Source organism: Bidens hawaiensis, unplaced genomic scaffold (genome assembly GCF_021521415.1).
Source record: "Bidens hawaiensis isolate Kalapana, Puna unplaced genomic scaffold, B.hawaiensis_p1.1 tig00034657_1, whole genome shotgun sequence".
Lineage (NCBI taxonomy): Eukaryota > Viridiplantae > Streptophyta > Magnoliopsida > Asterales > Asteraceae > Bidens > Bidens hawaiensis.
Window position 1 is genome coordinate 91061 of NW_027496009.1, and position 72089 is coordinate 163149.

The 72089-nt window shown below is 38.5% G+C and overlaps 4 protein-coding genes, 1 long non-coding RNA gene and 1 pseudogene across 6 annotated transcripts in view; 2 read left to right on the forward strand and 4 right to left on the reverse strand.

Moving 5' to 3' along the window:
- Positions 1 to 3023, forward strand: part of LOC143586442 (GDT1-like protein 3) — a 10122-nt pseudogene extending 7099 nt beyond the window's left edge. Inside the window, exons 5-9 of the transcript XR_013144706.1 lie at positions 1386 to 1458; positions 1599 to 1684; positions 1759 to 1842; positions 2505 to 2564; positions 2647 to 3023. The product of XR_013144706.1 is annotated as a GDT1-like protein 3 (transcript). The remainder of the gene's footprint in view (positions 1 to 1385; positions 1459 to 1598; positions 1685 to 1758; positions 1843 to 2504; positions 2565 to 2646) is intronic.
- Positions 3024 to 8939: 5916 nt separating this feature from the next.
- On the reverse strand, positions 8940 to 12762 carry LOC143586446 (protein CUP-SHAPED COTYLEDON 3-like). The gene is made up of 3 exons (XM_077067991.1): positions 12501 to 12762; positions 10591 to 10868; positions 8940 to 9550 (listed from the first exon to the last, which is right to left on the reverse strand). The coding sequence occupies exons 1-3, from the start codon at positions 12739 to 12741 to the stop codon at positions 8984 to 8986; spliced, it is 1086 nt and encodes a 361-aa protein (XP_076924106.1). The 5' UTR covers positions 12742 to 12762; the 3' UTR covers positions 8940 to 8983.
- A 16767-nt stretch (positions 12763 to 29529) lies between these two features.
- On the forward strand, positions 29530 to 31002 carry LOC143586439 (cysteine protease XCP1-like). The gene is made up of 4 exons (XM_077067986.1): positions 29530 to 30010; positions 30095 to 30330; positions 30414 to 30554; positions 30668 to 31002. The coding sequence occupies exons 1-4, from the start codon at positions 29542 to 29544 to the stop codon at positions 30881 to 30883; spliced, it is 1062 nt and encodes a 353-aa protein (XP_076924101.1). The 5' UTR covers positions 29530 to 29541; the 3' UTR covers positions 30884 to 31002.
- Positions 31003 to 31157: 155 nt separating this feature from the next.
- On the reverse strand, positions 31158 to 33654 carry LOC143586447 (uncharacterized). The gene is made up of 3 exons (XR_013144707.1): positions 33545 to 33654; positions 31644 to 31793; positions 31158 to 31478 (listed from the first exon to the last, which is right to left on the reverse strand). It is a non-coding gene; the product is annotated as an uncharacterized LOC143586447 (long non-coding RNA).
- A 2761-nt stretch (positions 33655 to 36415) lies between these two features.
- Positions 36416 to 41476, reverse strand: LOC143586440 (uncharacterized). Its single transcript, XM_077067987.1, has 8 exons — positions 40657 to 41476; positions 39820 to 39943; positions 39004 to 39133; positions 38884 to 38920; positions 37989 to 38211; positions 37798 to 37907; positions 37637 to 37734; positions 36416 to 36630 (listed from the first exon to the last, which is right to left on the reverse strand). The coding sequence occupies exons 1-6, from the start codon at positions 40861 to 40863 to the stop codon at positions 37813 to 37815; spliced, it is 816 nt and encodes a 271-aa protein (XP_076924102.1). The 5' UTR covers positions 40864 to 41476; the 3' UTR covers positions 36416 to 36630; positions 37637 to 37734; positions 37798 to 37812.
- A 25993-nt stretch (positions 41477 to 67469) lies between these two features.
- The window catches only part of LOC143586441 (conserved oligomeric Golgi complex subunit 3-like), a 17263-nt gene continuing 12643 nt past the window's right edge, over positions 67470 to 72089 (reverse strand). The window contains exons 13-25 of the mRNA XM_077067988.1: positions 72054 to 72089; positions 71863 to 71955; positions 71690 to 71778; positions 70558 to 70777; positions 69843 to 69929; positions 69610 to 69726; positions 69504 to 69536; positions 69333 to 69419; positions 68667 to 68729; positions 68363 to 68575; positions 68153 to 68278; positions 67957 to 68057; positions 67470 to 67851 (exon numbers count right to left, since the gene is read on the reverse strand). The exon at positions 72054 to 72089 is cut by the window's right edge and continues 69 nt beyond it. Coding sequence (XP_076924103.1) covers positions 67722 to 67851; positions 67957 to 68057; positions 68153 to 68278; positions 68363 to 68575; positions 68667 to 68729; positions 69333 to 69419; positions 69504 to 69536; positions 69610 to 69726; positions 69843 to 69929; positions 70558 to 70777; positions 71690 to 71778; positions 71863 to 71955; positions 72054 to 72089 — 1395 coding nt within the window. The 3' untranslated portion in view covers positions 67470 to 67721. The remainder of the gene's footprint in view (positions 67852 to 67956; positions 68058 to 68152; positions 68279 to 68362; positions 68576 to 68666; positions 68730 to 69332; positions 69420 to 69503; positions 69537 to 69609; positions 69727 to 69842; positions 69930 to 70557; positions 70778 to 71689; positions 71779 to 71862; positions 71956 to 72053) is intronic.

Genomic DNA, 72089 nt, shown 5'->3' on the forward strand with positions numbered 1-72089 from the left:
ATACATCCACTTTTAGTTGATATGTTTTTGCAGGTTTGGCTACGAGTCGCACAAGCACCTATGACATTATTATTTTGAAGACAAGCCGGGATAGTCATCCTGCGTAGAAGAGGCCCTTGTGGGCCAGTCATTATCATCATATTATAGCTCATAAGCCGCAACTCGAGCATGCTTCATTATTTTATAGCTCGCCCCGCGCCACTATTGTTATGATGCGTGCTATATCTTATTCATGCCAGTGCACCATTATTATCATAAGGATCACAACATGTCACCATCATGGAGAAAACCTCTCAAAACTCAAAGACAATAAAGACAAGGCCGAAGAAAGGGGAAAAAACCGCCTCATATCCTAACACACCTTATGAAGTCCAGCGCTCCACCTAAACGCTTGCACGCCTAGGAGCAACACTGGACTTGGGGGCTTGTAGGGGTATGGTACTAAACCCGGCTTACGACCTTAATTTATTATGTTTGGCTTATTTTATTATATGGACTAATACAATATTATTGGGCTGAGGGGGTTTTGTGGAGGTAACCCTAACTGGGCTAGGCCCATTAGGGTACCATGATGGTGGCCATGAGGCTCCCTATATAAGGAGGTCTCCACCTCCTTATTAAAGGTTGTTCTCAATAAGAGCCACCACCATAACCATTTTGTGTCTGTAAACAAGAGATCCTCGAGATTTCTTAGCAGTCACCTCCACACCCCCAAAAACCATTGCAGATCTGAGCGGAGGAGAGCGAGATTTGGTTACATCATCCCGTAGAAGACGATCCGAGATTTGGTTAGATCTCAAGCTACCGGAGAAGAAGATCGAGTCGTGGTTCGTTCATCTCGAAGACCGGGGAACATCGTCATGGATCAGGTCAGATTCATTTCATGTTTCTTCAGGTACATTTATCCCTTCGTGTTTGGTTGTGTTTAGGCTTGTAAACGAACCGAATGACATGTTCGTGTTTGTTCGTTTAACTTTTATCGAACGAATGATCGAACATGAACAACTAAATGAGCAAGGTTTTCTTGTTCGTGTTCGTTGATTAACAATATAAATGAACTGTTCATGAACGTCAACGAACGAACATAATTGAGCTAAAACTAGTTAAAAGTAATGTGTTAAACACTATATTAGAAAGTGTATAAAAGTAGACTAAGTTGTAAACGACCAAAAAATCTAGAGGGAATGTATGAACGAACGTAAACTAACGAACACAATATTTTGATTATATTAGTACTTAAATAAACGAACTTCCTGCTGAATGGTTCATGAGTTTTTCACTTAACGTTCGGTTCATTTACCAGCTTACTTGTGTTTTTGATATTTTTTTCTTGAACCCCTTTTCAAAAGGTTTTTTGTGTTTTTGAGGTTTATTTTGGTATGCAGATACTTTCTACAGGACTTGGTAGGATTGTTCCAAATTTGATATCAAGGAAACACACAAACAGTGCTGCTACAGGCATGTAACTCACCTTTTGTGCTTAAATGTTAATTATTAGACATAAATACATGTTAAGAGCACAAATGTTTGCTATCATGGTATCATATTCAATTTTAATATAAAAGTATGAAGATTAAAATTATTGTTTTATAATGCAGTTCTGTATGCCTTTTTTGGGTTGCGTTTGCTTTATATTGCTTGGAGATCAGATTCAAAAGCATCTCAGAAGAAGGAGATGGAAGAAGTACGTTTTTTAATTTGTTTTATTTTTGAAAAAAGTATGTATTTTTGCTGACTAAGTTGAGTAAACTCTTGCAGGTTGAAGAAAAACTTAAGTCTGGACAAGGAAAGACGGCTGTCCGCAGATTCTTTTCTAGATTCTGCACGCCAATTTTTTTGGAGGTACTTTAATCTACCGGTTGATGAGTATTGTTGTTTATTTTATTGTTACATCATTTTGTTTTAAGATGCGCAGAAGTTAAAAACTTGCTACAATATCATGTTTGCCCAACCAAAAAAGTTGATACAAAAATACCCATTAAAACCTTTGAAATTTCGTTTGTATATTATAATATGACCATTATCCTCTTCTTTTTCTCCTCATGTGTTACAACCTAATTATTTGAACAAGATGTTATATATGTCATAAATTTGAAAATGAGTACATTTGATATTCTGATTTTTGTGGGGAAAATACGATATTATTATTTATGGTTTGAGGGGGTATATGAAATTATCCCTACTTTTAAAAGCAGTTGTTTAACGAGTTTTAAGAATAGAACCTTAAGTATTAAATTTATTTGATAAGAATCATGTCAATCCTAGGTTCATTTTAAAGGTACTAAATAAATGATAGGTTTATAACATTATAATTTAGAGTCGATTACATTATCTTCCCCTGTGGTATGGAATAATTACGGCGTCCCTTGAAACTAGTTACAAAAATAGTCCCTGATTTTACTGTTTGCCTTCATTTTTTATCCTAAAGCTAAACTCAACCGTTCAAATGTTAAATTTAGGAAATGGCCAATTTTCCATTTTGATGGGTTTTTCTTGTTTTGCAGTCATTTATTTTGACATTTTTAGCAGAATGGGGGGATAGAAGCCAGATAGCAACAATTGCTGTAAGATTTTCTTGTATATTTATCATCCTTTCTTGTTTAATGTTTGTATTTGGAATTGACAAAAGCACCCTTGGATTTGCAGTTAGCAACACATAAAAATGCAGTAGGGGTTGCTGTTGGGGCTGTCATAGGTCACACTATTTGTACATCTGTAGCAGTAATTGGGGGTAGCATTTTGGCATCTAAGATATCACAACGCACAGTTGCAACAGTTGGAGGGTTACTATTTCTTGGTTTTTCTGTATCATCTTATTTCTACCCTCCCCTGTAATAACCACTTTTATTATTTGTAAAACGTTAAGAGAAAATCACGAAAATACCCTATTTCACCGAGTGGGCACACCATTTTTTACTAGATCGTGACAACTTTGTAGCAATCGTTAAATATTTTAATCTGATGGTAGGTTTTAACACGATTCACGGTTGAACCCCTATACATTACCGACTGGTTGAGCCTCGTGTGGCATGTTTTGAACTAATGCCTGATACGGTTCAGATCAGTCAATCTGGTTTAAAACACTTGTAATTTGTGGTATAATTAAGGGGGCTGATATAGGAATATCACACTAATTACTAATTATTTATTTTTCTCCGGCCACCGTCGAATTCTACGTCTCCGGCGGCGGAACACACCGGATCTACTTGTCTATCAACAGAACGGTCTTACTACCGTCTATTACCGTCTTACTACCGGTTCTTCACTTGGCTGACGTTGGGGGTCCCAAAGCAAAAGAGTGAGCTTTTTGTAACCTGGCTGCCGTGACCATCGTCGCCGCCGCAGCAGCTCTATTTGCCTTCATCTTCATTGTACACTCTTTTCTTTCTCAATATTATTATTATTATTACTGTATTATCATTAGAACATACGTGATTCGGATCTTTGGATTTTATTTTCATTTTAAGATCTCTTGACTATTATTATTCTTGCTACACACTATTATTATTATTATTATTGATTCGGTGTTCTATTGCTTGTGTTTGTGTGATTAGTTGCAACCATAGAACATAGGAACCATGACTATTTCTTGAGACCATGTCCTGAAACGAGAGGTGTAGGAAAGGGTAAAGATAGGGAGCGTATATTGCGTTTGGCTTCTTGGAATGTAGGAACATTAAATGGTAAGTTGCTAGAATTGGTAGATGTGCTTAAAAGACGTAGGGTTCAGATAGCATGCCTCCAGGAGACTAAGTGGAAAGGGCATAGAGGGGCTGAGTGTAATGGATATAAGTTGTGGTACTCAGGGTCTGATGGAGCTATGAATGGAGTGGGGTTTCTAGTGGCTAAGGAACTACACACTAGTGTGGTGGAGGTGATAAGACAGAATGACAGGATTATGGTGTTAAGATTAGTACTAGGAGAGGAAGTAGTGGCAGTAGTCTGCGCCTACGCGCCTCATGTAGGCCTAGGGGATCAAGAAAAGAGAGAATTTTGGGATTGCCTAGATGCAGTGGTAGGGGGCATACCTAGGGGGAGAGGATTTGTATAGGAGGTGATTTTAATGGACACATTGGTAAGGCTAACGATGGTTTTCAAGCCGTACATGGGGGTTTCGGTTTTGGTGATAGGAATGAGACCGGAACAGATCTTCTAGAGTTTGCGGTGGCCCATGACCTAGGTATTATAAATTCTTATTTTAGGAAACAAGATTCTCATTTGATCACTTTTAGCAGTGGCGGACGCGACACGCAAATTGACTACCTTTTGATGAGGCAAGGAGACCGACGTTGGTGGAAGGACTGCAAAGTCATACCTGGGGAGGCAGTTGTGACTCAACATCGACTACTGGTGACAGATATAGGCTTCAGAAATAAGCTCACTGTTCGAGAGAAGAAAGGTACACCTAGAATTCGATGGGGAAATTTGAAGGACGAAAATCTATTACTGTTTAAGGATAAAATCATACTACATACGCGGGCTCGACTAAATGGGGACTCAACTCATATATGGGAAGCTATGGAGACAAAGATCATTCAAGTAGCAAAGGAGACTCTCGGGGTCACAACAGGAAAAACAGGTGGGCATAAGGAGTCTTGGTGGTGGAATGATGCAGTGCAAGACAAGATAAGGGACAAACAAGGATGTTTTAGGGAGCTAATGAGGTGCAGGAATGAGGAGGAGCGAGTGGAATTGAGGGACACCTACAAAACGGCCAAGATAGAGGCGAAGAAGGCAGTGGCGGAGGCAAAGAACGCGGCTTTTAAACGGATGTATGAGCGTTTAGAAACAAAAGAGGGGGAACATGCTATGTTTAAGATTGCCAAAGCCAGGGAGCGTAGAAGGCAAGATCTAGGGCCTGTGAAGTTCATAAAGGATACAGATGGGCATGTACTGGTCAAGGAGCAGGACATCAAGCTAAGTTGGCAAACCTACTTTCACAATCTTTTTAACAATGGGAGAGCTGACCCAGAACATGACAACACAAATATTCAACGACAACAACCGAATAACTGCTACTGCCGACGGATTACACGAGAAGAGGTGCAGACTGCACTTAGTAGGATCGGTAGGTCTAAGGCTGTTGGCCCAGACAACATACCCATCGAGGTGTGGAAGTATCTGGGAGAGGAAGGAGTCATGTGGTTAACTACTCTGTTTAATAGTATCCTCAAATCAAGTAAGATGCCAGACCAGTGGAGGAGCAGCGTTGTAGTTCCTACCTATAAGAACAAAGGAGACGCCCAATGTTGTGGTAACTACCGAGGAATCAAACTACTAAGCCATACTATGAAGCTATGGGAAAGAGTGATTGAGGTTAGACTTAGACGAGAAACTCAGGTTACGGTGAACCAATTTGGCTTCATGCCGGGGCGTTCCACCACAGAGGCAATACACCTTATAAGAAGATTAATGGAAAAGTATATGGAGAAGAAGCGTGATCTACATATGGTGTTTATTGACCTAGAAAAGGCCTACGACAGTGTGCCACGACAGGTGCTCTGGGAGTGCTTGGAGGGTAGAGGAGTACCCAGGAAATACATAGAGATAATTATGGATATGTATACCAGGAGTGAAACAAGTGTTCGTGAGCCAGTGGGGGATACTGATTTCTTCCTTGTAGAGGTAGGTCTTCACCAGGGGTCAGCGTTGAGTCCGTTTCTTTTTGCAGTAGTCTTGGATGAGTTGTCAAAGTCGATTCAGGGGACTCTCCCGTGGTGCATGATGTTCGCAGACGATATTGTGTTACTTGCTGAGAGAAAACAAGATCTAAACATGAGGCTTGAGGAGTGGCGAACAACCTTAGAGACAAAGGGTTTAAATATTAGCCGCTCTAAGACGGAGTACCTCCACTGTGATTTTGGTGGGATAAACGACAATGAGGACGCACAGATCACCATTGAAGGGCAGGTGGTCCCGCAGGTAACGAAGTTCAAGTATCTAGGATCATTTGTTCAGAGCGATGGGGAATTAGACAGTGATGTGACACATCGAGTTCAGGTAGGATGGTGTAGATGGAAAGCAGCCACAGGTATATTGTGCGACAAGAGTTTCCCGACTAAACTAAAGGGGAAATTTTACAGGGTTGCAGTTAGACCTGCAATGCTATATGGAACAGATTGTTGGGCCATCAAGAAGGCACAAGTGCGGAAGATGGAGGTAGCAGAGATGAGAATGCTACGTTGGATGTGTGGGCACACAAGGCTAGACCGAATAAGAAACGTTGTGTTTCGAGAGAGATTAGGGGTAGCGAACATAACAGACAAGATAAGAGAGTGGAGATTGAGATGGTTTGGACATGTGAAGAGAAGACAGATGACGAATCCTGTTAGATCCGTAGAAAACATTACTATAGAGGGGAGGAGGGGTAGAGGACGACCTAAATTGACTTGGGATGAGAGGATTAGGCATGATTTGATAGACCTAAACCTCTCCGAGGACATGGTTGAGGATATGAATTCTTGGAGAAGTAGAATTAAAGTTAAGGATTTTTAGGGAGAAATGAATACCTTAGGGCTTATACTTAACTATTTAGGTCACATACCATAACGGTATTTTCCTTACATATATTATTATTATTATTATTATTATTATTATTATTATTTTAGTTTTTATCTAACTGTTAAACTTTGATTTTCTTTGTTTTGCTTCATACATATGTATTTAGAGCCGAGGGTCTCTCTGGAAGCCACCTCTTTATCCCTTTGAATAGAGGTACGGTGTGCCTACATCCCACCCTCGCCAGACCTTACTTATAGCTTTGCACTGGGTATGATTGATTGATTGATTGATATAGGAATATCACCTCCGTATGTGTAGACCATCAAGGCTGTCACATCATACCATACAAGATGTGTGATAGGACGGAATATGGTTATATGGGCTGTAACGACTGTTACGAGTCATATCAGTTAAAATCATATGTGCCATATGATTTGCCTTCCATATGGTTGTTATTTTCGGTGATTTTCTTTGTGTCATGCAGCCCGTTTGGACTATACAGCTAGTATGTTTAGACTGATTCTTAATTAGTATACTTACATGATTCTTATTAATATATAAATTAGTAATGTAGTGTGAAGCAATTGTACACATGCAAGGCAATCTGGTATACTTATATGATTCTTATTAATATATGCAAGACGATATGTGTTAAGGAAACAGTCTCCATTTCTGGTCTTAAAATGAGTTTTACTTTGAAAATTTAGTCACAACACAATGTTGTGGGGTTAGAAAGATATATGCTACTAACAACCTAAGACAACTGAAGAAATCCACTAGGTTATATTTTTTGTATGTATTGTTTATCTTTATCATAGACCATGTTAAGGTCGAATGTTGATAAGAAGATTGTGCCCGATTCTTGAGTGTAGGTGAACTCAGTTCTTTACGATTAATCAATATCGGCTACAGGTGATCATGAAATCGACTTATGAATTTCGTGTCTAAGGGTCATGCTATTTACGCATTTGAAGACAGGGGTGGTTGAAAGACATACTCTACTGAATCACAAACTTATTATTCTGTCCCGAACTGCATTTATGATAAACTCCAAATATTTCCATCATTCAACATTGTTGCTTGACCCTAAGTTAGTAGTTGGATCATATTTTACCACCTTGTAATGCGTATTTATATTGCTTTCCAAGCTCGTCTTTGAATCAAACTTAAAAGACCACGACATTTCTTGCATCGAGTTTTGTTAATGCTCGACATTTCACTTGGACCAAAATGTTGCTACATATCCAGGTTCTTAGTTGTAGATACAGCCACAACCACCTTTAACTTGCTTGATGAATATCCAACACCAAAAAAAGATTGTGATTAACCACAATCGTATATCATTTCAGAGTGTTTTCAAGAGATTAGTGAGCGTTAAATTTTGAAATATTGGAGAGCGTTTTTGAATGTTGTGATTATACCAGAAAGTTGTATATAGTAATAAATGGGGGCAGGCGGTAGAAAAAAGGTATAGGAAAAACACCAATTTCAGATGGCTATATAGCAGTTATATAACGGGCAAAAACATCTAAACAGATCAAACCGGTTTCAATCTAGTTCCTAACAGGTAAATGCAAACGTGGTTCAATCCCACGGGTCAGTTTGGATCCAAACCGGTTTCAACCAACAAGGTTTCCATATCAGTTCCGGTATGACTTATGAGTTTATGTTACCAACCTAGTGTTTTTACACCTCTGACTCTAGCCTAATAATCAAATTCATACAAATTTGTACTTTATGTTCTAACTTTGTATAAATTCGAAACTTAATGCTACACACATGAAAGAACACCATAAAACCCAACATTCATACTTCAATTTATCAAAATCCAAATGAAATTATTCATCCAAATTCCAAAGGATGACTGAAAATGTGTCAAATATTCAAATAAAATGTTTTCAGATGTATATTTATTGATCACAGAAGAAACTAAAATTTCCTTTTGGGACCACACATACGTCACTATTGAAGCTGAGTTGACCTCCCATTCTATAGTCAAATCAGTTTCAATTTTCAAATCCAATCAATCATCCCACACCTCTCATTAATTTTTTTAAACTAAGAACGAATAAACCAATTATCCGGAGTAACCCAATGATAAAATGTGTCTATACGTTCACGGAGGCATACAACATTCGATAGCTCAAGCCCACTGTCTCTAGTTCTGAAGAAAACCCATCGCTCGATGACCCACTGCGGTAAAATCAAGTTGAAATTGGATTCGAAGGTCTCCGGCTCAAATCGTCACTTCTCTTCCAAGACACGCCTCTCATTAAATAATAAATACACAGCCTTTTTTTTAATTTCACTTTTGGTTCTTTTTCATGGAAGGATATAAAATAAAAATCTAAAATTCAACAAATAAACATGCTATAAATGTTATAATTGGTTTATAATTAAGTCATAACATTTATTTACATATCCTAATAACCCTAACATATAGATGATGCATATATTCATGTTCAACACATTCGTTATCCGATCAAATAGTCGGTAGCAACGACTGATTAAACCCAACCCTATCAAATGCTACCGCCTCATTGCTACGATCACTTGTACCGCTCCCGCTAGTGTTGAAGAAATGTTCCAATTCACCAAAGCCCGGTTGCTCAAATGTGAACAATGGAGTAGAGGTTGCATAATCCGTCCCCCACCGGTGCATATTAGCATTGTCGAGTTGTGGGTCGCTAAAATGAGCCTCGGTTTTGCATTGTTTAACACCATGGGTAGGGGTTGGGGTAGGGGTCTGATTTTGGGGGGCTAAGGGTTTAACCATGGTTGGGTTAGGGGTAGTATGTTGGGTTGGGAATGTTGGTTGGTTTATAAGTGATTTGAGGTCTTGATCTTGATGGTTGTCACTAAACAAAAATGGGTTTTGGAGTGGTGGTGGTGGTGGTGGATTATGGTGGTACATCATGGGTGGTGTAAAGGGCTTTTTGGTAATTTCAATAGAGGTTGATGGTTCTAGTGTTGTTTGGTGGTGTTTAATATGACCATTAGATTTCTTTTCGCCTAGTTTGTGATATATTCTACAAATCACCCATTCATCCTGCAAAATCACTTATACTATATGTATCAAAATTTGTATCAATATGAGTATTATAAACATAAGTCAGGAGACCTGATTCAAATTAAAAAGAACCTCTAGAAATGTACCCTCGGCCGCCTATGACGGAGGACTTTTTTCCTCAAATCATATTTTATATTTATTTATATTGACACCTAATCTATCCAATTATAATAAAGCCATTTAAAATGCATACTGTAAAATTCGAACCCTCACTATTTTTGTTGAAAAAATAGTTACGAATGTATAACCTTGCCTTTAAAAAAAATAAAATCTATAACCTTGACTTGTTTTTCTTAAGAGAAAAAAAGAAGGTAATTCCTAACTGTTTTTTATATAACAATAAAAAATAATCTCACCTACACTACAAATAATATCCTCCTGTATTGTTAAAAAAAATACAGTTAGCAAGACAATGACATTGGAAGTAGAGGTGCACAAATCGGTTTTTTTAAAAAAACCGGTTCGGTTAATAACCGGACCGGTTTTTCTTGGCCTGGAAAAAAACCGGTTCGGTTAATAACCGGACCGGTTAATAACCGGTTTTTTTCTGTCAAAACCCTAACCGGTCTAACCGGTTAGGACCGGTTTAGAAACCGGTTAGAACCGGTTAATAAACCGGTTTTTTTAATTAACCGTTTTTTTTTTTAAAATAACCGGTTAATAACCGGTTTTTTTCATAATAACCGGTTTTTTCCATAACCGGTTCAGTAACCGGTTTTTTCTCTAGAACTTGTAACCGATATACGAACCGGCGGTTACTAAACCGGTCAAACCGGTTTTTAAATAACCGGTTTTTGTAAAAACCGGTTTTCGGTTTAAACCGTTGAACCGGTTCACCAACCGGTTTTTTTGCCCATCTCTAATTGGAAGGCCTAAGGGAAAAATAATGAAATGACAAATTAGTCCTATCAAAAAGTCAATCAAGTTGGATGGAGAAAAGTCAACATAGACAAAACAACAAGATAAATACATATAAAGGTTGTACTATTTAAACTGTCAAGAGCATAAAGTGGTTGTACCTTACACGTGTGTCGATAAGAAAAATCTCCATCAAGCCGGTACTCGTGCATAACCCATTTGGTTTTTTCCCCATGTGGGGCCCGACCCTTGTAGAAAACCAGGGTCTTTTTCATACCCAAAAGGGTCCGACCCGACCCGCTACTGTAAACCTCCCGATCCTTGCCCGTGGCTTTCCAGTAACCTGACCCGGTAGCCCGGTTCGTCCTCAAACCGGTCGGGTATTTTCTATCCCTCAAGCTATAGAAATACCACTCTCTTTCTCCCATCTTTGCAACTTCTACACAAACCGTATAATTAATAATTAGTTAGCATTTATAGTCTTGTTCATGAACCCGAACATGAGATTTATATATATAATTACGGGTTAACCCAGACACAACCCGTTTTGACCTGAAAGTTTTTTGATTTTTCTCTATTATTTCACGTATTAATAAGTTTTGTACATTTTTAATGGAAAAAAATACAACTTTGTATGAAAGAATTACGTTTTAATTATAAAATCTTAAATTTTACTATAAGATACCAAAACAATTTAATTTATACATAATATATATTTAAAAAATAAAGGAAAAATCAAATTGGTTAACAGGTCAACCGTGAACCTATCAAGTTTGACCCTAGCAAACCCGTTTAGCTAAAGGGTGTGACACGAAACTAACTCGAAACACTTGTATCGTATGCGTAGATAGTACAAGCAATGTCCAACGGGGATAGAAGTACAACCCATCTTTCTTTCTTTATTTTCTTTTCTTTAATATAAAAATACATACAATGGTAGAAATCAATTTAGGCTTTGGGCACATATAGGTGTACATTAAGTGAGAAACTACTTAATTCAGTTGCATTATTGGTTTGTACCGTACTACAATTATTCAACAATGAATGTACTTTTCGTTTTTAATGGCTCTTGAATGCATGGTACTTGTTTACAACTCTATTTACACAAGGTACAAGGGGTAAAGCAGGGATCAGAAGAGTACATCAGGCCCTCATTAGTGTAAGTATAGAAAAAGATTGTCAGAAAATGAATTTAGATAGATTTTCTCTGAGCCAAAAATTTATTAAAAATCTTGAAGCAAGTTGTAGCAAATAATTAACCATGGGGGTAAATTATGGGCCTAAAAAGATGTCAGAGGGTCATTTGTTACTTTGTTGTTTGATAGACATGCATGCATTTAGTGCTTGTACGTTACAACTCTTTATGCATATGTGAATGTTAGTGGGCGGGTGAAAATGTGTGTGCATGTTGTGTGCAGTAGCGGACTCATAATCTTTTTTTGTCAAGGTTGCATCTTTTTGGTACTCGGATATCTTATAACATGATGTTTAAATTTTCGGTTTAGATCACATCACATCATATAAATAAGGTTTTCAAGAGATAAAATAAGGTTTTCAATTTTCAAATAATTGATCATGACCACAAAACAAAATAGTAACATTATGTAATTACATCATAAAGCAATTATGTAAGTACTCTGTAATATAATTATTCTACTTGTATATATAATTACTCTATTTGATTATCAAAATTAACACGTTAATTTCAGTTATACATTAACCTTTCCCTATCAATCATAACCATTTAGAAAGAATAAATTAAATACGTCATCGTATTAACTATTAAGTACTACGAACTATTTTTTTTTTCTAATTTAACAAGTATAGATTGTTTTAAGTAACAACTTCACTATACTTAATATATACTTCATTTACTAAAGAGTAATGTTAACATCTAAATAGATAGAAGGCTAACAGGCAACAAGCTGCGCATTGAGCCTTTTTAGCATAGTTGTGTTTGATGATGATGAATGTGTCTGTGTTTGATAACTGATCAAGTGTATGTTTGAAGGTGAAAGTAACCCTAATGTGTGTGTGTGTGTATTTAGAGGATATATATGTATATATGTACCTGGTAAGTCCCATGGTTCAGAGCGATTAAGATCAACTTCAGCAATGTGTATGCCAGAAAAGATAGTAGAATTGAAAACTTTGGAAGCAAGATAGAAGGTTACAAGTTCTTCATCAGTGGGATGAAACCTAAACCCTGGTGGCAGACCACCGCCATTTTCATCGGAATCTGTTAATAATCCACCACCGCAGCCTGCACTACCACCAAGCTCACAAAGAATATCTTCTATCCCAATCATCATCTGAGAGTATGTGTGTGTGTGTTTTTGATAGCTTCTGAAATGTAAAAGGAATTTGGGAGGATATTAATTAATAAATCAACTCCACCTGAAAAATGACAAAAATACAAAACAACGAAGTGACTGAGTGGGTCTCTCAATCAATCCTAAGACTATATGCGTAGTGGAGTAATGGATAGCTTAAAAATGACGACGAATCGTGATATGTGTAATCCAGTAACGAGTGAGAATTTATTTTTAGATTGTAATGGTGTATGGATTACAAATTGTATTCACAGTATCTTTTTTTATTATTTTCTTTTTATAATTAAACTAAACAAATAAAAACTAATTTATTTAAATAATTAAATAAAAATGCATTAAAATTAAAAAGAAATACAAAAAAATACATAACTAAAAATTAAAAAATACATAACTAAAAAAATACTTATATCCGTAATATTCGCGCATTTTTTCAATTCGTTGTCGTTGCAATAATGCGGCCTCTTCGTGTGACCCGGCCGCTTTAAGGGATTCGTATTCTTCACTCATTTCCCACAATTTCAACATAGCGGCAATCTTTTCGTGTTTTTTGTTGTTTTCTCTCATGGCATCGTTGAGTTCCTTGACACACTTTTTTTGTTTTTTGATGATTTCCGTCATGGTAGCATAGAGTTCCACGGGTTTCGGTTGGTTCGGGTTGTTTGTAGGATTCATTTTGCTAGATTTTTTGAAAAAAGTGTACGTTTATATAGATGTGAAATGGAGAAGAATGATATGGAATGAAGAAGAAGGTTTATATTTATATAGATATATAAATATATTGTTTCAATTATTTTTTTTATTGTTGACCGTTGTCAAACGGTCCATTTAATATAATATTATTATTTTCAATACAACTCGGCGATAATAACACCACGCCCCCGCCCCATTTCGCCCAATGTCGCCCCAAATCGCCCAAACCCAAGCTCCATTACATATGACCTAAATAAGTTATTGTTTTATAACGACGAGTTTCTTATATTTATGATATCGCACTCCCGATATTTAAAAAGCCCCGTTGCAACACTCTAGTAAAACGATATTATTATAATCGGGCCCACGATGGCTCCGGTGTTTGGCTACGGCGTTCTCTAGGAAACCATGCCATCAACTACTATTTGACAGTAATTGTGTCGCCGCAATAGCAGAGCTCTCTGACATAACACACGGTGTGACAAAAACCAGTTGTGATCGGGATTCACTCTGGCAGCCTTGCACAATGCTTAGCTCAATTCTTTTATTTTCGTTATCACAATCTAACAAAAATAACTCACGTGAATATAAACTTGAGTCTCTACCTGAAGAACTCAATTCCTCCTATCTATATATCACAACGGGTGAACATCAATTCTAAATAACTAAATATTTATTCAACTATATTTATGTATTTCACAATTTTTTCTAATATTTTATGAATTTGTAACACACATACCGTTTTTAGTTATTTATTCAACTATATTTATATACGAAAAGTTTATCTAATATCTAAGAGTAAAGTGTCAAAATCGTCCATGAGGTTTGGTTAATTGTGCGATTTTCGTTCAAATAGTTTGTTTTGTGCAACTGGACCATTGTGGTTTACACCTTCTTGCCAATGTCTTCGATGACAACTCTATGTTTTAAAGAACCCCATCTCCGGCGACCCCATCTTCGAAGATGGGAATCCTTTAATATCTAACGATGACAACTCTGTGTTTGGATCAAGATTCCCATTGCCTTCAAACTCAGTTCGATAAAAGACATGTTAGATTACGGTGAAACACAGTGGATCTTCAGAAGAACATAAGAAATTATGGGATGTAATCAAGACAATTTGTTGTAGATCATTAATTGATAAGAGTGTTCAAAATTAAAGACGTCTCTATATTTACGATAGACTTATAATTATTTTATAGTTATTGTAATAGCCTTGTTATGTGACATTCAAATAAAAACCATAGACTCGTTATGTAATTAATTTGGTCTCCTTGTATTCGTCTTTCCTTGGCTTCTAGCTAAGGTTTTGCTTTTGTGTTTTTTATCTTTTCGTTTTGTAATATACCGGTTGTTTACCTATAATCAAGTGATCTAGTGTTATAGAGTTAAAATCCTTATGATTTTCTTATTTTTTTTAAATGCCAAATTTAAGGTTAATTAGAAAGATTTTAGTTAATAATAAATAGAGGTTGTTAACAAAAAGAAAAAAAACGGAAGTGAGGTGTAAAGGTGAGAATTTATGCGTGCGTGTGGGAGAAAGAAATTAAAGAGGCATCAGAAGTAGGAGCTTCAGAATCAGAAGCTAGGCTTTTAGGCTTTTACTTTACACACAGTACCTATGCCTACTCTGGCCACCTAAGCTTTTTTGTAATTATAAATCATTCTTATATAAAATATATTGTCGTATGCTAGAAAATACTAGTGAGACGCGTACGTAACTACGTATAATGCTACAAAGATTATTTGTAAAAATACAATATTTAAGGCGGAGAAGGGTACGTATCTTGAAATCGTGATAAATGACATGACATTATAGGATTGATAGGAAATAGGTATCTTATTGACCATTCATCTTGTCTTAATAAATAATTGATATACGATAAATAATAAACCTATGAAATGCTATTAAATATTAATATAGAATCGCAACACAATAATATTTACAACAATTTTAAAACAAAAACTACACTTAAAGAATTAATTATTAACAGAATTTAAATAAACTGAAAACAAGAAAATACCTCTACATTTTTATTAATGCACCTTTTTATAAAGTTGATAAGGTGAATATGTCTGACCTTTCTATAACATGAATATGTTTAACTTTTACAAAGTTGTTTACTCTTTATACAACATATGGATATGTGTATCAAGTTTTATAGAGTAAGAAGTGGACACACTGCAGCCATGCACTCGTTGAGTTATATATGTATATATATACTAGTAGAAGTGCCTGCGCGTTGCGGTGGAGACGCAATGAAGATTCGATCGGTATAGGTTCGTTTAGTTATGGTACGGGAATTTGCTATAGGAAACATTATATTCGTTATACGATACAAGAAATAAGAAATATATATTACAACATTATCGTGAAAAAAGAAAAAAAAAATAATTAAACTATAATTTTTTAAGTTAACGAACGCAACTTACGCAATGATCGTTTTTGTTAGTTTATTAATCCTAGACATATTATATAGTACTTTTGTTAGTTTGTTTATTATAATATTTTACAAATTGTCAGTTTTGTTTGTTATGATACAAGTGCTCGTTAAAAGAAAAACAATTTTGGTCGTTTTACATATATGTGTTGGATTGAATTATGGTTTACTCATAACGGGTCAAATCAGCCAAATTGGGCTTTGGCAAACCATGTTAATTTTGAAGACAAATGATATGATCATCTCACTTTTGGCTCGACTTATGTTTTCATTTAATTTTATTATCCTCCTCAAAAATATATTTGTGTGAACATGAAGAAGTAAACTCCGTTTGTTTAAACGTTCGTGTTCGATCATTTGTTCTACCAGAGTGAAAGAAACAAACACAGACATGACTGGTTCGAATTTAATTTGTTCGTTTACAAATTTGAAGTAAAAAAAAAGATAAAATACATTACTTGTGGAACACTCATTGGTGTCTTCTCATTCAACTCCTTCAAGCTTGAACGAGTGACAACAAAGCTTACGCGGTTCCAAAACCACATTAATAAGCGAAATCTAATTATTTTAGCAACAAATATCAAATGCCACATCTTAATCTTAATTTAAAATAAAATATTTCTAAATTAGTAAATCCATAAAATATAAAATTTACTTGAGCTTCACTCGGTGAGTTAATAACTGGTATTTACATGCGAACACTGATACTTACACGGTAGCGGTTCGGTTCGTGATGTTACCGGAATTTAACGAACAAAAATAAGCATTTTTATAAATAGAGCTCAAAGGAAGTTTGGCGTCGACTCTTGTAATTGTAAGTTAAACGAGCCGACCCAAGTAAAAAATGTAAGGAATAATAACATGAATAAAGTATCTCACCATGTAATTAAATTACCCAAGATCCATTATGCATTAGTTCATAAACATGCACCTTGTTTCATCATGAACACAATATCCCAACAAAGTAATTACATAGAATTTTACTCAATAGTCATACTGCAAAACAACAATATGAATACTAGTATTATCAAAGTCATCATTACAAACAATTAATCACAAATAAACTATCACCTAAAACTCTTTAATGGCATCTCTGTCTACCACCACACAATCTTTTGACCATAACAAAGGCAACTAAAAAGACTATAGCATCAATCAACTCAAAGTATTACCACACCAATATTAAAACCAAAGACCAGTCACTGTTACATTGTAGGTTGTTGTATAAATAAATATGAAATGCTGAATCAAATTACAACAAAACCTACAAAAAAGTTGTTGAACGAATCTAGCGTAGCGCTTGAAACCGATTCCAATCCAATCACACTCAACGCAACCAGTTTTTTGTGGACATTTTGAGACCTGCACATTGATATAGTAACCGGTCAAACCTGATGTTTTTGACTTCTGTAAGCAGATGTCAAGTCAAAAGCGGTTGGGAAAAAAAAACAACATATGTGCACCTGTAACTGTAGCTGTATACGCGTTTTATAGCAATCGAGTGCCCTCAAATTCCTTGTTATAATTATCTTGAGCTTTTGCCTTTGTTTCTTGGTATCTGATTACAGTTAAGCAACAAACATTGAAAGTCGCAATGTTAGAATCTGGCATATGGTGTAGCAACTTTAGATAACGTCTTGATAAAACAAACATAGATTGATAAAATTAACGGTGAGAAGAAAGATACTATTTCATCATTTGAAATGAGTGCACGGTGCGCCCAAACCTAACAATAATAGATAGATTCATAAATATACATTTTAGTAAAATTACATAAATTTTTTTTGGCACATATAAGCAAATGATATAAAATTAATCACTCACATTATTGCAGTTAAAGCAAAAGTATTTCAAACTTGAACTTACTAAAATTCATATACGGTTAATAAAGAAAAACGCCGAACCGACACGAACCAACCAAACTCCAATCATTTCATACCATACGCCGAACCGACAACGAAAAGGACCTTACCAAAACAAATCCAAAATCCAAAAAACTTAAAACAAAACGACCCCCAGCTGAGCTCAAATTATAAAAACCACTAACGACCCGCTCACGAGCCTTAGCGGGTTCGGCTCGTTACTATAAAGTAACACAACTAATATAAGTGAAGTACTTCTGTTAATACATGGCAGAGGTTGTTATATGAATTATTTGTACTGAAAGTATGCATGTTGTGAAATAAGGTAGAAAATGTACATGTATTCCAAAACGAAACTAAACAAAAAAAAACACAAAACCCAAAAAACTAAAGCGAAACCAACAACGAAAAGGACCTTACCGAAACAAAACCAAAAACCAAAAAACTTAAAACGAAACCTTCTTTATTCTCGGTTAGAAGGTGGTTTTAAAAATTTAGATGTAAACGGGTTAACGGGCCAAGCCGTTTTTTAACGGGCCATGTAAGCTGGCCCGGAAGCTGTTTTTTTTTTTGCTTCGGGGTTGGATTGTGTTCCGGGACATGACGGAAGCAAAACCAAAAAACCCAATGCCTGTTTGTTGTCGGTTAGAAGTTGTTTTAAAAATTTAGATGTAAACGGGTTCACGGGTCAACCCATTTGTATGCAAACAATTAAACTCGAGCATGGCCTGTTTTTTAACGGGCCTTGACGGAAGTAGAACCAAAAAACCCAATGCCTGTTTATTCTCGGTTAGAAGTTGGGTCCAAAATTTTAGATGTAGACGGGTTAACGGGCGAACCCATTTGTACGCAAACACTTAAACGGGAACCCGGCCTGTTATTTAACGGGCCATGCAAGCTGACCCGGAAGCTGGTTTTGTTTTTTTGCTTCGGGGTCGGGTTGTGTTCCGGGTGTTGACAGAAGCTAAACCAAAAACCCAAAAACCTAAAACAAAACGACCCCCAGCTAAGCTTCAAATTTTAAAAAGTACTCACAACCGCTCTCGAGCGCTAACAGGGTCGGCTCGTTACTCTAAAGTAACACATGTTTCATTTGGTATTCTAATCCCGTTTAACAATCTCGTTTTAGTTTACTTGTTGCAGTTTGTTCGTTGACAATGTTAGTTAGCCAAAATTGATCGGTTATTTGTTTTCCGTGATAAAATCTTGAAAATAATAGAGTTTTGAGAAAAATGGTTAACTGTTTGGTGAAATGAATAATATAAGCCGGTTTCTAACCGGTGCTTCGTGGTGGACCTGTTAGAAATCGGTTAAGCAGTTAGGTTGTGCACGTGTAGGTAACATCAGTTAAGTTAGGCCAAGTTTTTTTTTAGTATTTGATAACCTTATCTATCTATATCTACATTACATATTACGCATATTATATGGAGAAAATGGTGATTATACCAATCCGAGGAGACGCTGGTAAATTTCACTATAGGTTCAGGGAACAGTTATCGCGAGCGACAATAACCTGCAATTGCCATAAACATTATGGTGTAATTATAAACAATAATGAAACCGACAATTTGAATTGAATTTAACGGTTATAGTGCAGCCATAAAAAACATATTCCACCAGTGACAAATCAAATGGATTACAACATAAAAAACTTCATAAACACGAATTTAACAGTTATAGTGCAGTCATAAAAAGCATATTCGGCAGTGACAAACGAAATGAGTAACAACATAAAAACTTCATAAACAAATTTAAATAAAAGATAGTTCATTACTATTATGGGGTTGTTTTATAGCAAATGGGCATGACTTAATCAACGTAATGAAACTGACAATTTGAATTGAGTTTAACGGTTATAGTGCAGTCATAAAAAACATATTCCAGCAGTGACTAATCAAATGGAGTACAACATAAAAAACTTCATAAACGCTAAAAATACAAATGCATCGTTATGATATGGTTTAGAGACAAATTTGTTAAAAAAAAAATTTAGGGAGATCAAATAGCTGGTGGGTGTTTTGTCAAAAACCCGATACTGAACCCGAAGTTCGACGGGTATCTCCAAAACCCGACGGGTAATTACCTGATAACTACCCAACGGGTTTGGGACGGGGTTTGATAATCGGGTATGTAACATCCTACTTTCGGTTATTATAATAAAAATAAATTTCGTTATTTCATAGTGGGTCGTTATCGGTTTAGATAAATAGAATACAAGTTGGGCCAGTGCTGGGTAAATGAATATGGGTTATGGACTTGGGTTAGGAAAGAAAGAAGGAAAGACCATGGGCTTAAGCCCATGATCCATAAATATATAAACCCTTAATATCCATTTAATCCTCATTCACACATATTCCATACACCACCCAAAACACACACTTAAGATTTCTCTCTAGTTCTTCCTTATCTCTAGCCGAAATCAAGAAGGAAACCGAGCACCGATCCAAGGTAACAATAGTTTAATATTGTATAAGCTTAACCCGTTAGATAAAGTTGCGAAACAACAAGCCGACACCGTTAAACCGTTTAAATCACGAGATCCAGGTGGAATCGGGTATAAACTGAACCTATGATGAGCTTAGGGATCACCCTAGCTCAGATCTGGATCGAACGGGGCGAGAAACGGTGAAAAACGAGTTAAAAATCGTTTTCCGGTGAGTTCGCGTTTTTCCAGCGGCTTTCCGGCAATGACGGCGCCGGAAAGGCGGCGCCGGAAAAGTAATACGAGGTTAAGGGTATGTTAGGGAATGTTCTGACATTCCCTGACCTAACCCTAGTTCACTAACGGGAATTTAGCGAATTAAGGGTGATTCGTTAAGTAGATTCGCTGAGGAAAGATAACGAACTAGCCTTAGTTCGTGTCCTGATTCGTTAAGGAAAAGATAACGAATTAACACCCTCCCCATTTCGTTATAGCCATTCGTTAAAGGAGATAACGAATTAGAAGGTCCAATTCGTTACTTGAACTGATTCGCTATGTGGACTGGTTCGTACAAGGACGGATTCGTCAGAGGTCCAGTTCGTTAGAGGGTTCAGTTCGTTACAAATGACCAGTTCGCTAAGATAAGTCAATTCGTTAAAGACTGAATAACGAACTAGAAAGTTTAATAAAATGACAGAACAGTCCCTGGACTTAGAAAAAGAATGAATTAATTACAATTCATCCCTTGAACTTTTGAGTTAGCAAATTAATTAATGATTCGAAATTATAATGGAAAATGTGTTACGACAGTTAATGGAAATAAAATTTTTCTAAGCTAACCTGGCAGCTCGACCCCAGCCAAGGGCTCTGCCCCTTGGACCCTGTTAGGGGCTGCCGCCCCTAGACCCCGCTGCCAGGGGCGCTGCCCCCGGACCCCTGTTCGTTGTGGGTTATATAAAGATAGAAATACAACATGAGTAGTAGTAGTTAATTGATACATGTAAATATTATACAGTTAGCCGTGCACAGCTCAAGAAGGGAATAACGATTAACGGAGAGCGTAACAGGATTCAGGTGAGTTTCTAGCCCCATTATGTGTTATGTTTTCGAGGCTGTGTGCATACTCAATATGTTTGTTAATACGCTTATCCTAAGAGATAAGTGTATGCCTTATGTGAATAATGTGAATGTATGGATGATTGCTTGATGGTACGTGAACGATCTTCGGATATTGCACGTACTGTCAGGTTGTAACGCTATGTATAAGGTAAATATGATACGTATGCTTATGTGTATGAACGTGATAAAGTTAATAAAAGAAGGAAAGGATGGTTGTATGGTTACGAAAAGGGTACCGAGCCCTAATAATACTCGAGGAAGGAGGGTACCGAGCCCTAATAATACTCGAGGAATGTAGGGCGTAATGCTCTTTATAACATAAGATATGAAAGCAAGTTAGTACAAAAGTATGAAAGTATGATTAAAAGGATATAAGTTTATGTGTATTGTATAATGTATGATTAACTAGAGTTCACTCAGCGTAGCTGACTTTTAGTATGCACGCAGGTGAGTAGGATGAGGCAGCTCGCTTGAGGAGACACGTGGCACTGAATAAGAGGCTGGCATCGGAAGACTCAGGACGTTTAAGTTTAATGTTTTGTTTATTTTGAAAGACAAGATGTTGCTTTAAGACAAGATGTGTTTTGCTATGAAATGTTTTACGAAAGCTTTTATATTCCGCGAATGTTTTAATTAACTCTGATATTTAGAACTGTGATTATGAGTAAATCTAACACGAAAGTAGGGCTACCGGGAACGGGGCCTTACAGGGTATGGGTTGGGATACGTAAAGTCCTAAATCCATACCAAACCCAACCCATTGCCATCCCTAAAGTAAAGTAAAAAAAAACGTTTCAATCTTGAGTTGGTCAAAATTAAGTGGGCTGTTCATTATCTCCAAAACCCCATAGTTTATGTGGGGGTGTTACTTAAACAACCTTTTATTCGAAAATGCCATAAGCAAGCAAGTTGTTTAAATACGCAATCCTAACACGTGTACACGAACCGAACGTTCAATGAACCCTTCAGTAGGAATTCGGTTAGGTTCATTAATTTAGTAAACAAAAGAACATGAACGCAACTTTTGTTTCTTTTTTTAAACGAATGAACATGAACAAATGGTCATCTATGTTATTTCATTTACGTCTGTATACTTATGTTTGTTTAAATACTCAATCATATTTATTTATTGCAAATATTAATTTAAAATTAATTTAAATTTCATATTTAAAACCTTTATTATATATCTATGATTACGTTTTGTGTGTTGGATCTAATGATCATTGTAATTTATAGTTTAATTTGGAAATACGTTTACTTTAAGTAGATAACCATTCATTTGTGTTCATTTGTGTTTGTTTATTCTCGTGAACCGTTCATTTACATTATTAACGAATGAACATAAACCAACAGGAAGACGCTCATTTTCTTAAAGAACGAACACAGACAAGAAAATCAGTTCGTTGAAGTGTTCATGTTAATTCGGTTAAAGTTAACCGAACGAACACGGACAAGATCGGTCCATTTAAGTGTCCGTGCTACTCATTTATGCCGAACCTGTTGATTTGTTGAACAATGCATCCACTTCCGTTTCCAATAACTTTAATGGTTTCAAGATCTTCCAGTGCAAACTTTGCATCAATTTCCTTGGTTTCTGGAAGCTGTCAATTGCCAAAGCTAAAATGAATTTTTACAAATATTATATATCAACATAATAACATCGCTTTTTGTACGAATACCAGGTTAGATATGTTTATAACCATATTCCAGCAATCCACACTGATAGAGGTGGCAAATTTGATTGAAAAGACCATGTTACTTTAATTGTAGTAGTATATTAATATTAAACAAATGTGGAGGTTGTAAACTTGTAACAAGTACCAATACCCTTTCAACAACTTTCAAGTTGTTCCACTCTTTTTACCTATTTGAAGTGTATTTCCTTTTTAGCTAAGCTTCTTATTTTGGCTCTGTTGGTGCATTTGTGCTCACCATTCACCATAAACCCTTGTAAAATAGTTGACTTCTGAACAATTATAATGGCATGAACTAACAACTTTAATCTAATCGGATCGATATGAATTCTGTAGATGTCAGCAATCAAACACAATGGAAATGGTTCTTGAGAACCAACAAATATCAAAATCATCCAACAAACACCAGCTTCTCACCAAAAACCAGTCAATTGAGGCCAAAATCCATGGAAATGCTTTCGGGTCGGATGTGTCCGGATTCACCATCCAAAGCATACTGTTGTCCTTGTTTTTTAACATCTGCATTTAACCAAAATATTATCAAAGATAGGCATACAAGACATGAATTGAATTTCACCATACAAACATCCTAAATTACTAAATAGAGAGTAGAGTATGTATTACAACAATACCAGTGGTTTGTCTTGAAATCCATTTGAATTATTGGTTCTTAAATCGTCAGCAAATAAAACCAGAGATTCACCCTAATTACCATAAACACAAACAAAATTAGACCTAATTTGACATGTATTTTTTATCATGTATACAAAAACTGAAAATTTGGCTCATGGTTACCTCAATTGAAGGACTAATTTACAAAAAAACACAAAACAAAAAAACAAAATTGGTAAGAAATTGACGGATTTACCTGCCAAAGAGAAAGAGAATTGTTGAATACAATCAGGAAAACGTCGCCAGTTGCTATCATTAGGTATTGAAGGGAATCGTCGGTTTCATTTATTATTCAAGCGCTGCTTCATCAAGGCAGTGAAGGAAGCATTCAATGGCGTGTTAATGGACGTGTAATAAGACACAATTGATCAGCTGATACTAAAAGAATACAAGAATTAAATGACTAATCTGTAGCGTTCCCCGGACGGGAGGTTTAAGGGGGATAAGGTACACTAGAGGTGAAGGTATAATAAATATTAAGGCGTCTTCAAGAGAGAGAAACAGGAAGGTGAAACAGGAAGGTGTCTGTCTCTGTTATAATGTAATATATATATATATATATGTATAACCGGCTAACGATCTTAGAAAAAGATTGTTGTCCTACTGATGTTTTAAAAGTTGTTATCTATTGTGATCATAACGGATTATGAAATCTTATTGAGTCAAATCAGCGTTATTCACCAGCAATAATTTACGTATTTTTAAAAAGTATTTACGAGTAATCAATAATAGAAATATAAACGTGGGAATTCCAAGTGGTGTTAGAAGATCCCAGTATACAGCTGCTGGCTCAGCTAAATTTTGTAAAACAATATCGATGAAAACTTGTATTTAACTAGTAAATTTTGTAAACACTACGGGTGTTTGATCCCCAATTTTAATTGTAAATGAATATTTAATTCAAGTAATTTTCCGTTGTGTAACTAAACTTTGATAATTTGACAAAACATGTACCAAATGTTGGTCACATAGCTAGACTTAGTGGCGAAGCTTGGATACAAGTGCTTATACAAAAGTACTCTTGTCATAGCCCCCGACCCCTATACCTCGGGAGGGGAGCCATGAACATTGATTGGTGGTATCGGTGTTTATTAAATTATTTTGTAGCGGAAAATTTCGTCAGAACCGTAGTTAGGAAAAATGATCAGAGTTATAAAAACACCATGATTATTATTATGATAAACCGAGAATTTAATCCCTTTTGATACAAACATAAGTTTTATAGGGTTAAACCCTAATTTACAAAACACATTTCTTTATTCTAGTGACAAGCCACTTATTCAAGCTGGAAGCCCGCAGGCATCATTCATTTGTCTCTAACAAGTCACCTGAAACATGTTTAAAATATTTGATCAGCAATAAATACTGGTGAGTACATTCATTTGTAAATGACACATTTTACAGTTACAACATTAAGATGTTTTTACATCTGTCTGCTTACAAATTACCGAAAGGTACTTGTCACTCGACCGTATCTATGACTGTTGTCATATTACTTATTGGCTAACACTTGTCCAATAAGCAGGGGCGGACCTATGGCTTAGCCAGGGGGGTCGGCCGACCCCTGTAAAATTTTAATTTATAGTGTTATATATTCGATAATATCCTTACCGACCCCTGTAAAATTTCAACACCGACCCTATGAAATATAGGAAAAAGATGATGGGAAAGAAACTACCGCAATACCAAACTAAAAGTAAAAAGTTTTCACAGGAATTCGTTTCCGGCAGTTGCAGCGGTTGAAATTGAAGAAATGGCATAGAAAGAAGATATGTTATGTTTTCAATGTTTTGTACGTTAAATGCACCTGTGGCCATTTAAGTCATTTCCTAATAGGGTTGTACACGAGCCGAACCGAACCGAGCGAAGCCTTGCTCGTTGCTTGGCTCGTTACAACCGAACCGAACTGAACGGCTGAAATTCGAACCGAGCGAAAACCGAAACGAGCCAAAATCGAATCGATCATTTTTCGATCGAACATCAAGCGATTTCGAGCATGATTTATTTCTTTTTCACTTTAAAATTTTCAATAAGAAACAAGTTTAAAGGTTGTAAATTATAATTTTATAAATAAATTAGTAGTTTTTAGACAAACGTGTAATAGATTGTAAATTTTTATTAAAAGTAAGTTTGAAGTGAGATAAAATGATTATATAAACACACTTCTAGTATTTTAAAAACTTGAAGGGAACAAATAAAATTATAACATTGACGAAATAGGAAAAATTTAAAGGGGTTAAAAAAAACTGTAAGCTTATATTTATGTATTTTGTCTATATATTTATATATTTGTTCATATATAATTATATATAAAATAAATTAAAAATATTTGAGCCGAACCGAACCGAGCAGGCCTTTGCTCGTTGCTTGGCTCGTTTGCAAACCGAACCGAGCAGAGCGGCTCGTTTACAATCGAGCGAAAAAACGAGCGAGCATTTTCCGAGCAGTTTCCAAGCGAGCGGCGAGCGAGTTCGAGCGACGAGCGGTTTGGACGGCCCCATTTCCTATATAGCTGCCAAGTTTGTTTTTTTTGCTTTTCATTTCATACGTGTAACATTTTTTTGGAAAATGTAAAATCTAAGATGTTATATAAAAGAATAATATAAATGAGTTCTTTCCGATGTTTTCAGATCCAGGCAAGATATCGACCTGTACACGTTACCAGGTCACAAGTTGGATCAGACCGAAGGTCAGACCAGATATTGACCCAGATGACATCATTATATATACACTCCTTGGCTTAGGGTCATTGCCTTAGTACCCTTAGAGATTGACAAAATTCTCTTTATGTATTTATAATTTAATTAGGTTTTTATCTTATGCAATGTGACCTTACTTGGAACGGACCGTTTTTTTTTTAATATAATGTTATATACTACCGGCCTTTAATTTCTGACTCCTGTGAAATTGATTCCTGGATCCGCCACTGCCAATAAGTAACGTGTAATAGCCCAGTAGGCAAGCCTTGTATACAAAACCCCACAATACCGATAGTAACCATCCCGTAAGTCTATAGAGACTTAATCACTGTAATGTATTTTAAATATTTTGTAAATACTTTTGAAAATATTTAGACAATCTATCATGGGTTTTGTAGGTTTTGAAATCATCATGACAGTGTCAGAAAAATAGTTGTCTCACGCAAATGTGAGTTGTATAAAAACTCGAATGTCTCACCTTGCAAGTTTACAATTAAGCAACACCTCCTGGTATTAAGCACCTAGGATAAACGCAATGTAGTATACCTAGATTAGTATGAAACCAATAATCATAACGATAATCACGAGAGTAGAAACTTTACACGATGACACAATGTCATACCTTAACAGGCAGAGCTTTCGGATTCGTGTATATCTCTTTTGATCGGATATCGTTACGATACTCGGGTATTATACCGTTATCTTAATATATAAAAGTATATGTGTGTGAATTCAGAGAGAGATTTAGAGGTTTGGTGCGAGATTTTGAATGTCCCGTTGCCCATCTATTTATAACAAGTTTTAGACCCCATCGCGGTACGCGACGGCATAAGTAAAGGCGTCGCGTATCGCGAAGCATCTTATAGCTTCGCTGAGTCAGCCCTAGGCCTGCTACGTGGCACGCCACGTGTTTCGTCTGCGTAACCTCCACGTCGCGGTACGCGATGGAAAGATTTTTATATTTATTTATTTATTTATTGTTATTATTTTTTATAAAAATCTTAATTCCTAACAAAAATACTAAGGCGGCCTTTAAACGGCTCGCGGCGATGAGAGCGTGCACCATCAAAGCGCCACATTGCGCCCATCGCACTTCGCCCGAGCCCGTGCGCAGTCGGGTGCGAGGCACCCGTCGTTTGGACCACTGGGTGTGATATGCCTTATAAGAAGATTAACATAGAAATTTTCTTTCTTATAAAGAGCTCACTAGTTTGTTAATCTAGCGATGTGGGACAAGAACTTACAAACATATTTATACTATGGTGGTACCTTCTCTATTTCTTTCCTCCACCAATGTGGGATAGAATTTCCTTCTTTCATTTCCTTATTTTTTTTTCCTTTTATTTATTTTGTGGTTTGTTATAACTCTAATCATATATCGACAGCTATATACCATATGATGATCAAACAGGTGTAATTGATTGGATATTCTCACAACTATAGGGTTCCATGGAGGATACGCAGATCTTTAGGATGAAGGTTTTATGCTTGTAGTATGGGATCTGAATGCCATTATGCTAGTGCTTACCATCAGTATCAAAAATTAGTAACAATCAGTGTAGTCATCTTTCAATAGGAACGGAATGCAAGAGATTATCTTGTTTGGAATCATATGTCAAAAGACACAACAATATGATAATGTTTGTATCAACGTATGATCAAAAAAGGTAACACACCAAACAATTAATCTAAGTACATATTTAAATTTGATTTTAGTGTATCAACCTGATAAACGTCTAGCACATCATCATTAAGTTAAATAATTATATGAAACAAATCATCACATAATATATTTTAAAGTAAACCACACAAATCATCATTTAATTTTAACTAAAATTGCAAGTTATGTCCTTTAACTAAGGTAATGAATAACAAACAACGTCATTTAATTGAAAAGTTGTAGCACATCACATCTTTTTGACTATTTGGAGTCCTTTTACTCCAACGACCGTGGACGCCCCTGATATACCTCTCTTTTGGAAAGTTCCATTTACTTATTTGAATTTCAAATATTGTTGCTTTCAAAACCTCTACTTTGTAAAATATTTTATAAGATTTTAGTTATAAAAACTTAGCCAAATTTGTATAAGTTTTGTTATTTTACTATATTTATAACCTCTCTACTAATACGTCCAGGGCTGGCTCAAGGCATGGGCGAGCCGAAAGGCCATCCTAGGCACGTTTTTTTAGGGGGGGGGGGTGTCACTGGCTGAACCATATAGAGTCCGGAGTGTCCGGCGAGGCAATTGTTTGTAGAGCTGGAAAGATAATAAGCATATGAGATGAAAAAAATTGACTGAAACTAAAGTAGAATATCATTTGTGAAAGAAAACTAGAGAAGATAACCCAATTGTGTTGGGTCTTTTCTTAAAACACTCTTACAATCATTTTAAGGCTTATCCACAACTTTTAAAAATAGAATTATAAAATTCTTAAATCATTTAAAGCAAAGGACTCTTTCTAAAATACTTGTAGGAATTGTTCTAGTTTTAATAGATTTAATTTAACTATTTTTTAAAATTACAAAATAAAAAGGTTAATTTTAAATGTATTATTTGTAAGCTAATTGGTGTCTAAGAGCATTCTCATCTCACCCTCTATCCCTAAACCAAAAATTACACTAAAACTCACTACATTTTCTCTCTCTATTTCAATTAAATAATACTTTTTATACATTTTATCATTACCTTTTCACTTTCCTTCACTCACAACCACTCTCAAAATATATTAAAAAATTATATGGGATGAACAGTAACTTTTCAAATATACAGAAAAATTACTTTCTCTAAAATATAAAAACTCTTCACTCACAACACCCTGAATCACTCTCTAAATTATAAAAACACCCCTCACATAAAATGAGAGGTGGGATGAGAATGCTCTAAGTATTTACTATTTTTATGCAGTTTAGTACTTTAGTAGTTTACCATTTTCTTAATTATTTATATTATTATTATCATTATTTTATAGACAAGAGTAAACGTAATATAACCAAGTTTATGCTTCTAAGTGTTGCCAACGTGAGATGCTTGGATCAAAAGATTTCCCAAAAAAGAACCACACTTCACATATTCAAATATATCTTCACTTCAAAGCAACAAAACCATGCCTTTGAATCAAACAAAACCTTATATAAACCCCACTCCATAGCTTCATTCATATCTTCAAACATAATCAAATATGGAATTCCTCATTCCTTCCAAAAGAACCTCACTTTTCTTCGTATTCATGTCCGTTTTGGCATGTTCGGCTTTAGCACACGAGTTTTCAATCCTAGGGTACGCCCCCGAGGATCTAAGCTCTATTCATAAGATGATTCACCTTTTCGAATCATGGATGGTTAAACATAGCAAATTATATCAAAGTCTAGATGAGAAACTACACAGATTCGAGATCTTTTTGGACAACTTGAAGCATATCGACGAGACCAACAAGAAAGTTAGCAACTATTGGCTTGGACTTAACGAGTTTGCTGATATGAGTCACGAAGAGTTCAAGAACAATTTCTTGGGGCTCAAAGGTGTATTGCCCGAGAGGAAAGATGAGTCAGTTGAAGAATTTAGTTATAGAGATTTCGTGGACTTGCCAAAATCCGTTGATTGGAGAAAGAAAGGAGCAGTCGTTCCGGTCAAGAACCAAGGTCAATGTGGTAAGTACAAGTAACAAAGCTAGAGTATTTTCAACTCGTTAAAACATTAACGGACTCAGTCTAACGAGTCACCCAAATGCACAGGAAGTTGTTGGGCATTCTCAACCGTGGCTGCGGTGGAAGGCATAAACCAAATTGTAACAGGAAATCTAACCGAGTTGTCAGAACAAGAACTAATCGATTGTGACACGAGCTTCAACAACGGCTGCAATGGAGGTCTCATGGATTACGCATTTGCATACATAGTGAGAAATGGTGGACTTCATAAAGAAGAAGAGTATCCTTATATCATGAGCGAAGGCACATGCGATGCCACGAAGGTAAACTTTATATACCTATCGAGACAGAGAATCTTAACCCGATCGGATATAAATGATTCTAACAAGATCTCGTGTTATCACAGGACGTATCTGAAAAAGTGACGATAAGCGGATATCACGATGTGCCACGAAACAATGAAGATAGTTTCTTGAAGGCTCTTGCTAACCAGCCGATTAGCGTTGCCATTGAAGCCTCGGGCCGTGATTTCCAATTCTACAGCGGGGTAATTTTTCAACGACCCGATCATTTATAAGTGTTTTATGACTTTTATCTATATAAAAAGAGTCAAATTTAATGCATAGAACTTTCTGAACCGTTACGTTGGGCATTGATTAGGGTGTGTTTGACGGGCATTGTGGGACCGAGTTGGATCATGGAGTTGCAGCCGTTGGATACGGAACAACCAAGGGTCTAGACTACATCATAGTGAGGAACTCTTGGGGGGCAAAATGGGGAGAAAAAGGATACATAAGGATGAGAAGAAATACAGGGAAGGCCCAAGGGAAGTGTGGCCTTTACATGATGGCCTCTTACCCTACAAAACAAAAATAATATGTCCCTATCATAAGTATTTGTAATGTTTATGTTTCATGCTTCATTAACTTCTTTTGTTTGTGGGATATTTAAAGCCCACACCATTTACTATAAATGAAACAAGTCCAGTTATGTTTTACCTTAAAGTCAAAGTCAAAGTCAAAGATAAACCAAGTAACCTTGTGCATAAATGATAAATGATAAACCTCAAGGTTAATGTTACAAAAAGAACACAATAGTCATAATCATAAGGATCAATATTCAATAACATAAGCATATATCTAATTCGAGCTCGATACTCACCTAAATATAACAGAAACAACAAACTAGACGGAAGTAGCGATAGGGGTACCCGAGCTTTTAACTTTTGGTTGATTGGAGGGTATGGTGTGTTTCAACACTACGACTTCCAGTATGCCATCTTTACGGAAAGTGGGTGCGGTCAACCTTGGATCAACTCGGCCCGGTAAGTTAAAGTTGACACTGAAGTCTCTGGATGAAGTTTTTTGTTCCTTGTATTTTTCTCCAGCATGTTTGTTGACAAACTCACTGTCTTGGACAACTCCTTTTATTTCAACGCGCCCATCGACGCATATATCCATCTTTACGTTGGCTGTCATGATATAATAATAAGTATTAATAACAAATCTTTTTTAGTTGAATATTTTATTCTTTAAATACTTTTAATTCATTGGTATTTTATGGGTTGTTGATGAGGAGGTTTGCAGACAGTTGATTGCATATTAGTGTAAGGGTAAAATGGTAAATGAGCACTTACACTGAGGTAAACGGACACCAGGTAGAGAAACCCGAAAAACGTAACCATGCTGATTTTCACCTATATCAACGAGCCCAAGTGGCGAAGCGTTTTTGGCATCCTTAGCTACACCGGTCAAAGTAACGGGTGACTTGGTTTCACTCATACTTTCTGGGAAATTAACGCATGCAAAAATATTAGGGCTGTATTAGTAGTTCTTAACAAGACGGGAAATTAATATGTACGACAAAATCTATAATAAATTCTTGGTGTGCATCCAGTTTAATAAATCTTCATCAACTCGATTGCAGTATTACCTTTTATAGATAATACTTATATGGCTTAAATACGCCCGTCCCTCATTACCGTTCACATGATTAGCATTACAAACATATGTTATTACCACTGTGTTTAAAAAATTAAAAAATAATAAAAGCACACCAAAAAAGTACTCCTAAGACTAAAAATTAGCAAACAAAACAATCTGATTAACAGACAATAATGAAAGAACCTCAGTGGTCTAACATTGTACTAGTATGTTGGTTGTGTAGATTCAATTCAAAAGGTAAAATAGAAAAGATTCCATTCTTTTCAAACTAAAATTTTAAATACAGTGCTTTTAGAAAAAAGTTCTAATTGTCACCTATGCTAACACCATAAATTATGGAAAATAGAAAAAATATATGTTAGCTTTGTATCCTACCAATGACTTATTCTAGATATAGCTGCAAAATTAGGTATACCCCTAAAATGACCCATAATGTCCTTATATTCAGCTATGTATTCCCTCAAACAAATAATAAATAACACAATCCAGATATCTATAGTATGTAATAAAAATACATTAAGTTCCAATTTTGGTGAATGAAGTTATTAAAATTATTGTAAAAGTGACTGCATACTTAACTTATTCAATTACAATTGAGGGGAACCCCTCACATGTATACAAGAAATAAAGCCCTAGAGAAGCCTATCTTCGGCATATAATATAGTGTTTAACAGGTTAGAGACAACACTACACAAGTATCAAACATGAATACGACTCGTTACAGTTTTAAATTTCATATACCAATGATGAGAAGTGATGAAGCAGGTTTTATCATGTCTTAAACAGGTGCCCAATTGACAACCCTAGGCATACTAGCCGTATTTAACTTACCCTGGGACTTAAAGAATTAATATCATAGCCAACCAACCTACTATCTCATCTTTTATGAAAAATTCCCACAAGAAAACTTTTAAAAAACTGATTGTATATTTTATATACATTTGTGAAGAAAATATATATAAAATAATGAATTTAAGGGATTACTATAGACTTTTTTGTGTCTTTTGACTTGTTTTAGGGTATTTAGTGACTCTTTGGTGAAAATTTATATAACAAAATTATAGACTTTTTTGTGTCTTTTAACTTGTTTTAGGGAATTTAGTGACTCTTTGGTGAAAATTGAGAAATTGAGTTTGGTTTTTTATGTGCTTTCCAATGTGGTGTAGTGATATGTTACAAGCCAAACGGAAGAACTCAGCCCAAAAGACCGGTCACATAAGTGAGGAAACTCATTTGGCTTATAAACCACACATCAATTGCCCGTACAACCGATGTTTAATTAAATACCCAAACCCTAATTTTAAAAAGAAAGAAGTGAGCAAGCAAAAGTGGCTAAATTAGAACACCAAATTTTTAAAAAGAGAGAGATCAAAAAATAATTAAATAAATAATGAGCAATAGGTATGGATCTAGAGAGAATCTGAATCTGCTTACTAATTAGTAATTACACAGTCAGTCATCATCATCATCATCAGGTATATATAAGAAAACATTACTTCACATGGATTCAAACAAAACAAAACTACAACTGCTTTGAGAGAAGAAATTAAATTTACAGAGAGAAATGAAATTGAAATGCTGCAGAGAAGCTTACCCCAACTGTGAATATGAATATGATATTCGGGGCTCTTTCTTTCTTCGTCTCACTGTTTCACACTACCAGTCGTCACAGGTATATGTATATATAGATACACTCTTGAAACACTGTATTTAATTCATCCATTAAACATTTATTATTTATTCAATATATTTTCTCATTCCAATTTCAAATTATATCACGGAGTATTACTGAATAATAATAATACTCCGTAATATAATTTGAAATTGGAATGAGAAAAATAATATTACTGTTCATGGTTTTATAGCCTAGTGATGATGGCGGGATAAGGCTTAGGGACCATAAGGTCCTGGGTTTGAATCCCACAAGGAGGTTTTCCCAAGATTTATTAGGTTTCCTTATGAATTGGTGGTTAGACATTATTGCCTAGTGGAGATGGATATGATCGCATGGTTCTGCTGGTGACACGATGATACTCCAGTGGTCCGTGAGTGATCCTAATTTGCCGTTCAAAAAAAAATTACGGAGTATTACTTTATTTTATTATTATATTAATAGTTATAACATTACTATATAATATCAATATTTTTATTTTAAACTCTTTCTTAAAACATGGTTGTAAAAATCTCAACTAGTCGCTGATTAATTGTTATTTGGTCAAAATCGATCAAAATTGAAAAACTTATGTATCAAACTTGGTATATATATGTGTGTGTATTTTCAAAGAGTAAACCACATATGAATTTCATTCCGGTTAATCGCTATTAATCCCGATTAATTAATAGTAAAACAAATTTTGTTTTACTTTATTTTCTCGAATCCAAAATCTTCATTTCAGTGTAAAAGCTTTGATAAATAAATCTATATAAAGTAAGTTAGTTTTGTACATTTAATGATTTTTATTAGATACATGAATTTAAAATAATAAATACCTCAGCTTTAACAATGATATCAACTATAGAATTGTTTTTAATGTTTAATAATTGCACTTATAACACATTAAATGCAGTATTTTAAACGTTTTAAGTTTATTAACTGCACTTAAAAAATATGCTTTTATGACATAATATAAAACTTAGAAAATTAACACCCTCATTTTCAAACCACGTTTTACAACAATAGGTCTTCGGGCGGCGGGTATTCTCCGAAACATAAATAATAGCGTATGAAGTTGTGTTTTACCATTAGGTGTACCTTGAATAGCCGGACTATATTTATTAGCCACTCAAAAGAAAAATATCAGCATTTTCAATCTCAGTTTTAGTCTTGCTCGTGTTGGATTTCTGTTTTCTATGATTTTTCTAACAATTTAATATTTATGAATTTTATGGTGGGTGTTTTAGTTATTTTAAAAATGTTCATAATATGTGACACAAGAAATCTCAATGTATGAGAAGTAAAAGATTTATTTGAGTAATGATATTGTTAAACTAATTATTTTGAGCACCATAGAAAACAATTTTAATACTATAATACTAAATCATCATCATCATCATCATCGTACTCAGTATATCCCACCAATAGCAATGCTATGGTAGGGTCTGAGGAGGGTAAAATGTAGACAGCCTTACCTCTATCCCATAGGGATAGAGAGGCTGCTTCCGGTGAGACCCCCCGGCTCGATAGTAGTTTTGAATCAAGCCTTGGACATAAGACACATAACACTCAATCATCGGGACACCGGCTGATTGGTGCATGTGCCCTTGTCTTTCGGCTATCAACGCCACCACATGATGCCTGATTAACCTTCCGCCACTTTTAACGTTATTTTCACGTGATTAGTAAAATAACGTCAAAATTAGTGCAATTTTACTTTTGCCCACCAAAGGGTTCACACATATATACATTATATGTGCGCACCGCAAGCATGGCGTTATAATACTAAATAATAATAATAATAATAATAATAATAATAATAATAATAATAATAATAATAATAATATTACAATAATTTTGTGTAGATTCCAAAAAAAAAAGTTGAAAACACACCATAAATTAATAATATTGAATATTTCAATAATATGTGTGTTTTATTATGAATATCTACTCACAGTACTTAATACTACAAAGTTGAAAATATTAATGAAATCATTATTTGGTTAATGAATCATATTATGATTGAGGTAAGTGGGTGATTCAGTAACTGTAATTGAACTGTAGGACAATGGGTGAATAGGATTTTTTTAGAATATTAGGACATATTTTATAAAATGCCTTACAGCAACTAGTAAGGTTGTTGATTTGTGACCCTGAGTCATGAGTTTTGAGTTCCAAACCAATTGTAATTGAATTGTAAGATAATGGGTGAACAGGTTATTTTCTAAAACATTATGACCGATTTTATAAAATACCTTAGAGCAACTATTAAGGTTGCTAATTCGTTACCCTGAGGGCATGAGTTTTGAGTTTCAAGCCGTTAGAAACAGCCTCTTTCACAAAGTGTAAAGTAAGGATGTGTAGATCAACGCGCGAGCTAACCCAAGCACCGGGTACGCCTTAGTTTTTTTGTTGTGTTCAAAATATGTACTTATCATGAACAACTTGTTTTCTGAAAAGTATTTTGAATTAAGTTTAAGATTTATAGTGATTCACTCATTTGTATCCACCAAGAGTTTATCTTCACTAAGAACGCCTTATGTAACCATTGCGCTGTGACACGCTTTTTAAAACCAAGATCGCTTCCAATGGCAATTTCTACCAACTCTTTAATTGATGGTGTTCAAGTTGATGCTTGTGATCTCAAGATAAAGAAAAAAAAATTATAATTGATGCACTACAAAAAGACCTATCATAATTCATGCATTCAAACACAAACATGAAGAAAGAAGATCCTGGACTTTCACCCTTTGAAAACCAGGATCCATTTTGTCATAAACACAAACCGAAAACGAAAAATAAACATGAGCATGGACGAATGCAAAGCACCGTTTACTTTGACCAATGTATCTACAGAAACAGAAAATGAGGGGTTTGTTAATTTAACAAGAATGGTGTATGCACGCCAGAAACCTATTCCGGCTTTGGATTGACCCTCGTGACACTGGCAGAGCGAGAGGGAGGGGCAAATGAGTCCATTCACATCACGGGATTTCCCAAACCATGATTTCTCTGGTAAAAATGACCTGCATACCACACAATAACATCAACCAAAACTGTTTCTGTACAAAAAGAAAACATAACATGCATATCAATTACGACCAATATAGGTATTCGGTTTGACTTTACAGAAGTCAAAGAAAGCAGCCATCGAACCAAAGCCAGTTTCTCATCATTCTTAAACACCATCTCCTAAATTATATCATATTCAGTTATAGACACGTTAATAAATTAATTATAAAAAGAAACTAATATGAGAAGAAAAAAGTGTTTTGTGGGACAACTAATCACCGCCTCTAGTTCAAAGAAACGAAAACGCTGATTTTCATTGGTTGAGTCAGGGTCCCACACCATATAGGGAGGCCAAGAATCACAATAACTTAAAATAATTGGAAACAAGTAGCCCACTTTACCCCCCACTAGAAATCAAATTCAACAAAGGCCACTAATGAGAATAGACAGGACCCTACAAGTGACAATGCTGCATAAGTCAGAATCTTTTATAAATTATACAAAGATCTAGTTATCTCTGACTGGATAAGTGATCTATCTGTCACTCTTAGAGGTGGCAAAATGGACGGTTGGCCGAAACAGGAACCTTCTTAATAATAATCCAAATGGTTTAAACAAGATTATTAATAATGACTCTAGAACTAGCACTTAAAAGATCTTTCTTGTGCTGCCCAGTTTTAAGTTTACTGTTGAAATTTGAATAAATCCAAGTCTTTCACTTTCAAGAATTAGTGGACACTTGCAGTTTTTCCTTTTTTTTTAAAGCAAGCCCACGTGCATTCTTCAATTATCGTGGAGAATATCTCGTGCCTATGATATTATTTTGGCTTTTTTAGGCATCATTACTATGATACAAACAGTTCGACCAATGTTTTAAAGTACCCCACTGGGATCACATACATATATATGGACCCCTGTTACTAAAGGACAACTATACAAGGGTGGTTCAAATATTTACGAAGGATTATTTTCTTTAAAAAAAAGTTATGATCTTGTTGATAGATAGATATGTGTGTGTACCTCTAGAATGCAAAGCGATTAATTTGCAAGGCTATATTGAAGGCCGCCACTCAAGTAGCAGTACTCTCCTTCTTAGTCCTGCTGCAATCTAAAAATACCTGAAGAAAAATAATATCTCATTTAATTTACATATATTAGCAACAATTTCTTCAAATACTCACCTTTTAATCAGACATTCATCCTGCGCTGTGCTCAGACCCGCCACCTGGCATGACCTGAGGTGAAGGGGCTGGAATTACAAACTGTTGTCCTTGAACAGGTGCTGCAACGCCTGAAAATACAAAGACAGGTTATCTTTTTTCAATAATTATTTTCGAAAAGTTTGGAAGTTTTGGAAAACAATATAAAGTGCCTGTCGGATATGGTGCTGGTTGTATCGTCCTAATGGCTGAAGTAGTTGTTGCATTTACGTTGGGCCCACCAAATTGCACCATCTGATGACCTGGCATTGTGTAACCCTGTACGGCTGTGTAGCCTTGACCACCCGGGCCCATTTGATTGTAAGGATATACGGGTGTGTTAACTGCTCCATATATTTGAAGATACTGTTGAGCTGAATACGGGTTGTAAACACCCTATAAATATAGTGAATAAATAAACTTGTTAAAATACTTGTATTTCACATACACTTCCGATTTTAAGGGCTAGCAATATAGGTGCAAAATAACGAGTTAATAACGGGTCAAAATGAATAAATTCAGTACGGTTGGAACACTTTCTGGCCAAAGTGTTTACCTTTTGTAGATAATTAGTTGTCATATATGATAATAAGGTTATATTATATCAATAATGATATAAAAATTTTAATAAAATGATTTAGTGCATTAAAAATACACTATGGATGCGTTTGACTTGCTTTCTTTTATGTTACTATTATAGGATTAATTTCATAAATATCCTTTAAAAGGTTCAAAACTCATACATCATATTCATTATTTAGTTATTTGCCCCTTAAAAAGACTAAAAATATCATATATATCAATTTGGTTTTACATAAAATAACTTCAATTATTTATAACAATTGGTTTTACCGGATGAAGTAATAGGGTAACAATATTATTACTGCAAAGTCATCGCAGTGCTAATACTCTCTTCGTTTATTTATTTACTATGGAATGACTAGATGCAATGTTATTTAGTATTTTGAAAGAGTGAAAATGATATTAAAGAATTTAGAAGAATAAATATAAAAATTAAAACTTTTACAAGGATACATATTGAACTCGCAACTTTAAAAGAATATTGACCTGTGGATAGACGTATTCTGGACCAGACATTCCATACCTACATCAAAAAATGAAAAACACTTTCTTCAGAATATTTGAGATATTAATTTGACAAAGCAACTCATGAGATATAAAACTTACGGGTATGAGGGATACGATAATCCTTGTCGGTAATTATAAAAGAACGGCTGTTGGTAGCCATAGCCTCCAACAGAAGGCACATTAGCAGTTTGACCACCTCCAACAAAAGGCATTTGTGATGCCATGTGTCCTGATTTCACCACAAAATGATAAATACATATATAAACTAAGAAACAAATACTTTTGAAATTATGGTTATGCACGAAACCAAGACAAACCAAACTCGATGAAGAACCGATGGTCTGGTTTTATGTTTATAAAAAAAACGATTTTTCAGTTTGATTTTGGTTTTGCATCGCCCCAGAAAACAAAAAAACTGAACCAAACAAATTGGAATAGGACCAAAATGACAAAACGATATTAGATAACTTATAAAAAGTTAATAAACGGTGTACACCAATACTTTTAGGCCCAAATGTGTAATAATCGAATTATTGGTTAACAACAAAAATTAGACCAAAAATTATTTTAGGCTTTTTTCTGTCCAAAATTTTCAAGCCCACATAGTAAAACCAAAAAACCGAAATCGAACTGAACATCTGAACCCATTGTAGAAACCGAACAGATATCAAAACCCATAAAGGCGCAGTTTCTGGTTTTCGGTTTGGTGTGAAACAAGTTAAGATTTTAGATAGCAAGTTGTTAAAACTTAAAACCAAAAAGTAGGTTTTAGAAAATAACCAGTTTGAAAACTTTTACTGCTTATTTTCACCTGAAATAAGTTGATTTTAGAAAGCATTTGAAAATTACCTGAAATAACTTGATTTGGTTTTTATATTTATATGAAGAATGAGTTTTAGTGCAACAATTGCTTACCAAAAGGCAGTGCGGGACGAGGACGACCAAGTGAAGCAAAATTACAGTTAGCCCGTCTACCATCAATAACCGGAGCTGGATCCACACACGCATTCGCAGCTGATTCGGGATCACGAAAAGTCACCTAAAACCTCCGTAAAAACATACTCATTTGTCATTCTTTTTATCATAGTCACATACACTCTCATTTAACACATTTAATTAGTTCGGATTTACTCTTTCAAAGTTCAAACAATTAACTTATGTTTATGCTTATAAGCATGATCAAATAATAATCAGTTTACTACAAGTCCATAAAAAAACTAAACACTTGCATAACTCAAATTTGTTTAGAGCAAAAAGTACCATATTATAAATTCTCTTAAAGGTAGCAATATTTAAAGTAATTTCACATTTTAATATCTCAAATGACAGGCTAAACTAGAGGTGTTCAACAAATCAAACATAGAAATCAAATTTTGAAACTGTATAGCTGGACTCTATTCAATTCAAAATTCGATTGCTGATATTGAATCAACCCGAATCAAATTCAAAATCAAATTTTGAAATTTTATAGCTGGACTCGTATTCAATTCGAAATTTGATTGCTGATATTGAATCAACCCGAGTCAAATTCAAAATCAAATTTTGAAACTTTATAGCTGGACTCGTATTCAATTCGAAATTCGATGATAATATCAACCCGACGCGAATCAAATACAAATTTTTGAAAACCGAATTCGAACCTTCAAAGTCGAAAAATAAATTTCGAGTTTTTTCGAGCTCACTGAACACCCCTAGACCAAATGAGTAATTAATATTATTATTATTATTAATATATAAAGAAAAGACACTCACAAATCCATAACCCTTGGATCGGCCAGTATTCTTATCAGTGATCACAACAGCTTCAAGAATCTCTCCAAACTGTTCAAAATACTGACGCATGGTATCACTCTGAGTCTCCCAAGCAAGCCCACCAACGAACACTTTAGTAAAAGTCGTATCACCAAACGGCGATTGAAACCCAGAACTCGAACTCGATCCAGAACTCGGACCCGCCATAAATTGATCAAATTGATCAAACCCCTGTTCAAAAAACCGGTTAATTGAGTTCAATTGGGTTCAATTCGAGTGCGATTTGATCAAATTAGGTTAAACTGGAAACCCTAGAAACAGAGGAGAAAAGGGGTTTTGGTGGGTGGAATGATTCGGTGTATAACAGCCCACTACATGTCATCGAAGTGGGGTCAATTGAAGAAATTAAGAAGCTTTATTGGATTTTAATGGGTAATTGAAAGGAGAATTGAGATTCTTGAAGTAAAACAAGAAAAAACTAGGGTTTGATAATTGAAAATTAGAAGACACAATAAGTAAAATGATGATGATGAAGGTGAAGAAAAAGTTAATGCAAGTGAGCTGGCAAAGGGTTGATTTATACGCACAAGGAACAACAGTCAAACAAATGGAGACTACAAATTGATAACTGTCAACTAAGGTACAAGTTGTAATGCGTGGTGTACATGTTTCTGAGGCAGTTTAGGTTTGGAGTGTCTTCAGTTTGGTAGGCTTCGGATTCTTTTGGTTCCCACCTATGGTTTACAAAATGAAATTGGATGATACTAGAAATCATTAGTTTGACTTGTTTTAAAACATTCATAACAGAGCAGGTAGAGGGGTAAACGAGCTCGGCTCGTTTAAATTACACGGAGCTTAAGCTTGACGTATTTCGAGCTCTATTTTTAAAACTAGAGCTCGGCTCATGCATAGATTTTGAGCTCGAGTTCGTCTCGCTTACTATCTATTAATTATTTATTTTTAAATATTTTTATACTTTCTTCAATTATTATAATTTGATGTATAAAATAATATATATTATTTATTTATTTTCATTTATTTTTTTATAATATTATATTAGTAATTATTAAATTTATATTTTTAAAAATTATATACATGACATACTCGTTTAAGCTTGCGAGCCGACTCGATTAAGCTTGGATCGATTGAGCTTTTTCACGAGTCAGTCTCAAGTAGCTCGCGAACAACTCGGCTCGATTGCATTCCTAAGAGCATGCACAAGTATTAATAGCATAGAAATATTTATTTTCATTCATATAATTTAACTAGAAAATATATTTATTCACAAAATTTGTTTATTTAATAAAAGTCATTTACATCTTTTAAGTATATATGGAATGAATAGTAATATGTAGATGTGAAAAATCACTATTCAGCTTATAGGCTAACAAGGAAATCGATATCTTCATCACTCATCCTCGATGACCAATTATACAAACTTGCTTCTAGCTGTTCTTTGTTGTTTGTTTGAGGGACCTAGTTCTTCTTTATCGTCTGCTACAAGGACGACGGTTTACTAGTTCTTGCCACTCCATACCACTAGCAACATGGGTGTTGGCCACGGTTTGAACCCGTTGCCATCTTGATGTAATCGGGGTGATAAGTACATGTAACATCCACAATTGCTCGTTTTATTGAAACACGAGGAGGTTTTTTGGTTTCTTTCTTCCTAGATAGAGATAAAGGGGTTCATTGAGGTAGATAAAAGTGGCATTGGCATATGTCCAATGCTTTAGCCCCTCATTTTCATTTATATTGAGGTAGTCAGCATAAGAGGACCCTCACACTCCTGTTAAGCAGTATATATCTGTAATATATTTTAGGGAGTCGAATGAAGTGTAAAAGTTGATACAATCCTTAATTTGTTCTTAAGATATAATATTGGGAAAATAGAGATTCCATTGATATCAAGATATTAAAATAGTATCACTTGCATCTCCCAAATGGTGAGGGTCTAGGTCTCATTGTGGGCAAATGGTGTTTATTTAGGGGTTGCTTTAGGGGTGTGTAAGTTATCCGTAAAAATGAAAAGTTGTGTGTGTGCAAGATATCAAGCAGACCATGATGGTCTCACGTTACTAAATCACAAAATCTTTAGATACCTTAACAGGACATCCAATTTGGTACCATTGACAACTACACTTCTTTTTAGGCCATCAGTAGGTGTCTCTAATTATGTTTGGAATAATATAACATTAAAAAAGATATTATTTTGTTGTCTGAGGCATCACTTGCAGGAAGAAATCTTTCCACTAATAGGGGCTTGTACTTTGACTGTGCTATTGAAGAGGTAGGTCTCCGCAAAGCCCAGTTGGACCCGCAAGACTCACCTTGAAAAGGTACGTCTGCGCAAAGACCAACTGGATCCGCAGGACCACCATGCTCAGAGAGATGAAGACCTTACACGCAGTAAGCCAGCTGTTCCCGTAGGAAAGCCTCCCTTGGTACAGTACCCTGCCTGTCCCCGCAGCTGTGGGTACAAGCCAAGAAGGAAGGCTACCCGCACTAACAGTAAGGCTACACGCATAAGGCACTAACTCTATACTTCAGCAATGTCACCTGAAGAAGGAATGAGCAGGGCGGGAATATTCCCGCCCAAAAGAGCCAGTCCGTACGCTTCCAGAAGATCTTTTGTACTATACCTACCAAGGTATGGACAAATAGACAAGATCTGACAAAAGCAGCCCATGAACCAATCACAGGGTGACAGCTCACTGACAATAGTACGAGGAGGAGCACGCTCCAGTACAAAATGTCACCTGAAGAAGGAATGAGCAGGGAAGGAATATTCCCGCCCAAAAAAGCCAGTCCGTACGCTTCCAGAAGATCTTTTGTACTATACCTACCAAGGTATGGACAAATAGACAAGATCTGACAAAAGCAGCCCATGAACCAATCACAGGGTGACAGCTCACTAACAATAGTACGAGGAGGAGCACGCTCCAGTACAAAATGTCACTATCAGCCGCTGCCTACCCACCAACTCCCATCGTGGCACGAACGTAGCCCGTAGTTGGTGGAAAAGGAATATTATACAGCTGGCCGTACCTGCTTGGAAACCTACCTTCGGCTATAAATACTCCCACACCTTGGAACGGTATCATCATCTTCTCTCTAGCTATTTCTCTCTATATACACTTATATTCAGAGCAATCTAGCCTGATTCTCACGCCGGAGGGTGGTCACAAGGAGGAACCCCCCCCCCTTCTCAGTGATGAGCTTACGGTGTCTGTTTTGCAGGTTGAGAAGAATAACCATCTTTGACGGACCTAACCCTCGTGGGAAACATCTACTTAACCCTAAGATTATCCTTAATCTGCCGGGGTCATTTAGTGTTTCTTCATTGGCGCCATCCGTGCATTAAGCTATAACTAATTCTTTTTCTCAGTTTTTTCAAACTTCTGGAAAGATGGTTAAGCTTACTCCGATGCCAAAGCCACCGAGTGACCAAGAAACTCCGGTAACCACAACCCCAGCTACTGGGGGGAACACCGGTGAATACACGATTGTTACGAACACTACCCCGGTTACCCAAGCCGGGGCAAGTGCGGTAAACAATCCTCTCCTGGGATTCATTGATACCCAGTTGGGGAAACAACAGACGAGACTTCCGCGACAAACACCAGAACAAGTTTGAGCTTGGGCGGAAGCACGTCAGAAAGAATTCCAAGCCGAGTTGGACGAACGTTTACGTTCACTCCAACAGGCCAATGACGAATTCGGAAGCACTCGACAACAGCTCAACATGAGCAATGATTGCTAGCATTTGGATGATGAAGATTGGGAAGAATCTGACAGTGACGCAAACCCTCGTCATAAGGCGAAAGGGAAGCGTAAAGAAGCAAACTTCCACTCGAGAAGAAATTTCGAGGGAACCTTCAAACCAAAGAACACGGGAGGAAACCCACGTGACTTCTCCAAAACTTTCAGACCAACTGTTGCGAATGCGGGAACGTCCAAATTTGCAAGGGACATTGCGGAAGCAATAGCTCCAAAGAGTGCCAAACAGATGTCCAACATAGGCACTTACGATGGCATATCTGACCCGGACGATCACTTGAACAGATTTATAGCGGGGGCAACCGTCAAAATTGGACGGAACCCACATGGTGTTACATGTTCCAGATGACGCTCGTCGGGGCAGCCAGAGCGTGGTTTGATCGTCTACCGGTCCACCACATCTATGATTGGGCAGACTTCCAGCACAAGTTCAGCCAGCACTTCAGTCAACAAAGAAAATATACTGAAGAGCAATGGACGATCCTCAACTGCATCCGAGAGGAAGACGAATCTTTGCTAGACTTCATCACTCGCTTCAACTCAAAGAAGCTAAGTCTGGGCACTATAAGCGAAGATCTTGTTCACGCCGCTTTCATCCAGGGCGCTGAGTACCCAGAGCTCATCCGCACGTTGACAGGTAAAGATGACATGCCATCCACGTGGGATGCCATCATGACGGCAACTAAACGCTTTGCCGAAACGGAGAAGCAACTGGGTAGAAATCTTCCCCAGAGCACAAACCTCTACACGCAGAGAACAAGAGAAAATAACGTCCGTACCGCCCGACAAAATAAAAAGAGGAAGCTTGGTATTTGGCAGTCAAGGATAAACTTTAACACCCCATCCTGCTCTCGCCCTCTCTTAGGCGGAAGGGACAACATGCACTCGTCGAACCGGAATCCCAGATGGACGCCACTCACCAAAAGCGTCACCGAGATATTTGCCACCGAGAGGCTCCCATGGCCAAAGGCTCCAATAATCCGACAGCGTCAAAACACTGATCAGAGCAGGCCACACCACTGAGGAATGCACATCCTTGAAGGATGTCGTCGAAACATTCGTCAAGGATGGGAAACTCACACACCTCATGGCGTCAATCAAGAACGGAGGGAGGAAAGACAATCGGTACAAGGGCAATGGAAGGAAGCCCGTCGACATCAGCATTCACATGGTTCACGGCAACATCAGCGGAAGAAAACGACGAACAACAGAGCCAAGTGCGTTGAAGGAAGCAGAAGTGCGCTTCCCGCGTGTGCCAGGGGGGGCCAACAAAGAAGGCCCCATAGTCATCAAAAGCCAGCTAGGGCACTACGTCACCTCCCGCACCCTTGCTGATAATGGCGCTTCCTCAACGGTCATGTATAGGCAGTTCTTCGACAAGCTAGACGACGAAGACAAGGAACGCCTAGAAACAGTTTACGCCTCGATGGAAGGGTTCGACGGCAGCACAAACACCCCCTTGGGAATCTTATCTTTCCCCGTCACTCTCACGGACGGGAAGTACTCCCGCACGGAAAACGTGGACTTCGTTGTAATGAGGAAGCCACACCACACATACGACATTCTCTTCGGGAGAGACGGGATGGCAAGATTTAATGCCGTGGTGTCTTCGGTCCATGGTATGATGGGATGGCCAACAGCTGAGGGCGTCGCGATGATCACGGGCATTCCCCAGGTATGCATCGCATCCGTCTCATCTAAACCCAAACCAAAAATGGCTAAACCAACCATCTCTGAGCCAGAAGAACGGGCCTTCAATGGCAAATACCCTGACCAGGCTGTTACCATTGGCCCAACGATCACTAATCCCACCCGCACCTTACTCAAATGCTTGTTGCAAAAAAATGCCGACATCTTCGCGTGGACACCAGCTGACATGACTGGTGTACCTCGAAGTAAGGCTGAGCATAAGCTCAAGTGTGACCCGGCGTTTACACCGGTCATACAAAAGCGTCGCGTAATGGGTGCTGAGCAGGCTAACGCGTGTAGAACCCAAGTCAAGGAACTCCTTGACGCATGCATCGTACGCGTTAGTAAATATCAAACATGGGTTGCAAATCCCGTCATGGTACCAAAATCCAACAAACAATGGCGCATGTGCATAGATTTTAAAGACCTAAACAAAGCATGCCCCAAGGATTGTTACCCGTTACCCGAAATTGACCTTAAGGTAGATTCATTAGCACCGTTTCGCTTTAAATGTTTCCTTGATGCGTATAAAGGGTACCATCAGATCCACATGGCTGTTGACGATCAGGATAAAACCGCATTTCGGACGCCCGATGGCACATTTTGTTACCAAATGATGCCATTCGGACTAAAGAATGCCGGATCCACATACCAACGCTTGATGGACAAAGAGTTTCATGCCCATATCGGGAGGAACTTGGAAGTTTACATGGATGAGTTGGTCATCAAAAGCCTCGAGCCAGAGGCGATGTTGAAAGACATCGAAGAAACTTTCAACACGCTCCGAAAGATAAACATGAAGCTCAACCCGAGCAAGTGTTCCTTTGGGATGGAAGAAGGGAAGTTCTTAGGAGTCATCATTACCAAAGATGGCTTCAGAGCGAACCCTGAAAAGGTCGAAGCCATTATTGTAGGTTCCCAGCCGGATCTACACGAGATATCGCGTACTACGTAGGTGCGGAATCCCTACGTAAGACGTTACGAGTATAGAAAACACGATACGATAATCAAACACACGTTGTATTTCAACCGTTAACACGTGATACAATTATCACTAATACAGACTCTCTCTGACTCGAATACACGAAAACTGAAACACTGAATGAATAATCTAAGCCGTAACCTAGTTTATATAATCACGACAACATCGCCTGGCATGTTTAGGCGAAGTTGTCACTAACTTCGCTTGTCTAACAAGTTCGCCTATATCAGCGAACTTGTTAGCAACTTCGCCTATACAAAACATAAAACATTACAAACGCGATTACAGACACTAGACACTGAACTACTGACATCATGCACCAACAGACTCCCCCTTGGCAGTAGCTTCATCTCTTTAGCTTCAAACACGTGTCTTGTAATCTTCAACCTTGTATCTTCACGCATGCACTCCTTCTCGAACACAAACAGAAACAACTCTTTGATATTTCCTCGCTTCGTCTTTCCAAGCAGGAATATAAAAGATTTTCTTCTCATTGAGCACCTGCAGATCAGCTTGCGATAAGTTTACCAAATGCATCGGATCGTAAACTCTTAGCACCTCTTGTTCATCCTCGTCTTCCATCACTGCCTCAGCTGTCTCACAATCTACAAACCACCACTTTAGGTCTTTAAGCACATCCTTGGGCATTAGTTTCATCGGTACTTTTTTAAGACACCGGATCGGTTTATACTTCATAATCATCCAAGGTTTTCCATCAGCTCTCAAACCTCTATCCTTGTCTTCAACAAGTTTTCCCTTTTGTGGTTTTAACAGCTCAAATTTCTTCTCTTTTATACTCTCTTTCCAAACAATTTTCCCAATAACTCTAGCCATATTATCGTCACTTCGATTGATTAACCCCAATCTGGCTAAGTCTTTCACTTCACATTCCGGCAGTGTATTCAACGATCTTAACAGTCTTTTAAAATACTGAACACCGTCATACCTTTTAATCACGAAGAGCCTCAACTGCTCATCATAGATCCAGCAAATAATCCCTTTCTTCGCTTCAGCATAGCCTTTAATGTTGTAACTCTTCTTAAACATTGTAGGGACCGCCGGTTTCTTCGTTTTGACGAACCACTGAGCGTAGCCTTCTTTCCATCTAGGCTGCTCTTCCCATTCAGACTCATCACTTGCCATCTCTTTACTCATATCGGCTTTCTCAACATCTGGAATGTCATGCTCCACATTCTCTTCTACTATCTCTCCCTCTTCAATCTCATAATCAATCACAATATCTTCTCCAGTCTTCTCTATCACATCACTCGGTAATACATCATCATCACCAACCAAACCATCATCCATCTCCTCTACGTCCACCACCACCACATCATCACCACCAGCTGCAGTTGTCGACTCCCCCTGAGTTGTGGAAGTTCCAAGAGCTTGAGTAGTTCTTGGTAGCTCACCACCTGCATCTTTCGACGCATTGGGATCATCGTCTCTATCATTCCTTCTCTTGGTCCTCAACTCATCGCCTTTACATCTCGTCTCCCCCTGAGATGCCAAGAACTCCTTCAGAGCATCTATGATCTTTCCATGTTCTACCAGCAGGGACGACTGCATCTGATTCTCTACAACTAGGCGTTGAATAGCCTGGGTCTGGATAAGATTCACCCTTGATTGTTCTGCCACGACCCGTTCAAGTGCTGCTATTCGTTCTGAGTCTGAGAGGGTTGCATCGAAATCGAACCTCATATGTGATATGTCTTGAGTGTACTGAGGAGGGATTTCCGATGTCACCGGGACCTCAGAAGTAGAAATAGACGTAACCGCAGGTGGTATCGTCATTGATAACCCTGCAGTGGCCACAACAGTCGACTCGATAAAGCGTGCCACGACCTCCGATGGAGTAACAGTCGGAGGCGGCAACAAAACTATTTCCGGAGCCGAAAGTTGGAAAGTAGTGGGTGGGAGGCCAAATGTAGATTAGGTAGCCACCACGGGAACACCCGTAGCGCTTGGCCTTGTAACCTGTAGTGATGAGGGAACCATTGTCATACCGGATAGTGCTGGTGGAGTGAAACGTACCACCCTAGAGCTCTCACCGGCTCCTGATCCTGCACCTATCCGTTCCCTTCTTGACCTCCTTATCAACTGTTGTACCTCTTCCTCATAGTCTGACTCGTCATCATCATCTGTTCTCTTTCTTTTCCCATGTAGTCTTTCTCGAGTCACCATAATCCTTCTCGCCTCTGCCACTTCATCATCAGAATCAGAACCAGCCACTGTAGCAGCTGTTCTAGTAACATTCACAGTCGACACTTGGGCTACCGAGACCTGTACATTTTCCTCTGGATCCACCCGATCCATATCAAATAAGCCTTGACCACCAAATTCTGCATCAAGGTCCACATTCTCCTCCGGTGACACAACAGGAGCAGCAGGTATAGCTTGAGGTGCTCCTGCCTGTTGTGGTGCCGGGTCCCTAAACTCATCCCCACAAGCAGGCACATACCCCGGGTTGATTAAGTACCCAAAGAGTGGAGTATGGCGAGGACGAAGCTCAGGTTTGCTCCTCGCACTGGAGGATCTGCGTTGGGCGAAGATCCGTTTGTTCACACTCTCAACATATCGGATCGGACGGCGCTGAGGAAGAGTTGGAGCAACATGATTCAAGATCATTTGTAGGAATCTTGGATACATGATGAATCGCTCACGCGCCATCGCTCTTCGTTGACGATCAATCTCATAAAAGACCATCTGACTAAAGCTGAATCGCTTGTTGTAAGTCAGAGCAGTCATCGCTGACAGCATGGTCGCGCCCATGCCATCAGTGCCCGCCTTTCTCCCTGACATGCATACTATCATAACATGCATGAGAAAGCGCCACTGGTCAAGCAGAAATCCCTTCCTTCTCTGCGAATCCCCCAAGGGACCAGAATAACCCATCCTCAAAAATGCTCCATCACGGAAAGGAGCTACAAACTCTGTCGGGTCATCCCTTGTCTCGTTCCCAAACCGCAGAGCCGCCCGGATATGTTCAGAAGAGAACTGAACAATATGATTGTTGACGGTTGCGCGCATCACCGGGGGTTCGACTCTACAGTCGTATTCCACGGTCTGCCAGAAATCCTCAATGTTGGGCAAGGATATCGGCAGAGTTGTTGTAATGGCGTGGAATATCCTCGAGCGTAACAGAAATGTGATGATTTCGCGGAAATCATCAACTCCGCTCGCCTCCGGGTCTAAGGTGATATACATGTTGTGACCCGGGAAGAACTGTCTTTGTTGATCACCTCCGTCATCACCGCCTGCACCACCTGCTCCAGCAACAGCAGCCATATCTGCAACAAACAGGTTAAGTTAGATAAACGTCAAAGCGAATCACAAGTTCGCCTGTTACCATGAGCGAAGTTGTGATCTATTATGTACAGGCGAAGTTAAAGGTGGGGCGAAGTTGGGAAACAACTTCGCTTCAACTTGAACTTCGTCTGATAACTGTTATGTAAAATGGTCCAGGCGAAGTTAATGAGAACTTCGCCTAATCACAACATCGCCTCTTAAGATAAACCTCAGGCGAAGTTAAACCTCAGGCGAAGTTACGAATAACTTCGCCTAAACTGTAACTTCGCCGAATTCGAATCGGCAACAGTTAAGGTTGTTGAACGACGTGTAGATGATGAAATTGGAGATCGAGGACTCCGTAACACATGATTTTATGAAGTTTTATACGTTCAGGTATATTACGAACACGTAATAACAGGTTTGAAATTGAGTGTTTAAGGTTCGAATGATCGAGGTCGTTAATCGAGTCTAAACGACCGATGTTTAACCTCAAAAGACAGAGATTATATGATAAAAGAACCCTACACACCTTTAATCGACAATGAAATCGAGAAAGAAGCACAGATTGATTGATGAAATAGAATCGATAAGTTCGCCGAGGTTGACAGAAGATAAGTTCGCTGATTTTGAATTAATGAACAAGTCTGACCTTAAAACTTCCTTATATAGGGCCACAGATGTATCGGCGAAGTTGTGGATAACTTCGCCTATCAGGCGAAGTTATGCCGAACTTCGCTGATATTAAAATTTTTCAAAACAAACCCCATAATTTGAACAATTTGCAATTAAGTTTTAAAACATCATTGAAAGCGTTAAATGAAACGATCAAGACCAAGTAACCAGGTATAAAAACAAACAATTACAAAAGTAACAAAAATTTGAAAAATTAAAGTACACGGGATCAAATTTCAGTCTCGACAGGGACTACCATGTTTTAGAAAAGATCCGAACAGGAATCATACTAATTACGTGACTGTCACACAGATCCGTGTTCAACTGTATTATGACATAAAGAAACATGTTGTAGGCAGGTAATCTACTTAAAATGGTTTTCATCGTTTCTGTGATACGAGTTAGGTTCAATTAAGTGCCTCCTATCTATTCTCAAGGCGTATTTGGCTTTCCCCAAGTCACCCCGAATTGACCTCAACCCGTAGTGTCTGATTAAGTAGTGATTACTCTTCGATCTTAGACTCTGTTTCCCGTTCACTTTCTTGTGTCTTGATTGATAATCATTATCATTATGAACTCTATAATTTTTTATTTTTTTTATTATTTTTTTTTAATCTAACATGTATATACACAACTTCAAGTAGAAAATAACTGCAAGTCCCGAATCTGGATCACTGCAGCGTCTTGACACTCTATCTTCACGGGAATCAGAACACTCACGGGCTCGTGTATGACTGGGTAATCGCTTTTCTGCCTATCATTCGGAAAGATATGTATGAAGACATGCACAACCCTTAAGGAGTTTCCACATAAAATCGAGTAGATTTAGTTAGTATCACTTCTACTTTTACGCACCATAAAAAGCTACCATGACATACAATGACTGTTCTAAAGTCTTTTAGGCCTAATAACTTCACTAGTTAAGCACACACAATCAGTATATCTATCACTTTCCAAGGTTGGATCAATTTTCTGTTAATCATAGTAAAGTAGCTTCTTACGAAGTAGTAGACTTGAAAAATAATTTCATCTCCCTAAAAGAAAGAAAAAAAAATTTTTAACATCAATCGCCCCGACCAACTCAAAGTCTTCAGGTGAACGGCTATCCCGAAGATCCAAAGGATCAGCTGGACCGACCACATACAAGTATGTGTCCTTCTAACTAAGTATGGTCGACTAATTTTCAACGAAAGAATAAAAACACATCATAAACCACCCCGGTCACTCTCAGTCATCTGGTTAATGGCTATCCTCAGATTCTACAAGTAGAAATGAGGACCAAACATATCCGAAGAAATGTCCATCAAACTAAGGCAACCGACATAATTCTAAGCGATAGTGACGTTTTTTTTTTTTTAAACAAACATAGAAAGCACGGTTACTCGGGATTGATCATCCCATTCAACTCAACAAGGTTTTGAAATCTAGATTTGTCAAACGCTTTCGTGAACAAGTCAGCGAAATTATCTATCGTATCAACATTCTCGAGCACAATCAGTTTCTTCTCAGCACAATCCCGTATAAAATGATGACGTATGTCAATATGTTTTGTTTTACTGTGCTTTACGGGATTGTTAGTTACTGAGATAGCAGCTGTGTTATCAATGCAAATAGGAGTAAGTGAGAAATTCAGACCATAGTCGCGCAACTGTTGTTGAATCCAAAGAACCTGGGAGCAGCAGTTGGATGCTGCCATGTATTCTGCTTCACAGGTTGAAATTGCGACTGAAGTCTGCTTCTTGCATTGCCACGACACCAATCTGCCACCAAGAAACTGACATCCACCAGTTGTAGATTTCTGACTCTGATTGCACCCTCCATAATCAGAATCTGTGTAAGCGACTAGCTCCAAGTCTCCTCCTCTCGGGTACCACAACCCCAGCTTCGGTTTGCCCTTGAGATACCGCAGTATCCTCTTCGCACCCTTCAAATGAGATTCTTTTGGGTTTGCCTGAAAGCGTGCACAAAGACAAACAGCAAACATTATATCAGGCCTAGAAGCAGTTAAGTACATTAAAGAACCTTTAATTGCCCGATATTGGGTTGGGTCCACGTCTGCATCGTTGTCTGAATCAGCACCCAATTTGTGATTGACGCAGACTGGAGTATCATATGGAGTGCTGTCCTCCATCTTGAAGCGTTTGAGAACATCATGGACATACTTTGTCTGATGAATGAACATCCCGTCTTTCTTCTGATCAACCTGCAATCCTAAAAAGAAAGTTAGTTCACCCATAGCACTCATTTCAAATCTCTTCTTCATGACGGCCTCAAACTCCTGACACATGGCGACCTTTGATGCAGCAAAGATAATGTCGTCCACGTAGACTTGCACCAGCAGAAAGTCGCTTCCTTTTCTCTTGAAGAACAACGTGCTATCAATCTTACCTCTTTCAAACTCATTCTCAAGCAAGTAATCGGATAACGTTGAGTACCAGGCACGAGGTGCCTGATGTAGTCCATACAGCGCTTTACTTAGCTTGTACACGTGATCGGGAAAGTCAGGGTCAGGAAAACCCGGAGGTTGCTCAACGTACACAACCTCATCGACTTTACCATTTAGGAACGCGCTCTTCACATCCAACTGAAAAACTTTCATCTCCTTATGAGCAGCAAATGCCAAAAACAGTCGAATGGCTTCCAATCTTGCCACATGAGCAAATACTTCATTGTAATCAATCCCCTCTTGCTGATTAAAGCCTTTAACAACCAGCCTCGCCTTATTCCTGATAACAATCCCTTTCTCATCTCTCTTGCATTTGAAGACCCATTTTGTGCCTATCGCATGCACATTCCTTGGTTTTGCAACCAAGTTCCATACCTCCATTTTCTTAAACTGAGCTAACTCTTCTTGCATGGCTTCGACCCACGAGCTGTCCTTAAGAGCCATTTGATAGTTCTTTGGTTCAATCTGGCTGATAAAGCAGGTGTACAAGCACTCGTTGATTATGCCTGATTCTTTAATGCTTGTGTAAACACAGGTGTGCTCATTCAAGCTTTGTCTTGTTTGTACACCGGCGGACAGATCACCTATCACATTCTCCAACGGGTGATTTTTGTGAATTCTCGTAGTCGGAACCGAACTGAAATTTAGATTATCTTCCAGGTTCGAAGATAGCTCATCCATGGTTGATTGATGTTGAGAGTGAAACGGATTGATGAATTCCTCTTCAGTAGAGGCAGCAGGGGTATTGACAACATTTGACGAGGAAGGCTGACATTCATCATACTGTGGTCTTTGCACCAAAGTGTCTTCCTCATCGCATATCATCTTCGTAGCAATTCGTTCCTCATCTTCTGCAAAATCCAAATAAGGCATGTTAAAAGATTTAAAACGTCTATCATAGTCAAAAACCCCAGCGGGTCCCGTGCTTGGTTTTGGTGATTTGTAACTTGTGATATCAGTGTTACACACCACCTCAACCTTGTTGGTCGATGTATTAAAGACCCGTCTGTTGGGAGTCCCAACAACGTATCCGACTAAGATTCCTTCGTCGGCTACTTCACCAAATTTTGAATTGGTCTTTAATATCGAACACGGAGACCCGAATGGTTCAAGACCACTCAAGTTGGGCTTTCTCCCATGCATTAGTTCATAACAGGTTTTATTTAATCTTTTAACAGTTAACACTCTATTAAGGATATAACAGGCTGTTGCAACAGCTTCAGCCCAAAACACCACAGGAAGTTGCGAATCAGCCAGCATGGTTCTGGCTCCTTCAATTAAAGTTCTGTTCTTCCTCTCAGCCACTCCATTTTGTTGCGGAGTATACGGTGCGCTGTATTGGTGTTCAATCCCCTTCTGTAGGCAGAAGATCTCCATCTCATAGTTCTTGAACTCAGTTCCATTGTCACTCCTGATGAATTTAACCCGTTTCCCCATGATATTCTCAACTTTGGTAACCAAATTCTTTACCATCTGCACTGTTTCATCCTTTGACTTCAGGAAATATACCCACGAGTATCGAGAAAAATCATCAGTAATCACCAAGCAGTACGATGTTCCCCCTAGACTTTTTACATTCACTGGACCAAAGAGATCCATGTGAAGTAGGTCTAGGGTACTGACTATTGAGTTGACCTTCTTGGTGTGATGGGATTTCTTGTGTTGCTTTCCCTTCTTGCATGATAAGCATTTGTCTTCGAAGTTGAAATTCTTCAAGGGAACCCCCAACACAAGCCCATTTTTGACAAGGTAGTTCATCTTACGAAGATGAATGTGCCCCATTCTCCTATGCCATAATTCGGACTCTGATTCAGTCGCTTTCGACAAAAGACATGATTCTTCAGTGGTCATTTCAGTAGACCTCATATCCATGATATACGTATTCTTCACTCTTGGAGCCTTCATAACAATCCAGTCCTCTGGTATCTTAAAACCAGGATACAACACTATCGCCTCATTCTTCGTGAAATGCACGGTATAATCCTTGTCACAGATCTGCGAAACACTCAGCAGATTGTGCTTCAGTTCTTCAACAAAGTTAACTTTCTCAAGCGTCATCTTCCCGTTAGTCACAGTCCCAATTCCTGTGATCTTTCCACCGCTCTCTCCTGCGAAACTCACTCTACCACCTTGAACAGGTTTCCAGTCTTGTAACAATTTCTTGTTACCCGTCATGTGCCGGGAACAGCCGCTATCCACAACCCATTGATTGTTGGCAGCCCTGTTCAACTGTTCCTGCACGATTAAAGCAGAGAGTTAAAATCTGGGGACCCAAGACCGATTGGTCTTGGGTCGATACATCCCGTACCTTGGCTGTCCAAAGTTAGTATCATAATCATTTCTGTGAGTCCTAACAGGATACCTTCTTGTGGATTGTCTATGAGGCCATCCAAACCGTCTTGAATTAAATGAATTATTAGTTATGGTTTGGGTGTTACCAGTGAAAAACTGAGATCTATTTCTTTGAAAACCTGGATTAGTCCATTTTCTGAAATTCGATGGGTTTTTAGTTTTATCATTAAATTGATTACTGTTAGCTCTTTTCTCAGATTTTAAAGGCCTCACACCTCTGAATTTTTGCTTCAGAGGGCAATCAGCAACAAGATGTCCTTGTTGATTACATCTAAAACAACACCTGTTTTCAACTTTCTTATCAAAAGTTGTCTTAGATGTTGAGGCTGTATTACTGCCCATTTGTCTCACATATAGTGGGACATACGGGTTTAGTGGAGACTTCTTTTCAGATGTTTTCTTTTTCTCTCCACTTTTTGGTAACACTTCCTCTTGATTTGTCTCACTCGACTCGGAAGACTTGTCCGAGTTAGATGAGACAGGACTCGGAGCAGAAATCTTAACACTTGCAACAGGCTTACTAACTTTTGGTTCTTTAATCGTTACTTTAACCGGAACTGTCTGACCATAGTCAACATCGACAGATTTCTGATTACTAGGGTCAAAAGTGTAATTATGATTGAAAGGTGGTGGAATTTCATGATAACCAATTCCTCCCCTTTTTGGAGAACCTTGATCACTAACGAGGTGATCAAGTATAGCGGAGGAATTTCTGAATTGTTCAAGTTTCCTGTTAAGTTCCACCACTTTTACCTGGTGATCAGCTATCTGTTTTTCCCTCTCAGCTATTAGTTTGGTTTTCTCTTCTAGAACTTCATAGCTAAGATCAATCACTTTAATTTTTTCAGCAAGCTTTGCTTTAAGACTTTTAATATCTGTTTCACTAGCTTTAATTTTTACTTTGTAACTATTTTCTCTAGCTTTAGTGAAATGATGATCTTCTTTTAAAGTTTTATATTGCGCATCCAAACTAACAAACTGATCAGTTAGAGTTGTCAGTTGTTCAGACAGATGTTCACACTTAGTACAAGGGAGTTCAGTACTTACCTCGGAGAGCAGGTCTGCTACATCTGCCATGTACGCTTCATTTTCGCCAGTACCCTTCTCACTATCTGCATTTTCGATGTTTGCCAAGTTGGCCTGTTCAAATACTTCTTCAACATGCAGATTCCAGTTGTACTCCTCCTTCTGTCTGGAAATCATGGCTCTATAGTCATTACCACTACCACTTTGCTGTGTAGATCTGTTATGACTGCGTTCTACACGTTCATTCTTGCATTCTTTTGCAAAGTGGCCATTCTGCTGACAGTTGTAGCAGCGAACCTTCGTCTTATCAAACCCTGGCCTCTCACCGACAAACTTCCTGCCAGTCTTCTTCATGAACCTCTTTACCCTTCTCACTATCATGGCCATCTGCCACTGCAGATCCATCTCCTCCAGATCATCAGCATCGATCTGGTCATAGTCTTCATCCAAAACTGCAGGATCAACGATCTTACCCTGAATGTAGTTCTCATACGAAGCAATAAAAGATGCATAGAGAGCAAACTGCTGTTCAGCAGATTTGACACTCATGGGCATCTTCGAGTAGTTGTTGTTTGAAACACTTGGGGAATAACTACTCTTGGTCGCTTGAGGTTGAGAAGCATTTGACCCTCCAGCTACATAGCACACATCACCGTTCATGTTGAGAGATACATGTCCCTCATGTATTGAGCTCGCGCCTGACTCTCCCTTAGAGTAATAAGCAGATGATTCAGTTTTCGAACTTGATCCAGAGTTAACCTTTGCACCATACATACCCGGATCTTGAACCTGATCGGTAGGTATCTCCTTTCGTACCATGTTCAGTTCAAACGTTCTTAGCTTGTTAACTGCTGTCTCAAGGTCATAGTCAGCAAAGTCTTTATCTTCTCTCATCAACACTGTATACATCTCCCATTTTGGTGGGAGAGCATCAAGAAGCTTCTCAACAATCTCATCTTCTTTGTATGCAATTGAATAGTTGCTGAGTTCAGTCATCAGATGATAATATCTAGTGATGATATCATCAAGTGATTCATTTTTCAGATACTTGAAGACCGAGAATTGGGTTTTTAGAAGCTTAATCTTCGAAGCACGAATTCCCACATTGCCCTCAAAACGGTTTTCAAGAGCTTCCCAAAGCTCTCTAGCAGTCTTATACTTTCTGAAAGTGTGCAGAATCTCTTGTGGAAGAGCCATTGTAATTGCTGCATGAGCTTTGCTTTCGGCTTCATACATTTTCTTCTCTTCATCTTCCATCTCTTTGTACTTCTTGATCTGATCACGACCCTCATACTCAGCAGTAGGTGGAATGTAACCATCTTGTATGCATACCCACATCTTGGCATCTTGATACTTGACATATTGTTCAAAACGATCTTTCCACGCTACATAATCAGTTTTCTTAAGCATCTTGGGTGCCTTTGTAGCCGAACCTGCTTCTACTTCCATTTTTACTAATTCGGTAATGTTTATCGAAGACATCTTTCTCAAAACTCAAAGAAATCCGAAAATCAAAAATTTTATTTTCAAACAGCTCTGTAGGCGAAGTTGTGGATAACTTCGCTTAAAACTTAACTTCGCGTGAATCAGTAACTTCGCTAACTTTCATAAATTCGCTGGATTGGCGAACTTGAGAATAACTTCGCTTAAGTTGAGCGAACTTGGGAGGTAGGCGAAGTTGTGGGTAACTTCGCTTGAGGTAAGCGAACTTGAAGAGGTAGGCGAAGTTGTGGATAACTTCGCTTAACCTTATATCTTCGCCGAAACCCTACTAACAGTGACGGCAACTTCGCCTGATGAACACGAAGTTTCTGCAGATTAGATTTCTGGGTTTTTCGAGGTTTGTGAAGGTGTTATGGGTTGTTTAAGATTGTAGGAGGAGAGTATAGCACAAAAGCTCAGAAAACTCGTCCCGCGAATAGTCGAACGGAACGATTTCTATACCCGCGTGATAATCCCGAACCACACAATCGAGCAAAAGCTCTGATACCAATTGTAGGTTCCCAGCCGGATCTACACGAGATATCGCATACTACGTAGGTGCGGAATCCCTACGTAAGACGTTACGAGTATAGAAAACACGATACGATAATCAAACACACGTTGTATTTCAACCGTTAACACGTGATACAATGATCACTAATACAGACTCTCTCTGACTCGAATACACGAAAACTGAAACACTGAATGAATAATCTAAGCCGTAACCTAGTTTATATAATCACGACAACTTCGCCTGGCATGTTCAGGCGAAGTTGTCACTAACTTCGCTTGTCTAACAAGTTCGCCTATATCAGCGAACTTGTTAGCAACTTCGCTTATACAAAACATAAAACATTACAAACGCGATTACAGACACTAGACACTGAACTACTGACATCATGCACCAACAATTATGAAAATGGAATCACCTGCTACCATCAAACAGGCTCAGACACTGAATGGACGACTAGTCGCACTTAACCGCTTTTTGGCAAACCATGCAGATAGGTCGTTCTCATTCGTGTCAACATTGAGAAATTGCTTGAAGAAAACGCACTTCCGCTGGACATCAGAAGCGGAAGCAGCTTTTCAAGAGATTCGGTCACGCTTGATCGAACTCCCAATGCTCACAGCACCAGAAGTGGGGGAGGAATTAATTCTCTACCTCTCCGTCACAGACAGAGCAACCGGGGCAGTCTTACTAGTAGAACGAAAAGGCATCCAGATGCCCATCTACTATGTAAGCCGCGTCTTAACAGACGTGGAAACCCGGTACTCCGCCCTGGAAAAATTAGTCTTAGCGCTTGTACAGGCTTCACGCAGGCTAAGACGATATTTCCAAGGCCACCCAATCACCATTCTCACCAACTTCAAACTTGCAAACGTTCTAGGCAAACCCGAGTTGTCAGGGCGCCTAGCCAAATGGGCAATTGAGTTGGGAGAATACGCGATAAAGTACAAGCCAAGACCAGCCATAAAAGGCCAGGTCTTGGCCGACTTTATTGCAGAAGTCCCCGCTTCGCGGGAAAAAGAGTGCCAGGAAGAGGCTCAACCCTCTCCAGCACAAGACATTAACGATGTCTGGCGACTCTATACTGATGGAGCAGCCAACAACGAAGGTTCAGGCGTAGGGTTGAAACTAACTAACCCATCAGGCCAAGAATACACTTACGCTATTCGGCTGGATTTCCCAAGTACGAATAACGAAGCGGAGTACGAAGCATTCTTGGCCGGATTAAGAATTGCGCGTAAGATGGGGGTGAAAAACTTGGAAGCCCACGTGGATTCCATGCTAGTAGCCAACCAGATAAACGGGACGTACACAGCCGTAAACGACACAATGGCCCTGTACCTCGCACAAGCAAAAACCCTTATGCGCGATTTCAACGATTGCAAAGTTGTGCACATCAAGCGAAGCGAAAACAAATCTGCGGATGCGTTAAGCAAGCTTGCATCGTTAGCCTTCACCCACTTGGGAAAGGACATCCGCGTTGAACTCCTTGGAGCACCATCAGTCCCGCACAAGGAAATTTGTGTCATCCAAACCGGTACGGAAACATGGATGACGCCAATCATAAATTACCTTGCGACGGGTGTACTACCAGAGTCAAAGACACAGGCAAGAAAGATACGCTGTAAATCACAAAACTATCAACTCGTTGATGACATACTTTACAGGCGTAATTTTCTTGGCCCACTCCTCAGATGCGTTGACGACCAAGATGCCGACTACCTCCTAAGAAAAGTATACGAAGGCATCTGTGGGATACATGCAGGTCCACGCGCAGTTGTAGCTAAGCTAAACAACGCGGGATACTTTTGGCCGGAGATGCACACGGATGCGCTGGCCTACATCAGAAAATGTAGGTCCTGCCAGCTCTACGCACCCAACACGCATCGCCCGAAGAACGAACTTGTTCCAGTCACTTCTTCATGGCCATTCCAGAAGTGGGCCATCGATGTGACGGGCCCATTTCCCACAGCAGCAGGGAACGTTCAGTTCCTAGTGGTAGCCATCGACTACTTCACCAAGTGGATAGAAGCAAAACCCCTAGCCCAAACAACTGCAAAACATATCAAAAAATTTATTTAGGAATTTTTTATTTGTCGTTTTGGACTTCCACAGAATTTGGTGAGCGATAACGGCACCAACTTTGCTGACCAGAAGCTACAAAAGTGGCTGAAAGAGCTTCAAATCACCCACACCTTTGCCTCAGTGGCACACCCGCAGGGTAATGGTGAGGTGGAAAGAGCAAACAAGAGCATCGTCGACGGCATAAAGAAAAGACTCTTGGAGCATAGATCCGGCTGGGTGGACGAAGTTCCACATGTCCTTTGGGCAAACAGAACGCTGAAAAAAGCAAGCACGGGCGAAACCCCGTTCAGCCTCACCTATGGCACTGAAGCCATGGTTCCAATCGAGATTGGTCTACCCTCACCAAGAGTCATAACTCAACCAGAAGACAGTGATGCGGAAAGACGGTTAGACCTTATGCTAACCGAAGAGCGCAAAGACTTAGCCGCAGCGCGTGAAGAGAACTACAAGCGACAAATGCAAAAGTACTACAACACGCGGGTGAAAATCTGCAACTTCAATGTCGGAGACTACATACTGCGTAACAACGAGGCTTCGAACCAGGAGCGCCCAGGAAAGCTGGCCCCAATCTGGGAAGGGCCATACATTATTAAAGAAGTTCTGGGAAAGGGCGCATACCGGCTCGAAAGGCTCGATGGCACCCCCATCCCAAGAACATGGAATGGAGCTCAATTACGCAGATGCTACATGTAGATCAATTCCAAACTTGTAACGAACAGGCCTAGAGCCACTTCTAATGGAAATGATTCTCCTTATCACATTGATGTTGATAGCCTTACCTTTATACTTATGAACTGACCACACTGATATGCCGGTATTCACCGCATAAATAAGTGAGGGAGGAAGTAAGTCGTTGCGTGTGGAAAGCGGCACAACCCGCATAAACATAAAAACAGTAAAAATTTCTAAGGGGAAGATGAGGAAAACCTTCACGCAGGTCAGACATAGATGAAGTTTGGTCATCCTACTAAGTGAAAGTGACGGTCCTACCCGCAAAATCATGATAGAGGAAACAGAACATTAACCTATTATCTGACACGCGTCGAAAGGTTAACTTATTCAAAACACTTAGAAAACTGCTAAGTTAAACTAAAATATGCATGAGCAAATCATATAATGTTTACAAGGCAAGGCGTTAACAAAACATTTATATTCACATTAAAAGCTGTTCAAACATTACAAAATGGCTAGGTATCTACCCGCCTACAAAAAGTACAAATTTATCCTAACTTGGAGGATTCTGAAGATTCAGGCTTCGGGACCACTTCCTCCAAACCCACTTGAACCCGCACTATCAGTTGGCTGCGGCGGTTCGAGGAAAGCTTTGAGAACAGCTAGCCCGTCATCAGCAGCGGCAACTTCATTAACCTTCTCCACAACCGGATGAGAGAAAGCAGCATACTGGTTCACAGCTTGGTCATAGGCAGCTTCAGTGTCAACATCGTGTAGAGGAAATTTGGAAGGCGGGATGCCTTTCTCTGCAAATCCTAGACCAAGCAAGAAACCAGTTTTCTCTCCATCCTCATGAGAAGCGTTGAGGGCTGCACTCATGGCATCATCATAGGATGTGTTCGCGAAATTCCGATGCACAACCTACAAAAAAAGAAAAAAAAAAAAAACTTTTCTAAGTATAAAGAAAAAAGCAAAAAGCAAAGAATAATTGAGCTATGCGTACCTGCGGCAACGCTTCTCGTAGAAGCCAATCTTTATTGGACAAGGACTCTTGAAGGGTAGTTTGAGCTTGATCGCATGCGCGTTCGGCCTCATTCTTATTAAGGTTGGCAAGCAACACTTCCTTGGCAGCAGCCTCCTCAACGCTTTAAGCTTGCGCTCAGTGCGATCAAGCACACCCTTCTGATCCAAGAGCTCCTGTAGCTTCTTGGCATCCTCCAAAGCCAAAGCCTCATGAGCCTGCTGAAGCTTCTCCAGTTTGGCTTTCAGTTCTTCATTCTCAGATCGTAGAGACTCAGCAACGGCTTCAGCTTTTGTGGCCCTTTCAGTGGCATTACGCGCCGTTTCCTTAGCCAACTTAAGTTGTTCATTAACAACTTGAGTAGCCTTGGAACGGGCCTCATGCCTGGCTTGGATTTCGGCCTCAAGATCCTTGAAGGCCTTCTCTTTCTCAGCAGCGGTGGCGGCAAGCTTCTTGTTCTCCTCCCGCAGCGATCGCACCTAAGCCCCCTCCAAGCTACGCGCAGTCTTTAACTTATCGTTTTCACGACAAAGTAATTCGACACGCGGCTGCATCCGGGCGAGTAGAATTCGGAGCTCGGTGGACAACCGGCCTTCCTGGTAACTAACCATGGCCTCCCCCAATGCACCACTTGGAGCGGCATGGCGCGCCCAGTCGACGCAGTCTGCAGCCGTCCTGAGAGTTGTCCCTCGGCGGATATTCCACCTTGGGGCATAGACTTCATTGGAATCCGAAACTGCGAAAACATAAAACAGTTAGGAAAAAATGACAAGGATGGATAACAGGCCAAAGTAACCCCACGCACCTGTAGGGTCGATAACAGGCCGATAGCCGCTAAACCCATCACCTGAACCTAAAGGATATCCATCCAAGAGGTCAAGGAGATGGGAAGGAGGCAAAGATTGGACTCCCTCATCAACAGAGGTAAATCTATAGGTCCCAACTCTAAACGTACTTGAAGAACCGGCCAAGGACGAGGTAGTCACTGACGCCGAATGTGACACTGTAGAAGCCACTGAGGTAGAGACCATCGGAGATGAACTCATTTGAGATGAACTCATAACCGTGGTAGACGCTGCGGATGAGCGCACAGAAAAAGTCACCGCCGGTCCGGTGAATGATGTAGTAAAGATAGCACTGACGGCCGGCGGAGAAGTTGAACTGCTCAACGCAGCAACGAAAGTGGACGCCATCGTCGGCACAGCAGCCATGACAGATGACGTCATAACCGGAACAGTCGCTTCAACAGTATAAGCAACTGAACCAGTACCAGAAACAGGCGCAGCCGCCTGGGTCATCGCCTTGGATAGGTTGACCAACCCTATCGTCGTGGGTCCTGAACCACTTCCTCCAGCACCGCTCTCAAAAGCAGATAAGTCCACTCCTGCATAAAGAAACCAAAGATATAAAAAACAAAGGCGGAAGGAAATGCGGAAAAGATACACAAAGTATACTTACTGGTTTTCCTGATCTTGAAAGCCCTGACAGGCGGAGATGGACCCGATGAAACTGGCCTCTTCACGCCAGTTACCTTCGCAACGCTTGGCGGCTCGGAAGGGACAACCGTTGTCTCAACCTCTGAGACAATGGTCTCGTCACCACCACCAAGATTCCCCACCGCCTCCTCACTTTCAGTCTCGGAGTCAGACTGATTCCCCAAGTCAACTAAGGTAGCAACCTTCGTTTTGCCCTTCACGCTGGCCGCCTTCTTTTTCCTTACGATAAAAGGCCCATCTGCGGATCCCTCATCAGAAGATGACAAGATCAGAGGAATTCCAGCAGAAGTTTGAGCATGAAGAGGACGAGGATTAAAGAACTCCTTACCTGGCCGAGTGGCGCTTAAAATCTCGTGGCCTGGCGGGTAGACCTCTACGAATCTATCCGCAGTCTGCTTCAAAATGGGCAACTCGTTCTCATCAAGGTCACGAGTACCCAACCGTGCGGGACCACCAGTCTCCCGCGGGTGCAAGAGCGACTGTAAGTTGTTCCCTTCTGAAATAAAAACGATAAAAATGTTAGAAGGAAATCCTAAACCAACACAAAAGACGGAGCATACCATAAGGAATATAGTTCAAACCGTATTCAAGAACGATGGGTATTTGCGGCGTCCCAGACCCGGCATCCTTCCACACGCGGCTCATCCCAAGCATGACCATCCCAGACTCCGCGAAGCGATAAACAGGAGTCCGAATCTGGGAAATCTTGGTGAACCATTCCGTCTCCTGGTAATTGGAGGCCGGAAGGTTGGGAAGTGCCTTCCCATTCTTGAACGTCATCGCGATGGGAACGACACGAGCAGAAATGTAGAAAAACTCCCGCTTCCAAGAACGAAGACTACGCTTAGTAGCGCAGATCTTCAAACCCTTGATCCGAGTGACAAGGGTATACCAACCCTGGATGCACCTCCAAGTATAGAAGGTCATCAGGCGGTCGACTCGAGGCTCGATACCCAAAATACGGCACACCCATTCGAAATGGCGAACTTTGGCAATTGCCATTGGGTGCACCTCTGTCAGATGAACACCGTGTTTCTCCAAAACACGGTATACGAACTTCGTTAATGGGAATCTTAGATTCCCATATAGGAAGAACGAAGCGTAAACCCCTATCTTGCCCTTAGGGGCATCGTACACCGTCTGGTGGGCCTCCGGGAACTCTGGCTCATAGGGCTCCAGCATGAACTTCTTGACGATGTAATGGTATACATCGACAGAAAGAGTACACTGACACTCGCCAGCAGTACTCTTATCGTCCTAATCGGACGTGGACGTAGGGTTCTCGAGGTAAACGTCGGACTCCTCGACGTTAACCTCCGGGTCATGAGTAGAAGAAGACATTTTTTAAATGTTAAAGATGAAAGAAAGCGGTATCAGGAGAATGCTCGCCGGAAAAGATGAGTATTCGCCGGAAATCGCTTAAAAGGAAAAGGAGAGCGAAGTGAAGATAATGGACGAAATGCACCCTCTCCCCCTTATATACTCATCGCAATGAATGCGATGAATTTAATGCGGATGAGAGAGAAAGCGCAGGCGCAATGCCACGGCGACACGTGTGGATAAAGCAAGCTGGCAACAGGTGTCGGAATGGCGTGTGTCATGAAACTCGCGCCCACGCGCCTGAAAAAGCGTCCTGATTGACCACATGCTGTCACGTCGTCATAACTTCCTGCACATCCTGAAACCGTCAGAAGACGCCAACGTCCCTTCAACCGTTTGGACTGTCCTTATCCTTTCACCAACTCTCCGAATTCCAAAAGGATTCAAAAAGATTCAAAAATAAGAGGGAATATACCCCCTTACCTTGGAAAGCAAGAAACCATAAGACAAGTGCGGGTACAGTGTCAAGGCGAAACCCTTCACATACTTAGCACTTGCAGGGAATTGAAGCCAAGAAGATCGATCTTATCGGCCATGCTTGCGGAAAGAGAAATAACACCCCCGCATGGCGGGAACGTTGAGAACTAGATTGTTTGAAGCTCCAATGTGGAATTGGTTGTTTAACATAACTGATCACTATGTCAAAAACTACCAAAACCTCGTGGAGAATCTACAAGTGAAACTCAACGCTCCCGACTTGCGAAGAGGTTACACCTACCCGCATCATACCCAAAGATCGGGCAGAAAAGTCTTGAATTTTCTGCAAGTGACATTAGGAAAACCGCGGGAAGAATCCCCACGGAGAACCTTAAAAAACGAAAATCCCTCTTTAAAACCCCTTGCTTAAAGTCCAAAAGTTCCCCTCACTTATTAACAATTCATGAGAACAACAATGGACTGGGGGGACTTGAAGAGGTAGGTCCCCGCAAAGCCCAGTTGGACCCGCAAGACTCACCTTGAAGAGGTACGTCTGCGCAAAGACCAACTGGATCCGCAGGACCCACCATGCTCAGAGAGATGAAGACCTTACACGCAGTAAGCCAGCTGTTCCCGTAGGAAAGCCTCCCTTGGTACAGTACCCTGCCTGTCCCCGCAGCTGTGGGTACAAGCCAAGAAGGAAGGCTACCCGCACTAACAGTAAGGCTACACGCATAAGGCACTAACTCTATACTTCAGCAATGTCACCTGAAGAAGGAATGAGCAGGGCGGGAATATTCCCGCCCAAAAGAGCCAGTCCGTACGCTTCCAGAAGATCTTTTGTACTATACCTACCAAGGTATGGACAAATAGACAAGATCTGACAAAAGCAGCCCATGAACCAATCATAGGGTGACAGCTCACTGACAATAGTACGAGGAGGAGCACGCTCCAGTATAAAATGTCACTATCAGCCGCTGCCTACCCACCAACTCCCATCGTGGCACGAACGTAGCCCGTAGTTGGTGGAAAAGGAATATTATACAGCTGGCCATACCTGCTTGAAAACCTACCTTCGGCTATAAATACTCCAACACCTTGGAACGGTATCATCATCTTCTCTCTAGCTATTTCTCTCTATATACACTTATATTCAGAGCAATCTAGCCTGATTCTCACGCCGGAGGGTGGTCACAAGAGGAACCCCCCCCCCCCCCCTCTTCTCAGTGACGAGCTTACGGTGTCTGTTTTGCAGGTTGAGAAGAATAACCATCTTTGCCGGACCTAACCCTCGTGGGAAACATCTACTTAACCCTAAGATTATCCTTAATCTGCCGGGGTCATTTAGTGTTTCTTCAGCTATTGTTAATGATTAGTTAATCAACTAAAGACTATAGTAATAGAATTCAAACCTAACTGAGATAATGTGCAGGTTTTGCAATAGATGCGCATAGAGCTTACATCCTGGTATGATGCATGCTGCAAGTTAGACTGTTATAGTCTAAACTATATGTGTTTAGAAAGTATGACGATTATTTGTAAGAAAACTTTTTATGGTATTTTATAATTTTCAGCAACACAAGTCTATCTGTCATACAATTCTATACAATTAACAGTCCATAAAAATATTAAATTGTTAGTCAATGACAAAAACCTAACAAACAGATCATACACAAAAAACTACAATGATGCCGGAGGTTTAAAACGATTAATGAATTTCGTGCTTGATGATCGTTTTGGCATCTATTTCTGATTATCCAACTTTATATGAGATTATTGAGCTGTGATTCCAGTTCCTGAATGGACACCATACTAATGGTGGTTATTTCCTCCTCATTGTACTCTTTTTTCAGCAGCGATAACACTTGTTCATGGGCTTCTATGATATTCGTCCTGCATCATCCCAAACATAAAAATAATGATAATAATAAATAAAATAAAATAAAAATTCCATGATTTTATGCTGGAAATTCAAGAAAACTAAAATAAACATCTTACTTAATTGGTTTGAAAAGTATTGTACGAGTGGATGGATTTTGCAGATACAGCTTCATTTTCTCCATCACTTTTGGCAACTCGTTCTGCATAGCTGCATTTACCTGTACCAAACGGTTATTAAAATAATATAATTTCGGTTAACCATATTTGACACTAATTATTTATTTAAAAGATAATAATTTGGGCAAAAGCATACCTTTTGGACAATTTCTGCAACCTTATCTGGTGTAGCAAAAGCTTGATCCTTGAGCGGTTTTCCCATAGCTGACTCTAACTTTTGATTTTGACCACCTGATGACAATGCAACTTTGACAGCTGTCACCTTCAAGAAAGACAAAAACAAACACAGATGTGTTATTGTCATGTTTTAATGAAATAGAGTTGTAAGTGTTAAAAAGAAGATAACCTTTGTAACAAAAGATAGCATGGGATCAACTACTGATTTAGTGACTGACATGATGAACTCTTCACATGTGGCCTTAAGGTTTTTCTCAAGTTCCTTCTTTGCATCAATTTGACTTTCCAACACTCGAGGTGACAATGTCCTCGCTAAAGAAGTTGTTGACCTTGACCAGTCAAATAATGAGGTTTGACCTCTAAGAATCCGTCTTAGATGCTCCTAAACACATATAAACCAGTAAAAGCTTTTAAAACTAATTTCAAGATATAAAAGATTATTTTCATTAAAAAGTCTTCAAGGAAATACTAACCAACAAGTGGGAGAAATCTAGTTCCTTGTGTGTGACTGAGAATTCTATGTCAAAAGGTGCAATCTGAAATAAACGTTAAATCCCAGTTAAAATATTAGAGAAAACGGTACAAACGGTCCTTCTGTTTGACCATATGGCAAGCTTAGTCCAGACATTTAGGAGAGGGTTGCACGTTTAGTCACTACCGTAAATCCCAGTTAGTTTGTAACGGAAAAGTGATGTCATGTGACATGTGCCATTCATATCAGGGTTATTGTGTATTTTCAAATTTGATAACCTAATAAAACACCCTTTCAAACGCCATAACTCCTAATGTTGACTTCATCACCTTTGATCAGTGCAAAATCAAAGGTTTAGTGCATAATCGAAGGCGATGAAGTCGACGCTAGAAGTTCTGTAGTTTGAAAGAGTGTTATATTAGGGTTCCAAATTTGAAAAAACACAATTACCCTCACATGAATGGCACTTGACATCACTTTTCTGTTAAAGACTAAACTGGATTAACGGTGGAAACTAAACGTGCAAGTGTGCAACCCTCTCACAAATGTTTGGACTAAGTTTGCAAACTTTAAAATTTCGGAACCAAACTTGCAATATGATCAAACCACAAGGAGCAGTGCAATGTTCTCAAAGATTAATAATGGTAAAAGGGTGGTGAGTCAAGACCTGTTCTCGTAAGATAAGAAGGTGTTTAATAAGAAAAAGTTGCCCATCCATTTGTGATGACCTTTTGGCAACAAGTTTGCTTGCTTTCTGCATCGAATATATATAACAAGCATTAAAGATTTGTTTTAATAAACTATATAGTTTATACTATCAGCAGCTGACTATGCTTACTTGGATGGATAGAGAACAAAACTCAACAGCTTCCTGAACAATGAATAAGAAAGCATTTGCAGTTAGTTACACATTAAAACATAACAATCTGTGAAATCGCTAATACCTGTGCTAAGCCAGTAAAAACTGCTTGTTCCAGACAGTTATATAATTTGGAAAGACAAGATACAGTTTTCTCAAGTGGAGGGTACCAAGTCTTGAAAACATCTGAACTTTGATCCACCTGCAACTTTTACCTTTATATCAGTATAAAAAGCAGTTTGCTAATATTTTTTATCAAATAAATAATTTTACCTTTACAGAAAACAAAAACTTATAAGAAAGTGATCAAGAACTTACAGAACCGGGGTCAGATTGGGTTTGAGTTGACTGTTCCAACTTTCGAGGGTAATCAAGATCTTCATCCAAAGGAAGATAATTTGCTATCTGAGATAAAGATGCAGCAGAATTCAAATGGCAGAATTGCTTATCATATCTTATGAAGGTCTTACTTTTACTATATTGCAAAGTAATCTGATTTTGATATATGTAAAAAGCGTACGCCATTTGTTTAGCAAATAACACACCAAGAAAGTAGAGGACAGTCCATTGGTAGTTCAACAATAATGGTTCATGCTTCTCAAACCATCTTTTTTTTGTGTTTGTACTTATTGTTCAATGTGTACACAATACACATGTAAATGGTTGATAATGTTGCATGTTTTATAAACCTTTTTTCTTTCAAACTTATGCCTGAAATGATCATTTTATTAACCAAACATGTGTCTTGGATATTAAACATAAATAGATTGTTTACAAAAAAATGTTTTATAGAGAACATCAAATCAGCAAGTGGGATTGTACATCCCACTTGTTTATATAATGTTTTGTATAAAGCAACTCTTTATAAACAGTCTTTATGTTTAATAACAAATGCATGTGTTTGGATAATGGAATGAAGTTTATTTCAATTATATTTTGAAATGATGATTATTAAGTATATGTTAGGATCATTAGTTTGTTGTGAAATTATTTCTACAATAAAGAAGGGATTGAGCATAAACATGCCACATACCTCATCACGAATATGAGTACGTGCACGGAAGGTTAATCTTTCATGAATATCTGCTAGAATTCTGTCTAATGTAGGACGTATACCAGCCAAAGATTCACTTCGTCTGCTGAGCTGTTCCCCTATCACTTCTATTTTAAGAATATCCACTAATTCACAAAGAATGTCTAGATTCGTTTCATGAATAAGCTTCGGTCGCAGCGTATCATACAAGTAAGTACATCTGCAAAGCATCTACTGAAATTAGATCAACACAAATAGTGATATAATGCGGGTTTTCCAGATATTAGAACTTTAGAAAAATTTTTAGAGCATAATATGATTAAGCCTTATTACAAGTGAATCAACAGGCTAAAATGGCATTGTCGTTCTACATGGCAGACTGAGCTTGTTACCAATGTAGTGATGTTTGATGAACGATACAATCTCCAAAAGACAACATATTTCAACAAATATAGTTAATCAAGCTAGTATTTGTGCCCGCACGATACTGCATGTTTGTGTATTTCATTAAGCATAGAGTATTTACAATAGTTTATAAATTACACATAAACCCATGTAAAAAATTAGAGTCGAATATGCATACATTAAAATATTCATGTTGAATGGTAAAAAGGGTAAATGGCATCAATTTACAAAAAAAATTAAAAAAATAAAAATAAAAAAAAGAGTAAAATGTGACTCAGTTTTGATGGTGTGTTCGTTTATGCTTCGATCACTTGTTACCATTAACAATTTGGTTTTAAACAAAATTTACATCGATATGTAAATAACAATAAGCACGTCGCAACGACATACTCGGAACTTTATGGTCCACATGGCATAACATAATTGATTAAAAAAAAGGAAAGAAAAACAAAAATAAAAAACTTTTGGGTCATGGTATGTTTCAAGAGGCCCTTTGTAACTTGGAAAAAGCCATGCTAAAAGCGGTTGTAAGAAGTGAATAGTGTTGTTCACTCGCAATCAAAATTTACCTTTTATAATATATATAATATGGTGTGTTGCTAGACTATTGTTAAATTAAACTTATGGTCAACAAAGGAAAAGGGAAGAACAGAGAGAGAAGAATTATGTATGAATATAAGGAATAAAGTGAAAAATATATAATAGGCCCAAAGAGAATGAAGCATACAGAGGATCTATCAAAGGAGCCAAACTTGAGATATCCTCTGATGTTGATGGAAAAAAATGGTCAAATAGTTGGTGCTCCAGCTGGCATACCTGTCAAAGTGATTGCGTACACTGTTAAACAAGTTCCTATTAGCTAATGGAAAATCATGAAAAATGATCTTCATAACTATCTACCTGCATCAAGTATGCACACCCTGATCTTGTTAATGAAGGTAATGTCTCCTTTTTGGAATACTCCGAAATCCTTTGTGATACTATGCCTTTCACCTAGATGACAATTGCAATTGCATCAAATAAAGAAAGCTTGATAACCTGACAAACATAGCATATAAATAAAAATATGAAATGATTATAGATCAGCTCACCAAAGATAGCCGTTGTTCACAATATATTCTGTGACA

Excerpts from the sequence above, each read along its gene's own strand:
- LOC143586446 (XM_077067991.1), bottom strand. The coding sequence starts at position 12,741 with ATGATGATTGGGATAGAAGATATTCTTTGTGAGCTTGGTGGTAGTGCA. Across the intron at positions 10,869-12,500 it reads TGAACCATGGGACTTACCAG|AAGTTGCAAAGATGGGAGAA; the intron begins GTACATATATAC and ends CGGTTTGTGTAG. Across the intron at positions 9,551-10,590 it reads CTTATCGACACACGTGTAAG|GATGAATGGGTGATTTGTAG; the intron begins GTACAACCACTT and ends GTGATTTTGCAG.
- LOC143586439 (XM_077067986.1), top strand. The coding sequence starts at position 29,542 with ATGGAATTCCTCATTCCTTCCAAAAGAACCTCACTTTTCTTCGTATTC. Across the intron at positions 30,011-30,094 it reads CAAGAACCAAGGTCAATGTG|GAAGTTGTTGGGCATTCTCA; the intron begins GTAAGTACAAGT and ends CCAAATGCACAG. Across the intron at positions 30,555-30,667 it reads ATTTCCAATTCTACAGCGGG|GGTGTGTTTGACGGGCATTG; the intron begins GTAATTTTTCAA and ends GGCATTGATTAG.
- LOC143586440 (XM_077067987.1), bottom strand. The coding sequence starts at position 40,863 with ATGGCGGGTCCGAGTTCTGGATCGAGTTCGAGTTCTGGGTTTCAATCG. Across the intron at positions 38,212-38,883 it reads CAGAATACGTCTATCCACAG|GGTGTTTACAACCCGTATTC; the intron begins GTCAATATTCTT and ends CTATATTTATAG. Across the intron at positions 37,908-37,988 it reads ACCAGCACCATATCCGACAG|GCGTTGCAGCACCTGTTCAA; the intron begins GCACTTTATATT and ends TTGTATTTTCAG.